A 57,630-nucleotide genomic window follows, 5' to 3' on the forward strand; every position below is an offset into this window, starting at 1 on the left:
CGCAGCCACACCCCCAGGCCTGCCCGGATTTCCCCTCTCCGGCGTGTTGGCCCGCGCAGTGTATGCTGGGGTTCGTAGTCCGACGGGGAAAGCCCCGCCCTCCGTAATAGTCCCATAACTGGGCAAAAACAGTACAAAATTCAACCCTCCATGTGTAAAATCAACTCAAAATGGGTCACAAATACAAGAACCCAAAATCCAAAACTTCTGAAAGAAAACATAAGATAATCCATTTGTGGTCTTGAATTTGACAACTCAAATATATATTTTTTAATATTTATTTTTTAGGGGCTGGGGATATGGCTCAAGCGGTAGCGCGCTCGCCTGGCATGCGTGCGGCCAGGTCCTCAGCACCACATACAAACAAAGATGTTGTGTCCACCGAAAACTAAGAAATATCAAAATTCTCTCTCTCTTAAAAAAAATATTTATTTTTTAGTTGTAGTTGGACACAATACTTTCATTTTATTTACTTATTTTTATGTGGTGCTGAGGATCGAACCCAGGGCTGGACGAGCACTCTACCGCTGAGCCACAACCCCAACCCCCCAAATATATTCTTAAATATCATAAACGTATTACAAACATGAACATTACAAACATGAACATTCTTAAGTACAAAAGCATGACCAACCACAACAACAAAAAAATGACTTCACTAAAATAAAAACCTCTTAGTCAGTGCAGCAGCGCAGGCCTCGAATCCCAGCTCTTCTGGAGGCTGAGACAGGAGAACCCAAGTTCAAGGCCAGTGAGGCCCTGCCTCAAAAAATAAAATAAAAAGGGATGGGGATGGAGCTCAGAGGTAGAGTGGCCCTGGGTTCAATCCCCAGAAAGAAAGGGAGCCAGGGAAGTTTAGGGAATTTGGGTAGATAATGGAAATATTCTAAAACTAAATTGTTGCACATGGTAATAATTTTTTATATATGACATCAAAATCTCAAGCAAAAAAAGAATAGGATTTGGATTTTTTTCAAATTTAAAAATGTTTGTGCCTCAAAGGATATTAAGAAAATGAAGGCAGGTGCAGTCACACACACTTGTAGTCCCAGCTGATCCAGAGGCTGAGGTGGATTTACTTTAGTCCAGAAATCAAGACCCTATCTCAATTGACAACAAAGGACTGGAAATGTAGCTTAGTGATAAGAGTGCTTGCCTGGCATATGTGAAGCTCTGGGTTCAATACTCAGCACCAAAAAAAAAAAGAGAGAGAGAGAGAGAGAGAGAGAAAGAAAGAAAGAAAATGAAGAGAAACTGTTGGGTCTTCCTCCAGTTTCCAGGTTTTCCTCTCCCTAAGGCAAGTCATAAAAACCAATCTTTCTCTGCCTTTTACCAAGAAATTCTCTGACTTACCTCTTCTGAAAATAGGTCATAAGACCCATCTTATTCCAGAGGGGTCCTTTCCCATACTCTGGAGGAAGAAATACTGCACCTTGCTGGGCTTCCCCATCCAGTCTATTAGCAATAATGCCTATGCAATAAACACCAAAAAGGTCAGGCTGGAAAACTTCCTTATATCTGAACATATGGTGGTTCCTGGAGGTAGTATATCTAGATAGGAGGTTGGAGCTTTGCACCCTTTCCCACCGTATGTACATCTTCTTCTATATCCTTAATAATAAACTGGTGTTATGGTTTGGATCCACAATAGCTTTTAAAGGTTCATGTGTTGAAGGTTTGGTCCCTAATACAGCAATGTTGGGGGGGGGGGGTTGCAGACACGCACTTTAGGAAGTGATTGGATCAGGAGGGCCATAAACTCATCAATAGATTAATCTGGGCTGCGATTGTGGCTCAGTGGTAGAATGCTTGCCTAGCATGTGTGAGGTCGATCCAATTCTCAACACCACATATAAATAAATAAAATAAAGGCATTGTGTCCAATTACACCTAAAAATATTTTTTTAAAAAAAGGGTATTGTGTCCACCTACAACTAAAAAAATATTTTTTAAAAAATTGGTTAAGGGGCTGGAGCTGTGGCTCAGTGGTAGACCGCTTGCCTCGAACATTTGAGGCCCTGGGTTCAATCCCCAGCACCACTTAAAAACAAATAAATAAAAATAAAGATATTGTGTCCATCTACAACTAAAAATAAATAAATAAATAAATAAATAGGCTAATTTACTGATACTCACAAGTGAATGGATTAATGATAGGTAGTGAAAACTATAGGAGGGAGGACCTAATTGAAAGGAGTAGGACACTTTGGGGACATGCCCTTGGTGGCTATCTTTTGTCCCTGCACCTCACCCCTCTCTCTCTCTCCACTCTACTCTCTCCCCACTCTCTGCTTTCAGGCCCCCATGAGGTGGGCATTGCTTCTCCACCACAGTCTCTCTACATACTCAGGCCCATAAGAATGAAGCAAGTTGACCATGAACTGAAACCATGACCCAAAATAAATCTTTCCTTTTTTTTTCCCTCAGGTACAAAATAGGACAAAAAGTCGACACCACTGATAAACATAAGTAAATGTTTCCTTGAGTTTTGTGAGCCTCTCAAGCAAATTAATCAACCCAGGAGGGGTTGTAGAAACCCAACCTATACTGAGAAAAATCCCAATTTTTTTCAATCAGAAGCACAGGTGAAACAACCTGGGGCTTGCAATTTACTTTTGAAGTGGTGAGGGAAGTGGAAGAAGTATTGGGAACTGAATCTTCATTCTGAGGGAACTAATCTTATTTCCTTATTGATAGTGTCAGAACTGAATTGAAGTAGAGGCTTCTCATCTGGTGTCCACTGCAGAAGTGCTTGCTTGTTGGAAGGAAGAAATACCCATGCTTTGTGAAGTCACAAAAGTCTTCTGTGTTGGTTGTGGTTAGAGAAAAGGGGAAGTCAGTATTTTGTTTTTTCCTGACTTTTACAACAACCCATAGAATGGAGAAAATATTTGCAAATCACAGAGATCTGGCAAAGAACTGGTATCTAAAATATATAGAGAATGCTTACAATACAATAATTTAAAAAAGACAAATAACCCAATTTAAAAATAGGCAAAGAATCTGAATGGATAATTCTCCAATGAGTACAAGGAAAGATGTTCAACATCACAGACCTTCAAAGAAATGCAAACCCAAAACACAATATTATTTCACACACAGTAAAATGATTGGATCAAAAATAGATAATAACAAGTGTTGACATCACTGTGGAGAAATCAGAACTCATACACACTGCTGGAAGGAATATAAAATGGTATAGCAACTTTGGAAAACAGAATGGCAGTTCTTTAAAAGATCAGAATTACCAAATGGCCCAGTATTTCTACAATATACCATTGGATATATACTCAAGAGAAATTGAAACATATGCCCAAACAAAAACATACATGAATCCAGGGGTGGTAGCACACACCTTTAATCTCAGAGGCTGAGGCAGGAGGATCAAGAGATCAAAGCTAGCCTAGCAAAAGTAAGGCACTAAGCAACTCAGTGAGACCTTGTATCTAAATAAAATATAAAATATGGCTGGGGATGTGGCTCAGTGGTTGAGTGCCCCTGAGTTCAATCCCCAGTACCAAAAAAAAAAAAAAAAAAAAAACAAAAAGGGAGCCAGGCATGTTTACAGGCACACACCTGTAATTCCATCAGTTTAGGAGACCAAGGCAGGAGGATCACTAGTTCAAAGTCAGCCTCAGCAATTTAGTGAAGCCCTAAGTAACTCAGTGAGACTTTTGTCTCAAAATAAAAATAAAAAAGGATAGGGATGTGGCTCAGTGGTTGAGTGACCCAGGTACATAAAACAGAAAACAAAAACCTTATACATGAATGTTCATAGCAGCCTTATTTACAATAACTAAAGGTGAAAATCCAAATGTTCATCAACATATGAAGAAGTAAAATGTGGTCTATCCATGCAATTGAATTACTTGGCTATGAAAAGGAATGAAGTACCAATATATAATGCCATGTGGATGAACTTTGAAAATATTAAGCCAAATGAAAGACAGACCTCAAAATGTGGTGGTGCAGGCCTATAATCCCAGCAACTCAGGAGGCTGAGGGAGAAGAGTCACAAGTTCAGTTCGAGGCCAGCCTCAGCAACTTAGCCAGCCCTAAGCAACTAAGTGAGAAGCTGTCTCAAAATAAAAAAAATTTAAAAAGGGTAATGGTAAAGTGTCTTCAGGTTCAATCTCCAGTACAACAACAACAACAAAAAAAAAAAGAGGAGAAAGAAGTAGGAGGAGGAGCAAAGAAGTCAGACAGAAAAGGGCACATACTGAATGATCCCATTTATACAAAATATCCATAATAGGTAAATATGAAACATAAAGCAGATTCCTGAGGCCAGGGATTTGGGGATAAGAAGGAAAGTGATTGTTTAATGGGTACAGGGTTTCTTTTTAGGGTAATGAAAATTCTAGAATTGATAGTGTTGATGATTGCACATTATGAATGTACTTTTTAAAATGGCTAAAATATGGTAGGCTTGGTAACACTGCTTGTAATCCCAGGAACTCTGGAGGCTGAGGCAGGAAGATCGGAAGTTCCAAGCCAGCCTCAGCAATTCAGCAAGGACTTAAGCAACTTAGTGAGACCCTGACTCAAAAAATAAAAATGGCAGGGGATGTAACTCAGTGGTAAGGTGCACCTGGGTTCAATCCCCAGAAACCCCCTGCCAAACAAAAGGTTAAAACGTTGGATTTTATCTGAACTTAAAAAGAAAAAGAATCGAGAAGCTGAGGCCAAGTTCAAAGCCAGCCTTAGCAACTTAGTAAGGCCCTAAGCAACTTAGTGAGACCCTGTCTCAAAATAAAAAATAAGGGTTGGGGTTGTAGCTCAGTGGTAGAGTGTCTGCCTAGCATGTATGAGGCACTGGGTTCGATCCTCAGCACCACATAAAAATAATATAAAGGCATTGTGTTCATCTATAACTAAAAAAGAATATTTTAAAAATAATAATAATAATAAAGGCTAGGGATGTGCCTCAGATTCAATCCATGGTACCAAAAAAGAAGAGAAAAAAACCAACATATACTGATATATAAACCTTGGAAACATGATGAAGAGGTCAATCACAAAAGACCACAGATTATATGATCTCATTTCTTTCTTCTTCTTCTCATTTTCTTTTTGCTGTACTGGAGATTGAACCCAAGGACGCTCTACCATTGAACTACACCCCTATCCCTTTTTATTTTTTATTTTGAGACAGGGTCTTGCTCAGTCTCCCAGTTTGTCCTCAAATGTGGGTTCCTCTAGCCTCAGGTTCCCAAGTAGCTGGCATTAAAGGCATGTGCCATCAAGCTTGGCAAGAAAGAACTTCCAGTAGTATATTTAATGGTAATCAATTTTCTAACACATCTTTCTCTAAAAGAATCTTAAAGATTTATCAGGAGAAAGTGATTAGACAGTGGTTGATAGATTAGATTATCCTTAGGCTGTAGGTAAGGAAGGCTCTGCAAAATAAATAAATAATAAAATACAATTTGCGGGGAGGTGAAGGTACAGACAAAGATACTAGAGATACTGCCCTAGGTACTAGAGTACTAAAGAACTAAAGTACTAAAGGTACTTCCCTAGGTACTAGAGATGGAAAGGGTGTTTTCCTTTCTCACAAAGGAATTGTTCCACCAAACTACCTCAGAAGTTGCCACCAGGTTGGGGGAGGGTTTTCTTTTCTTTTTCCCCTTATTTCTTTTATAGGCTAGCTGGGGCCATAACTTATCCATCTTGCATTATTTGTTTTTAATATTTTTTAGTTGTCAAGGGACCTTTATTTTATTTATTTATATGCAGTGCTGAGAATTGAACCCAGTGCCTCACACATACTAGCGCTCTACCACTGAGCCACAACCCTAGCCCCTCTCCATCCTACATTATTAAACCTATTTATAACCCAGGGTAACCAAGGATCTATCCTTTAATTGCCTCACAGAATACATACTTTTCATCTTTGCATTTGACCTCTGTACCCTAGTCTGTTAGCCATTAATACTTTGAACTCTTCCCTTAGCTACCTACCACAGCAGTATATTTCTTCCTCACAACCAATGCTCCTTACCTTTTCTTCCTCATGCCAACTAAAGGTAAGTGTTCTCCCATTTTTTAAAGATCATTTCTTCTTTTCCTTTTAAACAATAGCTTTATTTTATTTATTTACTTTTATGTGGTACCGAGGATCAAACTCAGCGCCTTGCATGTGCAAGGCAAGCACTCTACCACTGAGCCACAACCCCAGCCCCAAGATCGTCTCTTCTTTCAGCAATCCCAACTTCTCATGACTTGGACATGTTCAAACCTCCAACCTAACCTTGGCCCTAATCCTTCTCCCCAGAGGTTCTTTTCAACTTTTTTTAAAAGATAAATAATCCTCTTTATTTATTTTAGATTTACTTTTGTGGTACTGAGGAGTGAACCCAGGGGGTATAACCACTTAGCTACATTCCCAGCCCTTTTTGAGACAGGGTCTCATTAAATTGCTGAGGCTGGCCTTGAACTTACAATCCTCATTTCCAGCATCCTCAATCACTAGGATTAAAGGCATATGTCACCACACCTACCTGGCTTCCAAACTTTTTTTTTCCCCCCAGTACTTGGGATTGAACTCAGGGGCACATGGCCACTGAGCCACATTCCCAGCCCTATTTTGTATTTTATTTAGAGACAGGGTCTCACTGAGTTGCTTAGTGCCTTGCTTTTGCTGGGGCTGGCTTTGAACTCACAATCCTCCTGCCTCAGCCTCTCAAGCCGCTGGAATTACAGGTATTTGTGCCTGGCCAAACTCTTTTGATGGATATCTCCAGAGGATTTCATGCCAGCACTTCAAATGTGACACCTGAGAATGAGGGTGGAATGGACAGAGGACACAGGAGAAATACAAGAGAAGCACTAGGATTCCTATGGTTCTGAGGCTGTAAAAATGAATAAATTAATAAATACAATTTGGCTTCAAGTCCAGGAATAATCAATGAGACGAGGTGGAATGTTCTACAAGATGGGCAAGAAGGTCTGTACTCTGGAGGAAGCAAGAGAATCACAAGTTTGAGGCCAGCCTCAGCACTGTCTAAAAATAAAAAAAGGGTTAGAGATGTAGTCAGTGGTTGAGTGCTTATCTAGCACATGCCAGGTCCTAGGTTCAATTTCCATTATCATCTCCCAACACCCCCCAAAGTAAAAAGATGGGCAAGTGGATCTGATAAAAAGAGCCAAGAACAGTGGCACATGCATGTAATCTTAGCAACTGGGGAGGTTAACAAGGAGGATTGCAAATTCAAGGCCAGTCATAGCAACTCAGAGAGGGTGTCTCAAAATAAAAAATAAAAAAGGCTAGGGATGTGGCACAGTGGTAAAGCAGCCCTGGGTTCAATCCCCAGTATCATAAATAAATAAATAGGCAGCACAGGTTGGGAAACTAGGGAGGCTTCCACAGAAGTGAAGAGCAAAGTGTCTTAGAGTGAAAGGACACATTAGGGAAGATGATTTGGGGCTTCAGTGAAATTCTGTGTACTCTATGATACCTGGGTTTATCTTCTCAGTCTTCTCTGCAATCAGCCAAAGTGTAAGAACTCAAAAAATGTGTTGACTGAATAGCAAAGGAAAATCATAGGTGGGATAACAGGACTGATTTAGGAAAAAGTGGGGGCAGTAAATTCAGACAACTCCAACCTCTTGCCAAAGGTTCTCAGGTATAGCCAAGCATGTCTAAGATGACTGATCCAATCTGCCTGAGAGAGGAGACTGACCCTCCCTTCAACACATGTATGACAGTGGGGACTCCCCCACATCTCAGACAAACATATTTACATTTTTTTATTCCACTTGGAGACCCACCATAGCTAACACCCTTATCCATCAGATGCAACCAAATCAGGAGTTAGGGATCAGACTCCACTGTGATTTTGAATTCTAAAATAATGAAGTCCCAGAGCCAGCAGTGCCTGGCTGCATGGTGGAAAGAGATGTAGCTGAGCCTCTCTTGTAGTTTAGCTAGCACCTGTACAGGCCAAGCTATATTATTCTCCAGTTCTCTCTGTAGTCAGATATAAGCATCCATAGCCTAGGCTACCTCTGCTGAGCCAGAACTAGTTTTCTGAACCAGGAGCTCACAGCACCATCCACTCGCATCACCAATGCTATGCCCAGGAGAAGTCCCACGCTGCTCACGATGAAGCCTATGGCCTCAAAAATGAACCTGCAAAGAAAGGTGGAGTGCCTCAGGAGACGAAGAGTAGGTTTAGTGCTTTTTCCCTACAGAGGCAAAACCTTGTTCATCCTGGATGTTCTTAATTTACTCTAAATTTCTCCCACCCACCATCTTCCCTTTTAAGTAAATCCACTCACTTGGGGGCAAACACCTTCCAGACCATGAGATGCCTGCGGAGGATGGAGGCAGCCAAGGTACAAGCCAGAATCTAAGGAGAGAGAGGAGAGTCCCAGTTACTTGGGAAAGGGAGGAAGAAGCAACACAAAGGGAAAACTGCTATAGGCCACTGTGAAAAAAATGAAAGAAAAAGGAAAGCAGCATGTGTTTCTGGGGAAAAAAACAACAACAAAAAAAAAAACCCTGGGACATGAGCTAAGAAACCTAATTCTTGCCCTGGCCCAACTACTAACTCAGTGACTTTGGGCAAGTCACCATCCATCTTTGATGCTAACAATTAGGTTTTGACTTCCAGGGTAGAGGAAGATGTCAGTACATCTTCTGCATCCAGAGAGAAGGAGGAGGCTCCACGATCATAGTCTAAGAATCCTGGCCATTACTCAAGTCTTTCCAGTATGTCCATAATTCCCAAATGCAACTAGCAAGGTGCAGATCTAGGTTGTAGAGGAAATGATCCAGGACTAGATAAAGAAACTCAGGTTTAAGTCTCAAAATTGTCATTTGAGGTCACCAGGCTTAGGCAACATTTATCTACACTTCAGTTGAGACATTCCCAAGGTTTTTCTGTTTGTTTTTGAGACAGAGTCTCATTATGTTGCCCAAGCTAGACTCAAAGTTGGGATCCTTCTGCCTCTCCCTCCTGAGTAGCTGGGATTATACGCATGAACCACTGTACCCTGCTTTCCCAGGATTTTTTATAGAAAGAATGTGAAACACACGCATGAGAAAAGATTACTAGCTCCTTGATTTCTCTATACGTACCTGAACACCAAGGACAAAGAGGTACTTGAGGCCCAGCTGCAGAAGTGCTGCATTGAAGTGGTGAGGTGCATCCCGGAGCCTCATCTCCATCAGTGGCTCCTCCACCTCCTCCTCAGGCCTGACTCTGGCCTCAGCTTCACTCCCTGGGGGTTGCCGCCTCTTCCTTGGCCCTTGACTCTCACATAGGAAAGGCCACAACAGAAGTAGTGGGCAACCTACTGCCTCAAGGAAAGGGCAGGGCTGACATCAATGGAAGACATTGAGATTGGTCCACCCTAGTCCCCAACCACCCTAGTTGGCTCAGACTCCAATTAGCCTAGGCCAAGAGATGCCAAGGATCTAACGAAACCACATCTTCTTTCTAAATTCAGGATTTTCCTTTTTTTCCACAAAGCCAGAGAAAACGATGAAAGTAAGGGAGAGGAAGCAAGGAGGTACCTGAAAAGAGGAGGTGGGAGGCAAAGGTGTTGGCTCCTACTAGCAAAGCAGGCAGCCAAGTAGAGGAGCCATGACCTTCTGGGAATCCCACAAAAGCTGCATGCCAATGGATGGCTGGAAAGACAGGCTGGTGGCCTGTAGAGTAGAAGGTCTGTGTGGCCATGAGGGCCCATGCTGACACTGCCTGCCATGGCACAGTAAAAGGACCTGGAGGAAAAAGTATACCTCTTTATTACATCTCATCCCCTAATCCAGAGCCTACCACCCCACCATCATATACAGCAGCTAATTCAGTGGTAATTTTCATACACATATGCCCACCACCCCAACCTCTCTATAAGACAACACTCTCATTATTCTTTTCTTTGGCACTGGAGATTGAACCCAGAGGTACTCCATCACTGAGCTATATCCCCAGTCTTTTTTTTTTTTTTTTTAAATTTTGAGATAGGATCTCACTAAGTTGCCAAGGCTTGCCTCAAACTTGCAATCTTCCTGCTTTAGCATTTTGAGTCACTGGGATTACAGGAGTGAGTCACCATGCCTGGACACTCTCATTATTCTAATTCCCTCTGTTGCACAAACTCCAGGCATCCTAATCTGAATCCCACTAAATTCAGTCTATTTCTTTGTCTCACATATACACAGCTCACTATCATAATGTATTCATAATTTGCCACTTCTATCACTGGAGAATAAGGAAATGTGTTCATAAGGATGCAGCATTTCCATGAGTCCTGGAGGACTCCTTACCTATCACTCCTCCTACCCCCACCTCCAGGAACTCATTAAAGCCAATGGGAGGGATCAGCTTGGCTACAGCAGGTAAGAGAAAGGACATTAGTAAGACTTTCCCAATTGTGTGGGGCATGAGACCCTATGTCAAGGTGAGGAACATAAGGAACAACACCTCCTTGAAAACAAGAGGGGCTGGACTCATATCATTACTATCTTAGATGAATCAGGGCTGAGATATATATTTACCAGAGGTGGTGATGGGTATCCCAGCAGCAAGCAGATGCAGGAGAAGGAAGCTCTGCAGAAACAGAAGCAGGAACACAAGGCTGATGCGCTCTGCATGCAATAGCAGAAGTGGAAAGGCCAAAAAGGTGAGGGCCGTGACCATAGCAGCTGAGTAGATGCTCCCCAACTGATAGGCGGCCACAGTCAAGGGACCCTGAGATTTGGTCCTCTCTAGCCGGCCCCGGAACTCCTCCTGCATGTGTCGGTAAATTTGAGGGACCACATAATCCAAGTCAGCTTGAGAAGTAGGGGGCCCCGAGAAGGGAGTGAGGACAATCCTGGTCCTTGGGGCACTTGCCCCAGCCTTTACCAGCACTGTCACAGGCCTCCAGAGAAGCAGCATGAGTCCTGAAGCAGCCAGCGCCACCACTGCCCGAGGAAGCACAACTGATGCCCCAGCAACCAGGGCTCGTAGACGCGGGGGTGCTTCATCGGCCCCCGATGCCAATGCCCAGTAGGCAGCAGTGCCCAGTGCCATTACAGGCAGCCCCCAGCGCACAAAGAGCACAGGGGGCTCAGGGCTCTTGAGATTACCATAGCGGCCAAGCCATAGTCGCACAGCAACTAATAGGGTCACCAGTGCCCCAACACAAGCTCCGTACCACAAATTTTTGGCTCGACCTCCCACCATGGATGCCAGAGGACTCAGCCAGGGAGAGGAGTGGCAAGCAGGTGTCTCTTCAGGGCAGCGATGAAAAAGCCCAGCTAGCCTTGTACATAAAAGCAACCCAACTCCAAGCTTCAGGGCATATGCACCACTGTGCCGTGGGGGGCCTGTTGGGGAAGAAGAGCCAAGGCGGGGTATTGTGAGCAGTTTAGGCGGCAGCAGCTGACCCTCCCAGTGAAGCTGGGCAACCAGGAGCAAAATGAGTGAGCCCAAAAGGAAGGGGGTAGCCCTGGCCTCAGCTACAACAAAACTATCAGAGAAGAAGGCAGCCAAGCGAATGAGCAGGAGTAAAAGGACAGGCCCAGGGATGGGAAGCAGAGTTGCTATGGGCCTCTTAGACCCCCAGCCAGCCCAAGCTTTCCACAGAAAAGGGAGAAGTGAGCTTGTTGCAGCCATGGTCCCCAGAACCACTGGATCCAGCTTCAGCCCAGTAGTTGCCAGGAGTCCTGCATATAGTATGGCTCCACCCAGGCCCCAGGCCCCAGGTATAAGCAGCAGAGGGCGAAAGTGGAAGCTTGGGGATGTTGCCCACTGGGATGCGAGCAGACAGAGAAAGCAGGCAGCAGCCAAGAGAGCAGCACCCCCTGCCATGCGGACCAGAGAGAAACGGGCCCAAGACTCAATGCATATAGCCCGAGCTCCCCGCAGGAATTGCTGCAGCTCAGCAATCACAGTCTGCAATGCAGCCTCAGCCCCTTGGGAGTTCTGAAGAAGCCACTGGTAGTCAGCAGAGGCCTTGGAGAAGAGATTCTGTAGCTGATGAAGCTCCTTAACTTGGAGGTCCTGAGTTGCAGCTGAGTAGGTATGAAGAAATCGGGATACCTAACAGAAAAGGTCAGAGACCAAGGGCAACAGGTCAGAAATATAATTTGGGGCAGAGGCAAGGATAAGTATTACAAAAGGGGGCACTTGGAATCAGGGACCCAAACTCTGTTTAGCATAGAAGGAAGGAATAATGGGAAGGGGACACGCTATGAAGGTGGGAAGACTAAACAAAGGACAATGTAGTAGCCATTATGCTTCTCTTATGCCTACCCTAATTTTATCACTCAGAAGCCCAGCCCTCTTACCCACCTGCTGGGCATTGAGATGGAGAGCTGAGGCTTGGGCTAGAGCAGAGAGGTGGGGCTGGGAGTCCTTGCCCGCTGAGAACAGCTCAGCTATCACCTCCCCAATGTTTCCAAATGGTATGGGCAGGCCTAGTAGCAGGGCCAGTGTGGGCACAAGGCTGACTTGAGGAATCACTTCTGGCTCCTAGAGGAAAAGGACAGGGGTTAATGAGTTCATCAGAAAGCTGAAGTAAGGGGCTGGGCTGGGGCTCAGCAGTAGAGTGCTTGCCTTGCACGTGTGAAGCACTGGGTTTGATCCTCAGCACCACATAAAAATAAATAAACAAAATAAAAGTATGTGTCCATCTACAACTCTCCCCCTCCCATTTATTTATTTATTTATTTAAAGAAAGCTGAGTGTTTGGGATGAAAGAAATAAGTGGAGCCATGGGTTGGTGATCCCAGGATCATGGATTTGGGAGCCTAAAATAAAGTGACCTATAAGAGTACTGTGATCAGAGCTGGGGTTGTGGCTCAGCGGCAGCGAGCTCACCTAACATATGTGAGGCCCTGAGTTTCATTCTCAGCACCACATAAAAATAAGCATACAAAATAAAGGTATTGTGTCCAACTACAACTAAAAAATAAATGTAAAAAAAAAAATTAGTTAAAAAAAAAATACTGTGATCATAGGGCTGGGCACGGTGTCACACGCCTATAATCCCAGCAGCTCAGGAGCATGAGGCAGGAGGATAGTGAGTTAAAAGCCAGCCAGCCTCAACAAAAAAGAAACGAGGTGCTGCAACTCAATGAGAACCTGTCTCTAAATAAAATACAAAAGGGGCTGGGGATGTGGCTCAAGCGGTAGCGTGCTCGCCTGGCATGCACGGCCCGGGTTCGATCCTCAGCACCACATACCAACAAAGATGTTGTGTCCGCCAAAAACCTAAATAAATAAATAAATATTAAAAATTCTCTCTCTCTCTCTCTCCTCTCTCTCTCTCTCTCACACACACACACACACACTCTTTCTAAAAAAAAAAATTTTTAAAAATTTTAAAAAAAGTCTGGGAGAACTTGGAAGTTCTAAGAGAGAACCCTAAAAAAAAAATAATAAAATAAAATAAATAAATAAATAAAATACAAAATAGGGCTGGGGATGTGGCTCAGTAGTCAAGTGCCGCGGAGTTCAATCCCCAGTACTAAATAAAAAATAAATAAAAAGAATACTGTGATCATGCTGGGCATGGTGGCGCATACCTGTAATCCCTATGGCTCAGGAGGCTGAGGCAGGAGGATAACGAGTTCAACACCAGCCTCAGCAACTTACAAGGCCTTAAGCAACTCAGTGAGACCCTGTCTCTAAATAAAATACAAAAAGGGCTGAGGAATATGGCTCAGTGGTTGAGCACCCCTGGGTTCAATCCCTAGTACCAAAATAAATAAATAAATAAAAATACTGAGATTATGGTAAGGAATGAATACTGGTAAACCAGAAAAGGCACAGTCCAGGCCTCACCTCTGGTGGGGTGCTGGGAAACAGGGCTGTGGGGCTGTATAGAAAGAGTGCAGCTGAGACTTCCAGCTCACTGTCCCCTCCATGGTCTCCATTCATGGTCATCCCGTGGTCCCCAGCCACCACCAGCAGTGTGTCATTCTCCAAACGGTCCACAAGTCCCCTGTGAACCAAGAAATGTGTCAGGGGATAGAGATGGATCAAGATCTTTCTCAAGGACCCATTCACCCCAAGCTATGACTTTCATAAGTAGGATCTAGACATTTGGCAAAGAGACACCTCTTCAATCTATTGTCCAAATCCACCCATTGAATTATTCAAGATGAATGAGACCCCTCACTTTAGAAAAAGACCTGGAAAATAAAGAGATCAGCCAGGAAAGAGGCTCCAAATAAGGACTTTTTCTCCTGGAACCGTACATTCTGAGATTCTCAGGCACAAACCCACTCCCCCAGTCATTACCCCACACTCACTGGATCACCTGGTCCATCTGGCTAAGTTTCTTGGCCATTTCAGGGTGGTGAGGGCCATGCTTGTGGCCACAATGATCCACACCCAGGAAGTGAGCAATCAGCACGTCCCATTCACCACTGTCCACTGTGAAGGGGAGAACACTGAGCACAGGGTACCAAGGCCCGCTCCTCAACCCCAGCAAGGCTTTAACACTCCTCTATGTCTGGGAACAAACACCCAGGCCATTTTACCCATGGGAGGTTCAGAATCTGTAGACTAAAGCAGCTGTCCCCAGTTCCCAGTCTTAGGGACTAAGTGTTCTGGCCCATTGCTCACTGGTGGGATACAGGTGTTCCAGGATGCCATTGTCCACTGTGTGTAGGTCTCTGACATTGAAGGAAGAGAAGAAGAAAGCTTTTGAAAAAGCTCCAGGGAAAAGATCTTTCCAGGTATCATCTCCCATGAAGACTACACGCCTTCCTGCAGGGACATGTGGAGGGGAGGGTGGTCAGAAGCTGACTAGGAGTCAGGGCAGGGGAGAAACAGAAGAGGAGACCCTTTAAGACCCATTAGAAATCCCAACCATGTATCTTAAGGCACAGCTATTCTATCCAGCAATCCTTATCTTTCAGGGCCCAAAATTCCCATCAGGAAATTTTCCCTGATGACCATACTTCACCTAGACTTGTCACTCCCATTCCTCCAAAATGATGTGCTAATTTTCAGCACCTGGGTATCTCTGCTGACCTGTTTTTCCCGGGTGTATTCTGCTTTTTCCAAGTCAGTGAGTGAACAGGGACTGGATCTGCCTATACTCTTCTTCACACTTGTGAGTCAAGATTCATCTTCTCTTCATTTCTCCCTTGCCCCTTTACTGAGAGTTCCCCAAGATCAAAATCAACATTCCACATAGATTTAAACTTTCACCAAAGACAAAGTCCTTTGTCCCCCAAACTGAGCTTTCTACACACAAGGTCCCAATGTCATTCTCCCCCTTCCTAGACCCCTAGGCCACAACCAAGTGGGCAGCTGGGCACCCAAAGTTCTGGCTCCAGAACTTCTAAATAAGATATCTGCCAAAGTATTCTTGGCTTCCAAAGGAGCCCATACTAACCTGCATTGGTGAGTTGTTTAATAAGATTGTCTTCCAATATGGCATGGCTGGCAAAGTTATTGCCAGCATCAATAAAAGTAGGTAATGAGCCGGTGGTGAGGGCCTTGAGGCGCTGCATGGTGGTCGTAGGAGGATCAACCTGCGATCGATAGAGTCGGGCATGGTGGGGCTGAATCTCCAGGATCCTTTGCAAGGAGCGTAGTTTGCCCAGGAAGGGCAGTGAGACAGGAGGCTCCCCAGGCACTTGTGAGTACTGGGGCTGGGCAAAGTCAAATCGCAGGGCATCTATCAGCACCAACACAACCCGGGAGAACCGGGAAGCCATCCAGCAGGCCCCAGGCTTCCCTTGATTTCCCCAAGGCAGGAACCCAGGACCTGGGGGCTCTTGGCAGCTGCTATGGTTAGTGAGCTCCAAACGGGTGAGAAGGAAGCCACTGGTGAAGAGGGCAATGCCAGCATAGAAGAGGAAGCAGACCCAGGCCAGGAAGAGCAACACGGAGATCTTCTGCATCCTGCTAGGGACAGGAAAGGGAATTCATTATTGTGGGGTGAGGTTGGGATATACTGGTCTCTCGATACAATGCCCAGCTAGTACCCCTTACTCTTAGAAGCAGTCCTGGACAAAAACAGCCCCATAAACAACCCATTACAATGTTCCCCTCCACAAGTTATGCCAGTATTTCTGAGAAGAGGTCTCTAAGCTATGAGCAGCAACCTGGAGCCACTGTTAAAAATACTATTTCCAGAGTCCACCCTATATCTACTCAGGATCTTTGCTGGTAGCTCATAAGGAATTTGCATACAACCAGGAAATCCTAATGTTGAAATATCAGAGTCCACGAGGAGAACTTACTCCCAGTGGCGGTCCGCTCCTGACCCAGGGGAACCGGGGCTCACGCGATGGCGCCGCCTGGCGGGGACGGAGGAAACGAGGAGAAGTCACACTCCGCTTCCCGGCCGTCTGGATAGCCAAGAGGACCCAAAGCAAGACCTCTTCTGCGTAGCAGGGCAGAGGCACCGGTCTAAATCCCATTGGGCCTCGCCGGGACCCAGACGTCCACGCGGCTCTGCCTCCTCTGATGGCTACCCGGCCTCCCCCTGGGCACTCTGGCCCTGGTATTGGGCAGCCGTGACAGCGAGCTGGGGCAGGAGTGGGGGCTCCCTTACTTTGGGTTGACGGCATTGAGGTTTTCGAGAGACCCTGGCTCACCTGCATCAGCGCCCGGAAGTACAGCTGCAGCGTCTGTGGCCCGCACAGAGGTGCACGCGTCAGACAGAGCGGCCCACGGAGAGCCTCATCGCCACCTGCCGGCGCCTGGGTGAAAGTTCGGCAAGGATGGTAGGGCTTTCAAGAGTTTTAGTAATTGAGAATGGGGCAAGCAAGGGACTAAGCTAGAAGAGTTCAGGGAGCCACTGTCCATTCTTCGTTATGACTAAGAGCTTGGCTACTGGAATAAAACTTATCTTTTTTTTTTTTTTAATTTTAATATTTTATTTTTTAGTTATCGGCAGACACAACATCTTTGTTTGTATGTGGTGCTGAGGATCGAACCTGGGCCGCACGCATGCCAGGCGAGCGCACTACCGCTGAGCCACATCTCCAGGCCCAGGAATAAAACTTATCTAACTCTAATTCTACAACTCATTGTGATCACTGTGCATTAGCTATGTAAAATACGAATAAATTTTACATTTTTCCCTTTTTTTCAGTTGACTCCAACTGATAGGTTTCATCATTCCTGCTCTCTTACTGAATCTTACAATAAATTAATAAAAAAGCAAATAATCCAGTCTAAAAACGAGCAAAAGATCTGAATAGATATTCCTCTAAAAGATAACACATGGAAAGATAGTTGCTTAACATCATTAACCTTGGGCTGGGGATGTAATTTAATGTTAGAGCACTTGCCTAGAATGCAAGAGGCCCTGGGTTCAATCCCTAATTAAAAAAAAAAAAAAAAAAAAAACATTGACTATCAAGAAAATACTGGAGGGCTGGGGTTGTAGCTCAGTAGTAGAGCACTTGCCATGGACACATAGGGACCTGGGTTCAATCCTCAGCACCAAATAAACAAAAATAAAGTTATTGTGTCCATCAACAACTAAAAAATATTTTTTAAAAATACTGGAGATATCACTTCAAATCCACCAGGATGGATATAGTCAAAAGGCCAAGGCTAAGGGTGTAGCTCCAGGGTAGAGCACTTGCTTAGCACACAATACCCAAGCTTCAATACCCAGCCCACATGCCCACACACACACAACTGTAAGTATTGGCAAAGATGTGGAGAAATTCATATTCATATTTGGCTGGTGAGATTGTAAAATGGTGCAGCACCTTTGGAAAACAGATAATCAGTTCCTCAAAAGGCTAAACAGTTATCATATAACCCAGCAATTTCATTCCTGGGTGTATATATATATCCAAGAGAAACGAAACATGTCTGAACAAAAAACTTGTACATATATATTCATAATAGCATTATCCATAATTGCTAAAAGGTAGAAACCCAAATGTCCATTACTGATAAATAAACAAAACATGGTGTACTCATACAATAGAATATCGTGTGTGCATGTGGAAGGTGAAGAAAATGTTCTAAAATTGTTGCACAAGTGTGAATATACTAACATTTAAAAAAAAATGTACATTTTAAGTGGGAAATGATATTTGAATTAAATCTTATTGAAACTAATAAAACAAACAGCAGGTATGGAGGTGCAGGCCTACAATCCCAGGTAGACAGGAAGCATACACAAGAGGATCACAAGTTCAAGGCTATAAACAACTTAGACCCTGTCTCAAAATAAAATAAAAAAAGGGCTGGGATGTTACTCGGTAGTTAAGCGCCCCTAGGTTCAATCCCTTGTACTAAAAAACAAAACAAAACCTTTCTTTTTTTTTTTTTTTAATGTTTAACTCTTGATATGCAACTCAGAAATTTTTTTTTTTAAGAGAGAGAGAGCGAGCACAAGAGATTTTAATATTTATTTTTTAGTTTTCGGCAGACACAACATCTTTGTTTTTGTATGTGGTGCTGAGGATCGAACCTGGGCCACATGCATGCCAGGCGAGCACGCTACCGCTTGAGCCACATCCCCAGCCCATTCTTTTTTAAAAAAATTTAACCTTTATTTTATTTATTTTTTATGTGGTGCTGAGGATCGAACCCAGGGCCTCACCCATGCTAGGCAAGTCTCTACCACTGAGGCACAACGTCAGTCCATGGTTTCTCATGTGCATAATAAAGCCGTACATGACCTTACAAGTCTACACACTAACCTCCTTGCCACTTTGCTTTTTTTGCCTTTGGCAGTGCTGGGAATCAAACCCAAGGATCAAATACCTTGCACATGCTAGGCAAGTGCTCTACCATACCATATCCTCAGCCTTCCTTTGCTCTCATGGTTGTAAACCAGGCATGCTCTTAGAATCTTTGCATTTGCAATCTCCTTTGTCAGCTTCATTCCAGATGCCCAGATGGCTGTTTCCCTTCCCTCCTTTATATCTAAGTTCAAATATAGCATTAGATGAGGTTTCCTGGAATCCTCTACTTAATATTACAGCCCCTCCGACACAGCACTTATGGCTTTCTATCAATGTCTGTTTGTCTTCCCTATCTGACCTCAGATTCTGTGAAATCAAAGGCAGTTGTTTTTATAACTCACATCTAACACTGAGCTTGGCACATGTAGACTTCATTAAATGTTTTTGAATAAATGAATTACAACTGCCCTCAGTCCTTGAAGACCTTTGAAGCACTTAGCAGTACTACCCTGTCAGAGCAATTTTCCTGTGTAAAATCCCTAACCACCTGCCTCAAAACACATAACCCTACATGTAGCAGGAGGGAGATTAACTCCCCAGCTGGCAGTAGGCATGTGATTTAATCCTTCCATACTATCCTAGTTTCTTTTTCTATTTTTTGCAGTACTGAGGATTGAATCCAAGGGCACTTTGCCACCGAGCTAAATCCCCAATCCTTTTTATTCTTTATTTTGAGATAAGGTCTAAATTGCCTAGGCTGGCCTTGAACTTGGGATCCTTCTGCCTCAGCTCCCAACTTCCTGGGATCACAGGAGAGTGCCACTGCACCTGGCCCAGTTTCTCTTGAAGACAGAAAGGCAGATTTCACTTTACATGATGTTCATTCTTGCTCATGGAAGCATGAGTTCCCAAGAGCTGACAGGACTAGAGGGTGAAAAACAACAGTGGGTTTCCCAACTTCATTACCAATCAAAGAGGACAGTTTCTGGTATACCACTAGTGAGTTTATTACATGATTAATAAGTTCAAATTAAAAAAATAAAACCCAAAATCTTGGCAGGGAGACTAAAGCCAGAAACTAATAGTGCTGCTTCCGTCCCCAGACTCCCTGGCCAAGGCCAATTCCACTAACTCAGTTTGACTCGATCAAGTTCTTCATCAAGATTTGCATCCGTGCCCTGGACATCTCTGCCACTCCTGGTAGAAACCGAATTCTGGGCCCCTGGCACTGGGGCTTTGGTGAGGGCTCCATATACACCCATGGCCTGAGAAGAGGGATAGAGAAAAAGCCATAAAGACAAATGGCAGAAGGTATAGCCGAACCTACCAATGGCTAAAAGGAAAAAGGTGTGGCTGGGACTAGTGAGCTTGGATTTTCTTTCTCCCCTCCCCTCAACCCTTAGACTTTAAGGATTTAAAGTCAGCTCTAGGAATCTCACTAACTATCAGAGCAGGGTGACCCTCAGAACTCTAACATAGGTATCTACAGAAAGGTATCTTGAGTTTCCTTATCTGCAGAAGTGAGTGAAAGTGTCTCATTCTTAGAGATTCCTTCTCTATAAGGAATGAAGAGAAATCAAGGGCCAAGGCAACCTGAAGATCTCCATGATGTGTTAAGTGGTGCTGATAGTGAGGGTTTCAGCCCCCAGGACTGGGGTTCTGTGCCCCTGGGGTCTTCAGACAGCTCTAACCTGAGCCACCATACTGGTAACATCACCAGGATTGGAAGGCAGTAGGATAGTGTTGGAGTCCTTGGCCAGTTTGGAGAACGCACTGACATATTGCTCTGCCACAGTCAGTGAAGCTGCTGCATCTCCATTCTATAGCCACAGGGGAATAAAATCAGGGATCACAGATTTAGAGAAGGGGATATTGGAAGAGAAAGGAGGTGAGGTTTCAAGAAAGAGGGTATGCAAGTCATAATACAAGCGCTTATGTAATCTGGTTTAATAGGACCCCGAATGGCAGGAACTTCTCTCAACGGTGGATGAGAGAACCCCCTCCATTGTCAATTCCTGTTCCCCACTCCTAACTGAGGATTTCTCACATGTTGTGTCAAAGCTGCGGCCAGGATGCGAATAGCTTCAGCCTTAGCCTTGGCCTTGGCCAGAACTGCACTAGCTTCTCCTGGAAGAAAAGATAGAGAGCTTAACCCATAAAATCAGAGTACCCCAAAGTTCCTGTCCCAGTACCAACTCTCAAAGACCCATGCCCTCCTCATTCCTCAGCCTCTACCCTCTGCTCACCTGCTGCCTGATTTATTTGTTCAGCCTTTTCTGCTTCAGAGGCCAGGATCTGAGCCTGTTTCTTTCCCTCTGCCACATTGATGGCCGACTCTCGGGTTCCTTCAGACTCTAGAACTGTGGCCCGTTTCCTCCGCTCTGCCTCCACCTGGAAGCCCCCAGCAACCCTTATCAACAAACCAGGGGAAACCCTTACTAAGACCTCCAACTATACTCATGCCAGTAAGGAAGATACTCTAAGTCCCTCTGGGACTGGATTACCAAGGTCCTCTTCCCTACCTGCATCTGCATGGACTCTTTCACCCGAGGTGGCACATGGATATCCTTGATCTCATAACGGAGGCAACGGATGCCCCAGCAGTCAGCAGCCTGGTTGATGGCATCCACAATGTTGGCATTTAGGGACTCCCGCTCCTAGAGGGAAAAAGATGTAAGCTCCACAGCTTTAACCTACCTACCAGGGAGCTAAGATAATAAGGGCCTGGGTCTGATCTTGTTTCCCAGAAAGGACTGACAGTGCCAAGCTGCCAAGCACATGCTTCAAACCCCAACTTTGCTTCAGATCCACGTACCCGGAAGACTTTGTCCAGAGAAAGTTTGCCAAGCTCTGATCTCATGGTCGTCTGAGCTAGCTGGGTGACAGCATACTCAGGGTCCTCCACACCATAACTTGCCTAAAGGAGAATGAAAAGTGTAAAAAGCTTTGGTACAGGATTTTAGTGAGGAGGGCAATTCAGAAGACTGGATAAAGCAGGAGGCAAATACCTTGTAAGGGTCCATGATGCGTAGGTAAAGGACTCCATCAATCTGCAGAGTTACATTGTCTGCAGGAATAGAAGCAGGAGAGAAAATGAAGGTCACAGCCCTAGGTCCCAGTCAGCTCTTTCTCCTAAGCTGTGGATCTATGTAGCAACCACATCCTAATGATCTCAGTGCACCCGTGTCACCCTGTACCCTCACCAAGAGTCACAGCCGACTGCTCAGGCACGTTGATGACAATTTCCTTGAGACTCTGCACATATCGGATCCGGTCTAACACAGGGATGAGGATGTTCAAGCCCTGGGAAGAGGAGTCATGGATCCTCAGAAGGATGGGGGTAATGCAGTTGGAATTGAAGCTAGGACTGGAGTAAGTAGGGAGTAAACATGTGCAGTAGCCCCTGCCAAGAGGTGTCCCCAGAAGCCTGGGATGTCAGTGGTAAAGTAACCTAATAGCACCCGAATGCACGATTAGGCCTTTGAATGAAGAGAAAGGTAGGGAATGGGAGCCAGGAGAATAGCTATCTCTAGTAGGGACAGGTGGGGCTGAGAGAGTAGGTAGTAGCAAGAATGGACCTGAAGGATGCTAGGGTAATAGGAAAAGGTGGTAACATGGGATGCACGTCAGTAGCCTGGGCCCTGCTAGCATTGGTCCCAAGAGTTCAGAGCCAAAGGTGCAGACAGGCCCCAAGGAGGTATCACTCCCACATTCAAGGGATCCAGGCATCAGGCTGCCCCGAGGTGCGCAAAAGGTTCTCACTGGCTCCAAGATCCGGTGGAATCGGCCCATTCGCTCCACCACCCAGGCCTCCTGCTGCGGCACAAACAGTACTACTGTGTTTCGGGGCAATCCTGAGGAGGCGCGGCGCGGAGGACGGGCAGAAGCCTGCACAGCGCTCTGAAGGAAAGACAAGAGTAAGCTGAGACCCCCGCTGGCCCAGCACCATGCCCCTCTGTCCTGAAGGCATCGCCCTAAACCTCGACTCACAAGGGTCCTCGGAGAATGACTCACGTGGGGCCCATGACCTCTGACCCCAGTCCTCTCCCAAAATTGGAAACCCTCTCCTTCCTAGCTGAGGACCCAGGTGATCTCTGTCCCGACCCTCTGGAGAAGGTTGTCTCATTCTCACCCTCAGCAAAAGGGCTCCACTGCCCCGCGCCGCGCGCGCCAGCATTTCCCACAGCCGCGGCGACCTCCGGAACCAACGAGACGCGGAGCAGAGAGGCCGCGCCAGAAGCCCTCACCGGAGGCTTTCCTTCAGCAGTTCCACTCCCCCGGATGTACTTCCGCCGCCTTTTCCCCCCCACTCCACGCTCACCCAATCGGAGTTCCTTGGAAGAGCATGTTTAAGTTGTTCCCGGGGAAACGCAGAGGGCCGGAGGCTGGTTTGTTCTGGTTCTGGTAGTTGGCGTCCAAAATCCGAGGCATCGTGGCCGAAATGGAGTCTATTTTCCTCTCGCAAGTGACCCAGAAACACCTACTACCGAGTTCTTTAACCCTACTTGATACCCAATTTACCCTCTAAAGTGTATAATCACGCCCGTGTGTTACCATAGCGACTCCTGGATTGGAACTGACTCGTTGCCATGGTTGCCACAGTGACATTCTGTGGTAGGCCTGCTGTGTTGTGCCCAGCTCTCCCACTGGGGACTGACCCCATTCCCGTTGCCATGGTAATAGGGCCTAACTTTGCTTGTCGATTGAGCCGAGATTTACCCTCCCCTCTTTTCCCGAGGTACCACAGCTCTTTCCACTTCTTCCCAGTAGAAGTCTGTCAGGCCTGGTCCTCCCATAGAGTCCAGCAAACAGCATCAAGCTTCAACCTCGTCTAAAGCACGTCACCTTGCACAAATCCCTGATGCTATGGCACTCCCTTTAAGAAACCTGTATAATTGTCATCCTCATAGGGCACTGAAGTTCTGAGGAGCTAAAATCATTAACAAAACCAGTATAGAGTTCAGCTCTCCCCCAGCACCCTCATTACCTGAATAAAAAAAGCAAAATCATGCCCCTAGAATCAGCAGGACTTAGCCCAAGACTTCATGGGCTCAGGCTTCCTCCACTCCAGAAGAAAGGGCAGGGTCACAGCTTCAGTTAGGCCCTCCATCACCCTTTACATCCTCTCTCCAACAGAAAACAAAAATAGAGCTTAGTTCAAGTTTCCAAACAAGAATTTATTATTTTTAAATTTTATTTTCCTAAAAAAAAAAAAAGTACCAGGTACAATTTTTCCTGTTTTTTTGTTTGTTTCATTTTGTTTTTGTTTTTTTCAAGTTTCAGCAAATGCTTGTTCCCCTCAGTCATGTCCCAGGAGTCAAGGGCTGAGGCTGGGTCTGAGTCTGGAGTGGGGAACAGGGTAGTTGGGAGCCACATAACTGAGTTTGAGGGATGCCCCTTATCCCAGCTGAGGTAGGTGGGTCAGAATCTGGCCAGGTGAGAGGAGACATCCCTGTCCTTGGCCCTGACTCTGTCCCTGGACACCTTCCTCAGTCAGGACCCAAAGTAAGGAGATATAGGCAAGAGGAAAGGGACAACTGAGTCTGGAGCCCCAGGTGAGGGGTGGTTAACCCCTGTGTGTGTGCATGCATGCACACTCTTTTTCTCACAAATATCACAAACACAAGCTTGTGCTTGCTCACACACACACACATACACACACACACACTCACATAAGTTGGCTTTCAAAGATGGATTGAAGGGTAGGGGAAGGGAAGGTAACAGGGAAGGACAGGGGAAGCTGAGTCTTTGGCTAGTGACTCAGTCCCTCTGGGATAATCCCTCTGTCCTCAGCTGAGGAAGAGCAGTTTTCTCCCTGCCCCCACACTTCAGCCTCTTCAACTCCTGAGTTTGGAGCAATATTTGAGAGTGAGAAAGGAGGAAGGATGATGCCAATTATCAGGTTTGGGAGGTTACCAAGGCAATCCAATTTGAATAAATTATAAATTAAAAATAAATAAAATAAGAAGTGGCCCCTGCCCAGGACAGGGAGGCAACGCTGGCATGACTTGCCTGGGGACTTGGGACAATCTCAGGGTAGCTCTGGTTCCTCTGTACTACCTAAGCTGGCCTGGGAAACCCAAGGGAGGGAACAGGCACATGGAGTACCCGGAGTAGGGCAGGGTGTGGAAGGATCAGAAGCTTTAAATACCCAAATAATCAATTTGGGCATGAGCATGGTGAGGACTTTAATTCAATCCTAAGGGATTTTCGCCATTTCTCCACGTGTTTACTCTGTCCAGGATGGAGCAGGATGGGCAGGCTTTTGGCCCACCTAGGTTCAGAGCACTGGCAATCAGGGAAAAGGAGAATAACGTGGATTGTGGGGGGCCTCAGTTACGGCCTGCAGTTCATAGGGGAGCCCTGTGTCCAGCTCCAGGCTCCGTCGGGAAAAAAGCAGGCGGATATCTCCATGTAGGCTTAATCGGCCTGAGCGGGAGCTCCGGAACCTATGGAAAGACAGTGTGATCAAGGTAAGAATCCAGAACTAGAGAAGCCAGGAAAGATTCTTTTATTCACGGGAGGGATACCTGGATCCTGTCCTTACCTGAGGTGCAGCAAATAGCAGAGGAGGCGGTGGGTGGGACTAGCATTTCCCTCCTCACCCACAGGCACCAAAAAGAGGCGATGGCGCAAGAAGGTCATGTGGGCAGCAGGCATGTCCGAGAAGTCAAAGGTCACAAGGAACATCTTCACCACAGTCTGGTTGGGGTTAAATAAGGTCTGGGGGCAGGATATTCAAAGTTGGTATAGCCTAAGGGCTGTTTTCTTCTTTCCCCATGCCCAATCCCTCAGAGGACACTCACCACTTGAATGGTGCCCACCTTGGGCACACTGTAACCCTTCCTCCCCAGGGGATTCAGGTCCACGACACCCTAGGAAAACCAAAGAGCCATCAACCAAATTGGGGACCAGGAAAGCCCTGAATACCAGTCTCTCCAAAATCTCATTCTGGATTCGCTCCCACACTAGCCCTGACTTACTTTTAGGTGAAGAACATCTAAGGAATACCTTTGGGCCCCTGGCCCAGTCCCCAATCCCTCCTCCTTCTGAAGTGCTAACTTTGGTGTAAGGTCAAGTCATACCAGGAAGGGGGCCGGGGCATTTTGCTCAGAAACATCAAAGAAGGTGACAGTGACAGGCAGCGTGACATGCTGGGGACAGTAGGACCCACTAGCTCCAATCTCTGCTGTGAAGCCCTCAATGTGGCCAGATGGTGCAAAGCGTCCTCGCAACAATGATTCCTGGTGTTAGAGTGGGGAAAACACATTATGAGACAGATGCCATTATTTTCCTTATCCATCCAAACCACATTCCACTATCCCACTCCTCCCAGGATCCCCCAATCACAAAGCCCAGGGGGAGCTACCTCAAAGTTGCCCAGCAGGGTACGGCTGACAGCAGGGGTAGGAACAGGGGAGGCACTGAGGGGGCTCAGCAGGCCTGGTCCCTTCCGGAGGCTTCGAAGGGAGCTCCTGGTAGGGGAGGGGACACAATGGGTTGGCTTGAGGAATTCTGGGATTCCTGCTCATATCCTTCGGCTCCACCCTTTGCCACTATCAAGTGGTTCCTGCTCTGGGGTCCCCTACTCTAGTGTTAGAAAGAAGATTACAGACTTTTGTGCCAACTCTCACAGATAGGGTAGAAGGAGAAGCTGGTCACTTACAGCTTCAGGCGACGGGCACCTTTCAGCCTCCGCCCCACGGGACTGCAGTCTCTTGAGTCCTATTGAGAGAAAACATTGAGAAAGGTGGTGGAGAGGAGCTCATCACAAGCTCTAGAGGAACATCTTCACAGGCCTCCACCATTAATCACACAAATATCCTCTTAGGAGTAGATGAGCTCCTCTACGGGCTTACCAAAACAGGCTCCTTGGGCCCGGGCAGCAGGTGGCTCCAGAAGGGTGTGGCTTTGGCATCAGAACAGTTGGCAGCAGGAGGGTGGCCCAGGGTTCCCCGGCGCCTCCGAGGGGCTGGCCCCTCATCCTCAGAGCTGACATCCAGGGCTTCTCCAGCGGGAAGCAGCCTTCGCTTGGTAGGGCAGGGGCCTGGAGGTCCAGGGCCAGGGGGTGTGTGCTCGGGACTGTGCCCATTGGCAGTGCCAGGGGACTCCCTAGGCCAGGGGCTTCCCCCGTTGCCCACCCCAGCCACTGGGCTCTTACCCCCTATTTGTGCAAGACTGTGCAAATCAGTGTCAAGTGTGTGCAGCTGGCCTGAAGGGGCTGGCCCTGGAGACTCCCCCAGGGACCCCTGTCCCCCTGGATCTGGGGAAGCCCAGTCTCTGGTGTGCAAAGTATTGCAGGAAGCATTTGATGGGAGCCAGGGGGATCTTCGGGCCCCTGAAGTCCAAGGTGAGGTGGCATTACCTCCCTGTTCCACAACACAGAGGCCATGATGGGAGAAATGCTGGCTGGCCACACCCAGTCCCAGACCCAGTCCCTCTGGGGCCAATAGCCCCACAGTAGATGGTTCTTCAGGGGGTAATCCCTCTCTGGCCCCCAGCCCAGGGCCTCTCTTCAGCTCCCGGGGACCCTCAGTAGGTGGGGCGGGCCGCTTCAGAGCCCTGTGAGGCTCAGAGGCACCAGCTGGAGGGGAAAAGATGGATACCTGGTAGACCCCGGGGGATGCTGCCCCCCCTGCTGGGCTGTAGCCCATGAGCAGGCCACCCTGGAGGGTCCCCTGTCTGACTGGAGGCTGTGAAGGGCCAGCCTCTGGCTCTGAGGATGGAGACGGCTCCGCCTGCACGTGGCGCATGAAGCTCCCCTTGGGTCAGGGGGGCCCCCCCACACGGCCTTTATGCTGGGCCTGGGTTGGGGGGCCTGGGGACATCTGTGCAAGAGAAGAGAAGATCAAGGAAATTAATGAGTCTTCTCCTTCCAGCCGAGTTTCAGACCTTCCCTTAACCTGAAGAAGTGACCTTGAGAAATTCCTGGGGATGAAGGTATCCAAATCCCCAGATGGATTAATGGAATACAGAGGCCACTCTTAGAACTTCTGAGAGGATGACATTATTTAGCTCAAGTTTCTTACTGCACCTGCTCCCCACTCCCACTTTCTGGCACTTACCCCGATGAAGGGGCCTCAAGCCTAGATGTGTGTCCCCTCTTCCAGACTGATGCCTTGTTCCCCTAGCTTGCAGTCTGGTCCATGCCTGCTGCACTGGCAAGGTGACTGCCACCATTCCGGGCAGCTCCTGGGTTCAGCTGGACCCTGAATAAAGAACAGAAATAAACCAGGATCTGTGGAGTCAGTAGTAAGGGCCCTCCCTGATTGTGGGCTAATAGAGTATACTCCAGGATACCATTCTCCCACACCATGAGCACTTCAGAAGTAAGCTCCAGATCCAGCACCCAGGCTGTACAGCTGAGCTACCTGAGGAGTCACAGAAAGGTAGGTCTTGGTTCAATGTAAAAAGGATGTTAAGAAATGAGGCAAAATGAACTATTTGTCAGGGCCACCATCTTGGGGACTCCTGCCCTGAATTGGAGGGGGAATGAAATACCCTCAAGATCCAAGAGATCATGTCAGCTAGGGGATGGGCAGGGAAATAATTCAGCTCTCTTACTCAAGGCTGTGGAATTGCACAACTCTTTCCCATATGTCTATATCAAAAAGGACAAGTGGCACCCCACAGTGCTAAGGGCAGAGTTCTTGTAGACTGTCACACCCCATTACTCTTCTCAGAGGCACAAACCTCAGGTCAGCTCAAAGCCAGCCCTATAGCCTTGAACTCCCAATCTCCCCCAGCAATCTCTTTTTAACAAGAGACAACAAATCCAATCAAAAACAAGTGGCAGGGGAGGAAGGGACACCAGAAGACACTTCCCAGGGCCTGCCCCTCCCCCTAGGCTCTGTGAACTAGAGATAAGGCAGCAGCAGGCAGTCAGCTGGAAGCAACTAGAAGTATCTCCATGCCCCTCCCCCAGGATTCACACACCCAAAAACACCTATACCCAAACCACTGCTTTTCTGCCAGGGCGCATGATTATCTCCATGGACTAGTGTACACTCAGGTGCCTATACTAGGGTGAAAAAACTGTCAAGCTGAAAGCCCCCAGGGTCAGCTTTCTCCCTTGGGCAGTAGCTTTTGCTGCCTGCCACCTACAATGCCCTTTCTCCTTCAAGGTAGGCCCTTTGTATGCCTCTCCTAGCCATATTCTTCCTCCTTCAAATGCCAACCCTTCCAAAAAATCAGCTCTGGGACTGGGCATGTAGCTCAGAGATATAGCACTTGCTTACTATGCATGAGGCCTTGGGTTCAGTTTCCAGCACTCTAAAATAAATAAAGTACAACAGAAAGTCTGTTCTTTACCCCAGACCATAATCTTCCTCATCTGAGACCTCACCTATGGGAGTGTCACTACCTCATGTAAATATGAGCATCTTCTAGACCAGCCACAGGATTCCTGAAGACATGTCTGTGCCCCACTATCTTACTCATCTCCAAACACAGAGGAAAGCACATGACAAACTCAAAAAGTGGAATGCTAGGGGCTGGGGATGTGGCTCAAGCGGTAGCGCGCTCGCCTTGCATGCGTGCGGCCCGGGTTCGATCCTCAGCACCACATACAAACAAAGATGTTGTGTCTGCTGAGAACTAAATAAATAAATAAATAAATAAAATCTAAAAAAAAAAAAAAAAAAAAAAAAAAAGTGGAATGCTAGCCCCAGAGATTTGGGCAGCAGTCCTGACAGTGCAGGGGGAAAACTTCCTGATGAGAGAAGCAGAGAGATTAATTGCACAGGAAGAATCAGCAACAACAGAAGTGGGGGGTGGGAGGTGGGAGGTGGGGAGAGAAGGGATATTTGCACTCAGGGATTGAAAACCTTTCCTTTTCAAATTATTCTCATCATTGCATCCTACACTTTCCCATCTCATCAAATCCTCATTAGAATTGAAATACCTAAGAAAATTCTGGTCCCTTGTGGTGGGTGGGATGGCTGGAAAGGGTGGAACACCAGTGGCAGTGTTGTCAAAGGATACAATGTGCACTCTGATCTCTACCCATCCATTTCTTCATCCAAGCCATACAGGTTCAGAAAGGGCCTTTTCCTTAGCACCCTCACATCCTATGTCTCCCAGTTGCCTGCCTGAGCCCTTGCCCTGGGGAAGCCAGGTGATGACATGATGCCCTACTTGACCCTAGCATGCCTGGCATCTGCTCATTACCCCAGACCCCTTGCAGTTCCTGCCCCATCAATGAGAAGCTGGAAGATTCACTCTCCTGCCACCCAGCCAGTCTGGCTCTAGACCATTGCTTCAAGCTGACTCATGGGGCAGGACTGCAGGGGGGCAGGGCAGGGTAGGCCAAACCTCACCCTCCATCGTGGGGTGGGCAGCAGCTGGCATCAAACAGCTGGGCCAGGCTGTGGCTAGCAAGGACTACAGCTCCCAACATGCCAAGGGAGCAAAACAGAAAAAAAAACAAGTCCCAGAATACTATGGGATCTGTACCCTCAAACACCTGCTAGGCCAGGGAGGTGACAGAGGTGGGTATTGATATAGGTAGAGCTCCTAGATTAATTCTCCCCTTCCTTCCCTTCAGTGTTAAAGATATTCACTTCTGCTCTGACTAAGGAGGTGACAGGAAGGAAAATTCCTACCTATGTGCTTTCCACCCTCATCCTGTGCAAAGAGAACTACTGCTGGCTATTTTATATTTTGTCTCTACAAGCTTGGGGGATTGTTCTTACAGACCACCACTGTGGGTAGAAAGGTCAACCTCTGCTTTCTCACCAACCCCCTGGCCCCAGCCTAGAGCCCTTCACACTTAGAGGAGAGGGAGCAGATCTCAGTAACCCCTCCAAACTAAGCCAAGCAGACTCACCTTAGCTTCTGGACTCCTTTTTCTGGTCGATTCCCCTCCCCTTGCTTAGTCTCCCAGGTCCTTTCCTCCCCATACCCTGGGACAGGCCCCATAACCTACTGTAGCTTCGGAGATTTGCTCTTTCCCCTTAGCACACACTCACCCCGCTCCCAAATTGGCTCCGCTGCGGTGGCCGCTGCTCCGGGCCCTTCCGTCCTGTCCCGGTCCCACCCCTCGATCCTCGGTCCTCCCTGCCACGGGCCCCCAACCCAGACAAAGGGTAGCTCAGGCTGAGCCCTGCTCTGCGAGGCTCTTCCTAATCAGCTTCGTGTGCAATACTAGCGGACCCTCGCGCCCGCAGCCCCCCAGCCGCTGTTGCGCCCCTCCCCGCGCCGATCCCTCCCCGGGGCCACCCCGGCTCCGCGCCGCCGACTCCGCTGCCCCTCTGACTCACAGGCCATTTCCTACCAGCTGATGGGGCCGCCCGCCCCGCCCAGCGCCCCACCACCCCCGCAGCTGCCGCCACGCCCCCCTAAGACCACGCCCCCTGAGCAGCAACCATGCTCATTGGCTTATAGGAGGCCAGCCTCCCTGCGACCCTCAGTGTAAGTCACGCCCTCTACTGTAGGTGCACGCCTATTGGTCCATAAGGGGGCAGGCCTACCCAAGGTCGCCCCGCCCATCTCCTTAACTCCTCAGCTGCCAAAGCAACTCCTGTCCTGCCATTTAACCCTTTCAAAGGTGCAGGCCTCCCACTTCTCAACCCTCCTCCCCCATCCTTCCTGTTCAGAGACTGATTAACAGAAAGTCACAGCGCTTTCACATACGCAATTCAACAACCCCCCAAATCAACCTGCTCTTCTTACACCAGACCCTACCCCCAAATATACCCATTCCCACTCTACTCTCCCCACATTCCAAACCAGAGCTCAAAGCCACAGGACTGCTGGAGCCCAGGAAGCTTCATGCCAGAGCAGAAGATCTAATTTAATACCCTATCTTCACCGTGCTGAGAAATGGTATTCATCCTTTTCCTACAGCTAATTTATGTTCCTTTGCCTTTGTTAGAGGGGTCCAAGGACTCCTGATTTAAGGGTAAATTTTAATTTCAGGAACCTAGGTATTATTCTTCGTGTCTCTGAACTCCTATTCCGAGATCAGGCTGCCCCATCCCAGTTGCCAGCACTTTTTACTCACAAGTCCATATTCAAAGAGCAGAGAACATTAGGAAGCAGGATAGGAGGGCTTCTGCCCAGAGCTAGGGAAATGAGCCCAACTCTTGTGATGGAGCTTATCCTCATGACTCACAGCTCCCTCGAAACTCCCAATCCTCCCCTTGAGTCACTGGGCCCCAGGCCCTATCCCAGATCTAGCTAAGTAAAGTGGCAGCAGAAAAAGCATCTCTAACCCTGTCCTCCAATTCTTTAAATGACCAGGATGGAAACCTCTGCAAGAATTAGGTGTTCAAAGACTTTTTAGAGGACCTTTTCTAGAAGCAACCTAAGAAAATGGATAGCTCTGTCTAGCTCACCCTTTGAACTTATCAGGAAGTCATACAGGTTATCAGAAATCAGTCCAGATTCCTCTGTCATCCACAGAAGTAGGAGGCAAACATAAAAGCCAAAAGAAGTAAAGTCCATTATTCTACAGTTGAGAGGCAACGAAAAGCTTTAGGTTCTTGTTTCTACTTTATTGTGAGCTACCCAAGACCATCAGATTATCGCCAGACAGTAAAAGGAGCTGTCCTTCCCTATTAGGTCTTTTTGCTTTAGACTTAGGGGGGCAAGCAAGTGACAGTTCTTTTAGGCTCCCTTCTCCTTACCTCAGATGAGGGGAAAGCCCTGAAAAAGAACCCAATTCCCCTAGACTGACTTCCTTGCTGGCTGGTTCCCTAATATTAAGGAATAGGATTAAAGAAATTCTTAACACCCTGACCAAAATTGCAGAGTAAAACCTTACTGGGAAAACAGGTAGAGATACAGAACAGTGTAGTAAAGGAACAATCCCTTAGCAACCCTATCTTGTTCTACCTCATTTCCACTACCATTTGGCCTGGCCTTATATACCCTACAAAGGCCAGGGAACAGTAACTCATGGAGAAGTATCAAAGATATTCCAGGCCTCTGTATGCTCTGGGAAACGTGGCATGGTAGAATCAAGAGGTCTTATGTCCTAAAATTTACCTTGCCTTTTTTTTTTCCTTTTAATTAGTGGTTATCACAAACTGACCTATGTCCTTTCTCACAAACATATACCGATTTTTCTTTTCCTTTATTAGATAGAAGCACCACGAGAACAGCAAACTTATCTGTCTTTTGTCCATGGTCATATTCTTAGGGTCAACATCTCAGGGCCTGAGACTTAATAGGTATTCAATAAACATTGGCAAAGAAAAACAGTGTGTGCAGGGCTGGTGAATAAAAATCAGATATGGATTCTAACTCCTTTTCTTTCACTATGAGACCTGGGAAATCAGTCTCTTTGGCCATAAATTTCCAACTCTGTAAAATGAGGGATTTGTATAAACAATGACCACTGAAGGCCTTTACAACTCTGGCCTTATAATTCTAATAACTGTTGTTCACTCATGTCCACTTCAGAGGATGAACCCAATTATCTGAATGCCCTGCAGCTTTCACCAAAGCAGAAAGGCTATGTACTCCAGCCTCAGCAGCAAACTGATGCCCTTTCTCTTCACGCCCCACCCACTCACACAAAATGCCCCAGTCCTGAGGAAGCTGGTGTGAGTCTACCCTAGGCCCGCCCTCTCTGAGAGACTGTCTGGGAAGCAGTGTTGCCATAGCAATCAGTTCCTCTTCAAAAGGCTTCAGTTTGCCCTCCTTTACCCCACCCTACCCACAGCTTTGTCTGGCCTCAGCAGCCCCCCGCCCCAGCCAGTCTCTCAGCTACGGGGTGGTTGTATGGAAGACTGGCTTAGGGCCCCTTTCAGCAATACTGTCACACTCATTCAGTCACGGTGTGGAAAGCAGCCCTTTCCCACCCTCTCCCAGCCAGCAGAAGCAAAAAGACCTCTGGCATTATTTCAAGTCCCCATAAGGTAGCAGAGGAGCTCCCCCAACCCCCCCATCAAGAGGACTAGGTCCTACTTCTGACAATTTCCAATCCAAGAGTATGGGGAGCCACTCCCTTTTCCTCCCCTAGCTGAGGCTGGAACCTCACATCCCTTCCAAGGTTAGGCTTACAATAGCAGCCTACCCCTGAAAAGACAAATCAAAGATCCTCAGTACTCCTTACTTCTTCCCTCCCTCCCAGAGAAGCCCAGAATTCCTGAGGGCCCTAGGATTCCTCACCCAGAGGAAGGACAAGGATGGGGAAAATCAGTTACTGACAAGCAGTAAAATGTGGCTACCAGTCACTTTTAAATCAGTTGGCAGAGACCTTGGTGGTAGTAGTGGGATGGGATCTGAACCTTATTGCTGGTTACTGTGGTCTCTGGTCATGGAGTACAAAGTCCCAGGCAGGGCAAGGACCAGGCCAGGCCCCAGGGTGAGGAAGGAAGTGGGAAATGAGCACACCCAAGAGCTTAAGGGCAGGGCAAAATGGGGGAGGGGGGTAGAGACCAAGGCAGGCTTCTGGGAGGAACAGGAACTAGGGTTGGGGGTTGACAGAAACCCCATGGGGGAAGGGTCTCCGGGGGACATCAGCTAGGGGAAGAAATCCCTGTCTCAGCCCCACAGATCCAAGATAGACTAAGAAGACAGTCACATAAGACCTGGTAGCAGCCGGATCTGGCTGCTTCTCTAGTGCCCAGGCCATAAGATAGGAATTGAGCAGCCAGGAGCACTACAAACTAGTTTCTTCAACCCCAGCTAAATCCATCACCCTCACCCCTAGAACACAAAACACAAGTGTCTTCCTGAAGTCCCTACAATGCCTTAGACTGTTACTTTCTAAAAGTACCAGTGGTTCTCCTGTCGTGGTTCTCCCGTCTCGACTGGGCCTACAACCCTTCTCCTCACACAGTGCTCCCAGGCGCATCCCCTCCTCCTCCACATAGCCCCCTCAGACCCTTCCACACTCTGGACCACCAGTGCTTCTCCATCACCAGTCCTCTTCCCCTAAAGGTCTTCCAAATCCCCTCCCCCTCATGTATCCCCATTAACTCTCCACATCAGACAGCGACCCCGCCCCCTAACGTTGTGCTTCCCACCTCCACAAAGCACTCTCGCCCTTCCCCCACATGGGTCCCTGGATAATGCCTCCTTGCCTTAACTGCTCCCCTAACTCCGCGTCCAACCCCCATAGCAATCTCCAGATTCTCTTCATCCCTAACGGTGCCCCCCCCCCGCCCACCTCCTGTCTGGCCAAGCGCACCCTCGTCCTTGTCTCTTCTTTCTCGCGTACCCCGCCCCACACCTGTAGTTCCGTGGGTCCCGTTGCACTTGAGGAGGTAATAGATTGGGGCAGTAATTGAGCAGCTCTAGCTGCAGCCTCGGCCTGCAAACCTCCCCACTTTGGCCAGAGCTCCGCCCCCACAACAGGCCGGCCCACCCTCTCCCTTGTCCCAGCTCCCACCTTCCCAGGGCTTGTCCCCTTTCCTCGTTTCTTTAATCCCTCAGGCTCCTCCCCTGTAACCAAGGCCCCGCCCTCCATGGTCCCTCCCCCTTCTCGTCTTCTTTGCATTTCCCCAGGATCCTCCGCTTTCCCCAGGCCCCACCCTGATTCCGCCTCCTTTTAGTCTCTCCGCCTGTCACCCAGACCTTCCCTCTCAGAGTAGTCCAGCCTGGCCGAATCCCCGCCAGACCCCTTCCACCACCAGCCCCCACCGATCTCTGAGGCATTCTTCGCCCGCCCCTTCTTTCTCTGGCCTCACCCAGGCGCTCAGGCTCCAGCCCGGATCCGCTGCCTCTGATTGGCGGCGGAGGCCCCAATGGATGACGAAGGAGACAAAGTGATGGCTGCAGGTCGCCTGAGTTCCCACCCCAGCCACGTGCGGCTTCTGTGATGACAGGTCTAGAGGGGCGGGGCTTTGGTCAGCCGGCTGCAAGCCCTAGCTGACTCGACCCAGACGGGGGTGGGGACCCGGAACCCGGGACAAAGCGCAAGCCTGAGGGCTCCGAGACCTGCTAGGACTCTCTCGAACTTTCTTGCTGGCGTAAGCAGCCTGCGAAATTTGAAACTTTTTTGTAGGGATGTCTGGGTTAGCAAGTGCGTTTCCCCGAATGGGATAGGTCAGTGTGCATGGTAGTGTAAGAAATTTCCGGGGTCTGTGAAAATAGGGGAATCGGTGGTGGAGTTTCAGGCTTCTGAAGCCTGCGATGTGCCGGCGGACCTAGTTTCTGGCAGGGGAGCTAAGGGTCAGATCTTTATCTGTTGAGGTAAAGGAGATCTGTGGGTTTTACAAGTATAAGTATTAATACGGGGTTAGGGGGGTCTGCAATTGCTGGAGAAAGTGGGTTTTTCCCCTTGTACAGGTGTTGAGTGAAGTTTGTGACTATTACAGATGTTCTGAAGTTTAATTAGCCTTTAAGTCCTCTTCTCGCCTACCTACCCCGAGATTTATAGCAAGGTAGCGAGACGCTTCCCAGATACCGATAGATGGCAGCACAGGACTCTTGCAAAACAGCCTAGACAGCAGATTTGGGGCTTCTTGAAGGAGCCAACCCGGGAAGAGGGTCGGGATCCAACCTACTCAAGTTCTGAGGTTCTGAAAGTCTCAGATTCTTTTGGTTCTGTGACTTTTTATGAGTATTTAACTTAAACTGCTGGTCTAAGCGTCAATAGTGTGCCAGGCGCAAAAAAGAAAGAAAAAGGCATTTCTCTGCCCTTAAGGAATTTTTTGTTTAGACAGAACGTTATCTATAGATAAAGCTGGAAGGGTTTTATATGTGAAAAAAGCATAGGGTTTGAAATCACCTGTGTTGCTTTCCGGACTTTGGGTATTTGCTTGTGGGTAGATTAATTTTTTTTAATAAACTCTAAATTTTAGAACAATTTTAGATTTACAGAAAATTTGTGAAGATAGCATAGAGTTTCCATATACACTCCAATTCAATTTCCCCTATTATAGGTTCATTTGTCATAATTAATGAACCAAGCCTGGGCGGTTGTGCACTACTCTAATAACAGTGACTCTGGAGGCTGGAGGCAAAAAGATCACAAGTTCTGTGGAAGCCTGAATAACTTTAGTGAGCCCCTCAGCAACTGTTATGGTTTGGATATTAGGGGTCTCCCCAGAAGCTCAGTATTAATGCAGGAATGTTCTTAGGTGAAATGACTGAATTGTGAGAGCTGTAACCTTTTCAGTTCATCCCAGTTTGAATAGATCAACTGGGTGCTAACTGTAGCCAGGTGGAGGAGGTGGGTTGTTGTGGTGGAAGGGTTCATCTTCCTTGCAGTGCCTTCTCTGCTTCCTGGCCATCACTAATAGAGCAGTGCTCCACCATTAAGCCCTTCTGCCTCATCTTGGGCCTAGAGCAAGCGAGGTAGTCAAGGACATGAACTGACCCTCTGAAACTGTGAGCCAAAGTATACTTTTCTTCTTCTAAATAGTATTACCTTTAAGCCTATATTTTATTAAAATTTCCTTTGTTTTGCTGGGTACAGTGGCACAGGCCTGTAATCCCATGGCTTGGGAGGCTAAGGCAGGAGGATATTGAGTTCAAAACCAGTCTGAGTAGCTTAGTGAGGCTCTAAGCAACTTAGCAAGACCCTGTCTCTAAAATTAAAAATATATGTATAAAAAAAGACCTGGGGATATGGCTCAGTGGTTAAAAAAAAAGAATTTCCTTTATTTTTACTGTATGTCCTTTTTCTTTGCCAGGATCCCACCCAGGCTAGCAAACATTACAGTATGTGGCTATCATGTCTCCTTAGTCACAGTCTCTCAGACTTCCTTGGTTTTGATGACCTTGAGAATTTTGATGAGTACTGGTCAAGAATTTTGTAGATGGTCCTTCAATGGGCATTTGTCTGTTTTTCTCATGATTATGTTACAGAGCTGGGACCTTCTCAGAAACTGAGGCAGTGCAAAGGCCCCCCACTTCAACCTGTAATGCTTTGGATCAAATCAGAAAGATTTCAAACATGTTGCTCAGAGTAAGTCATATGTTTATTAGAAGGGTTAGGAAAGGGGAAAGGGGTACACTTTCAAAGGTGAGTGTGGATTCTCTGAGAGAGGAGAGGAACAAAGTGCCTCTCCTGCCCTCCAGTTTTTTGAGGGTCCCAAAGAAGTTTCCAGACACTCCCACACAGGTTCACCTCTTGATTTTTGACTGACAGCAAGATGACATCACACTTTTAAGTCCCTACTGCCATGACCTTTCTAGGTCACTTTGGTTCATGCTGACTGGTTCTAATTGGAACCTGTTCATACAGATTTATGGTCCGGGAGGAATTATCCTTATCTCCCTGAATTCAGGTGTTTGGTCTGTGAAAGGGTCATGAAAGTTCCCCTCCACCCTTTAGGGTAACTTGTGTACTTATAGACATTAGGTTTTTTTTTTTTTTTTTTTTAGTCCTTTAATTTTTTTGTTGTCGTTGATGAACCTTTATTTTATTCATTTATTTATATGTGATGCTGAGAATCGAACCAAGTGCCTCACGCATAAGAGGCAAGTGATCTATCACTGAGCCACAACCCCAGCCCCCTTATAGACATTATTTCAGGCCTGTATTTCTCTTACAGATAACAAGTAGTTTGCTGAGGAATGTGCCATATCCTGTGCACTTAAACCAGGCAGAGCTGCAGATAAATTGCTTCTTGGAAAAGAAAGCATGGGGACGTCAGCACAGTAGGCTCATTTTATAGAATTATTCACTTAATTTCATGTTACCACCACTCAGATCTGTCTGTCCCATATCAATTAGACTGGGGTTATGAGTTTTGTGGAGACCACAAAGGTAAAAGTATTACTTTCATCACATCATCACATCATGTCACATCATAGAGGTAAAGTGCCAGTATCTGTGGTGTATATATGGTATATTTGGAAACACAGACAATATACTTTGTGTTGCAATCTTTTTTATTTTGAAACAAAAATTTAAGGGTATAGTTTTTTAAAATCTCTTTTAATTAGTAATCTTGTATATTCAAATATATATTTATAACATAAGCCGCACTTTTTTTTTTTTTTTGGTGGTGGTGGTACTGGGGATCAAACCTAGGGGTACTTTACCACTGAGCTACATTCCCTAACCCTTTTTATTTTTTCTATTTTGATACAGGGTCTTGCTAAATTGCTGAAGCTGATCTTGAACTTTAATCCTCCTGCCTCATCCTATTGAGTTGCTAGAATTACAGACATGCACCATCTGGCCCAGCACAATTTCTTTTTCATAATATTTTCAAAATTGTAATTGACACATAATCAATTTCTTTCTTCCTTCCTTCTTCTTTCCTTCCTTCCTTCCTTCCTTTCTTTCTTTCTTTCCTTCTTCCTTCCTTCCTTCCTTTCTTCCTTTCTTTCTTTCTATGTGTGGCACTTGGAATTGACAACCCAGGGTCTCATGTGTGCTAGGCAAAGGCTCTACCATTGAGCTACATCCCCAGCCCTTTATATTTTATTTTGAAACAGGGACCTGCTAAATTGCTCAGGCTGGTCTTGAATTTTCAATCCTCCTGCCTCAGCCTCCCTAGTCTCAGGGATTATAGACAAGTTGCCACCATATCCAGAGAAGAATAAGAAGGAGAAGGAGAAGAAATATACTAGGCATATAGAAAGTTATAAAGAATAGCCGAGGGGCTAGGGTTATGGCTCATCAGTAGAGCACTCACCTAGCATGTGCGAGACCCTGGGTTTGATCCTTAGCACCACATAAAAATAAATAAAATAAAGGTGTAGTGTCTAACTACAACTAAAAAATAAATATTAAAACAAAAAAGAATAGCAAGCATTGTAGTGCCCACCTATAATCCTAGTGATGTGGGAGGCTGTGGCAGAAGGGTCCCAAATTTGAGGCCAGCTACAGCCATTTTGCAAGAACAACAACCACAAAAAATTATAAAGAATACTAAAATTAAAAAAAACAAGAAAAAAAATTTTATCACACAGATTTATCAAATCTTAGTTTTTAAATTTCTTTAAATTTTTTTTATAGTTATAGATGGACAGAATGCCTTTATTTTCTTTGTTTATGTGGTGCTAAGGATCAAGCCCAGTGCCTCACATATGCCAGACTAGCGTTCTGCCACTGAGTTACAGCCCCAGCCCAGATCTTAGTATTTTATCACATTTGCTTTAAATTCTCTTTTAAAGAAATTAGTGAAGCTAGGTGCTTTGGCCTTTGCCTGTAGCCCCAGCAACTCCACAGGCCGAGGCAAGAGGGTGGCAAGTTCCAGGCCAGCCTAAGCAATTTAGAAAGCCCCTCATAAACTTATCGAGACCCTGCTCAAACAAAAAATAGAAAGTGTTGGTGATGTAGCTCAGTGGTAAAGTGCCCCTAGGTTCAATCCCCAGAACTACAGAAAAATGGATAAATAAATAAATAAGATTAAAGAAATTAGTATTTCAGATCAAGTTAAACCTTGGGCTGGGGATGTGGCTCAAGCGGTAGCGCGCTCGCCTGGCATGCGTGCGACCCGGATTCGATCCTTAGCACCACATACCAACAAAGATGTTGTGTCCGCCGAGAACTAAAAAATAAATATTTAAGAAAAAAAAAAAAAAGTACAGATCAAGTTAAACCCTTTAAGTACTCCTCCCTAGTCTCTTTCCAATCATTTTTCACCTTCTGTCTGAGAAATAACTACTATCCCCAAATGGTATTTATTTTGTTTATGTACTTAAGCAATTTTATTGCTTAGTATACACATAAGTCTATTGAAACATAGCCCCCCTTTGAAATTAAAAACTCCAAATTGTTTTAACTTCTGAACTTCCTCATACTGAGAATGGATGCTGAGGGAGGCTGGCCTTAAGGGGCACCTGGGAACCTGAGAGAGTGACACATTTCCTAGCTAAATCTATATATGTATGTTTCCTGCCTTTTGTCCCACTGTACCCCTGAGTCTGATAAGACAGAGAATTGGAAAAGGAAAGTATCTTTTATATTCCTTGAAGCCAGCTTTTTTTTTTTTCCCCTTGCCAAAACTGCCTCCTGAGTTTTTAGTGGAGCAGAACAAGGAGTCAAATCTCTTGCCCCCTCTTTCACATTGGGCATAATCCTGTTGACAGAATTGCTGAGTCACAGGGCATGTGTAAACTCAGCTTCAGTAGATGTTGTATTATTGTAGGGACAGACGAGGCAAGGCACCAAAGATAGCAGGAAACAGTTTTATTTGGCTGCAGCCAGGCTCAGAGGGCACAGCTTTTGCTGTAATCAATTAATCTCCTGATCCCTGAGTTCAGGTAGTTTCAGAGTTTTATACCCAGCATGTAAGGGGAGGGGCTCAGAAGTTCACATAAAAGCAGCTTTTTTTTTTTTTTTTCCCACTGTTTTGGGCAAGTTAACCCTTCAAGGACAACATCTAAGAAAGGGAGAGCTTCTTCTCCCTTTTCTTTCCTCCCCCTGCCAGTTGTTACCATGGAGCTCAGTTAGTAACTTACCTTTAAAATGTAGACATCTTTGTGAAGTCCCAGTTCAAGGCCAGAGGCCATGTTTGCACATTTCTACAAACTACTACACTGGATATATTTGTGAAAAACTAGTAAGGGGGTGTCCAGCACCTGGAGTTCTGGTATCTTCCCGGCCAATGGCCAAGTAAAACTGGGCGACATGAAAATAGGAAGTTTATCTACATTGAACTCTTTTGCAGAGACTCTTTTGCTGACAGTCCTAAAATCAGGCATGGTGAAGATTTCTAGAGAAGCTCAGTTAAGACTTTTCTGTGGAGAAAAGGGGTGCCACTTCAGTTGCCCACATATTTTCTGAAGAGATTATAATAGTTCCAACTCCTATAGCAATATATAAGAGGTCTAGATACTGCACATCCTTGCAAATTATTTTTTAACTTTTTGAGGGAGGTGGGGTTCAATGGGGATTGAACCCAGGGCCTTGCACTGTAGTGGCACTCCCTCCTCCACAGAAAAATCTTAATTAAGCTTCTCTAGGGACCCTCACCAAATCTATTCTTAGACTATCAGCAAGAATTTCTGCAAAAAAAGTTTTCAGGTGGGAAGTGTGTTCAGAGTAGACTGTGATAAGGCAGTCTGGTGGAGCCAGGAGCTTTCACAGAGGCATTTGCATTTCAAAGGATAGAAGTTAGATCCCTAGGAGTCCACAAGATAGGAGTAAATGGTACAAATCAGGTTCCTTGGAAACCAGCTTGGTGGTAGTGTTTTTGTGTGTGGGGGGGTGGGTGGGTGGAGCCTCTTCCTTTCCTAGGCACTGGTTTTCACAGAGTGTCCTTGATTTATTTTCCAGGCCTGGGTTGATTGCCCAGAATAGTAGGACAAAACTACTTTTATGTGGACTTCTGCAGATTGTGAGCCTCTGAGCTCCTTCTTCCCCTACACTCTGGGTATAAAGTTCTAAGCATTTCTGAACTCAGGGTTCAGAGGGACAAACTGGTTTAGGCAAAAGCCACCTCTGGGCCTGGCTACGGCCAATAAACCTGCTTCCTGCTAATTCCTAGGTGTCCAGCTTTGTCTATCCTATAATAGCACATGCTAGGCAAGTGCTCTATAATTGAGCTACATCCTCAGCCTACATCCTTGAAAACTCTCATGATGATCTTTTTAATTTCAGTTATTTTGGTGAATCTCAGTGAGGCATTAATTGTATTTCTGTGATTTCTACTGAAGTCAAGCACTTTTTTTTTTTTTTTAATCAGTGTCAGTTGGTTATCTTGTGTTGTATGTCATGTTATCTTCTGTGAGAAACAGAAATTCTGGTGGTCCATTTTCAGAATATAGTATTTAGCCTTAACTGGGATGTAACATCCAATTGAAACTGGTCTTGAAAATCAGGATAAGGTCCTTAACCCCCCTCCCACCCCTCCCACAACACACACACACACACACACACACACACACACACTCTGACGATTAAACACCTGAGAAATACTAAGGCAAGAGCAAAAAGTTTTGTGTAAAGAACAGAGAGAGAGAGAGAGAGAGAGAGAGAGAGAGAGAGAGAGAGAGATTCCTCCAGAGAGGAGAGGGTCCAGAGCTGGTGCCCAAGGGAGTAGGGGTGTCTTGCCCCTTTTATAGATTTCAGGTTTCCTTTCGCCTCATGCTTCTTCCTCACATCCTGCCTATGTAACCAAAAGGGCAGGAAGAGAGTTATCTGGGGAGTGATTGCTTGTGTTGGAAAACGTGATCCTTCACCTTCCCCAGAGGTTGTTAGCAACCAGATGATGGGGAGTGCTATCTACTCATTAACTTTTTCTTGGTACCTGTCCTTTGCAGCTATCTGTTCATTGCTCTGCTCTCACAATCATAGTCATGTTAACTATACCCCTTTGCCCTCCCCAATTTTCAAATTAGCCCATTGCATAGATTGTTACCCCAAGCTCTTCCTATCAGAGCATGGGACAGTGCTGCCTTAGGGATAAAAATAGGTGGACTGTCCACCAAAGTGTACTTCCTTTCAGACTTTGTTCAGTAGCACACCTTCTGCAGAAGGTGTTTGCCTTGCCAAGGTTGTTGTTGTTGTTGTTCTTCTTCTTCTTTTTTAATTAGGTATATATGACAGCAGAATGCATTTTGATTTCATTGTATACAATTGCAGCACAACTGTACATTTCTATGGTTGTATACTATGTAGCTGGTCATACCATATGTACAGTCATACATTGTACCTAGGGTAATAATGTCCATCTCATTCCACCATCTTTCCTACCTTCATGTCTCCCCACCCTTACCTTCCCTTTGCTCCATCAAAGTTTCTCCATTTTTCCCATTCCCCTCCCTATTATGGATCAGCATCCACTTATCAGAGAGGACATTTTGCCAAGGTACTTCTGAGCATGTGTTTGATTTCTTGCAGTACCCAGTATTTCTAACAATTTTGGCATCCAACATGGGGCTCCATACATTGCCTAGGGGATTGTGAGTACTCCCTCCTTAGAGGACAAACCTACTAGCTTGTTGTGGTGGCCTTGGAGTGGGGGAGGAAACCTGCAATCCCTGAAGCTGACAACAGACCCCAAATTGAAAGTGGATCAGCAACCCAGGGAAAGAGCCTAAGGAAGCACCACGGTGACTAGGTAACCCCGTTCACAGACCAAGGTAGAAAAATCTATTCTTGAGAAAGACGTGGTGGTCAGGACATCTTGGAGGTTGAGAGGGTGTTGCAAGAAACTTCCAGTGGGGGGTTGAGCCCCCCCCCCCAAAAAAAATAAAAAACCTCTAAAACTGTAGTGTAGAAAAAGAGAATGCTGGCAAGGGAAAAGACACCCAAATTTCCCCAGATGCCCCTTTGGGTCTTATGTTAAAATATTGGAAAGATAGTCCTAGGACAAAAGGGAAAAAGAAACCAAAGATGATAAAATACTGTTGTTTTTATTTGGACTCATTGAGCATGTAAGGAGTTTGGGGTATACAATAAATCTCCAGAAAAAAATTCTAGGCCTAGGGACAGGGAGGGAAAATGAAAAGCACGGGCCCATCCTATGTCTGAGTCATACTATAAAAAGCTGTAACGGGCTGTATTTTAATTTCTAAAAGGTTAAATCTGATAGTTCTTTTTCATCCCACCTGTAAGGATTTAATACCTGGTAAACAGCTACCAAATTTTTGTTTCCTCTCAGTTTTATGTACACTTCAACATACCTGTGTTATTTAGTATGTCATGTTTATATACATGCTCGTGTCTATATCTTGTACATGGTATCAAACTTGGTTTATAGGTAAATGAGTACTCATAAATTTAATACATGGATCCAAGTCCCTTTCAGTTTATGTGACTTAAATAAAACTAACAAATAAGAGTCAATTTAAATTGGTAAGAGTAAAGATGCTGTTGAAATCACTAATCCACATATTTTTCTAGGTGGCAAACCAAACAAACAAAGTGTTGGTTTCTATAAAATGTTTAAAGTGCAATGTCTATTGCTTCTAAGGATTTTTCTTTGGCAGGAATAAATCTAGTTAAATTATTAACTAGGCTTGTTTGATAGCTTGGTTTTCATGGGTAACCTAAGTTAGAAATGGGTAAATTGGGTTTTTAAAAATATTTATTTTTTAGGTGTAATTGGACACAATACCTTTATTTAATTTATTTATTTTTATGTGGTGCAGAGGATCAAACCCAAGGCCCTGCATGTGCTAGGCAAGTGCTCTACCACTGAGCTACAACCCAAGCCCTGGTAAATTAGTTTGTGTGTGTGTGTGTATATATGTGTATGTGGTGCTAGGGATTGAATTCAGGGCCTTGTGCAAGCGAGGCAAGTGCTCTACCAACTGAGCTATATCCCCAGCCCCCTTAGTTTTTAACATAAATAGAATTAATCTTCAGAAATGTGTTAGAAGAGACATCTGAGCCAGGCGTGGTGTCGCATGCTTGTAATCCCAGCGGCTTGGGAAGCTAAGGCAAGAGGACCACACGTTCAAAACCAGCCTCAGCAACAGCAAGGTACTTAGCAACTCATTGAGACCCTGTCGCTAAATAAAATTCAAAATAGGTTGGGGATGTGGTTCAGTGGTCAAGTGCTCCTGAGTTCAGTCCCTAGTACCAAAATAAATAAATAAATAAACAAATAAAGAAAGAAAGAAAGAAAAGAAGAATAAAGGAAGAGACATCTGATTAATTTGCCAAATTCATATACTAAAACATCAACTATGTATAAACTCAAGTATTCTTGGCTTCTGGAATTCCATAAGGTAACATATATTTGGGTCTGTTAAATGTGTTTTTATAAATTTATAAATAAAAGAAAAAGTTTAAGATTGCTTGTTTTAGAGTTTTAACCTAAAAGCAATATTAATAAGAGTTAAAATTCTAACAGGTGTAATTATATATGCAAAAAGTACAAAAGGTTTCAGCTATGTTTCAATTAAAGTACTATAAAAAGCTTATTAAAAAGTGATTTGTGGGCTGCGAATGTGGCTCAAGCGGTAGCGTGCTTGCCTGGCATGCGTGCGGCCCAGGTTCAATCCTCAGCACCACATACAAACAAAGATGTTGTGTCCGCCGATAACTAAAAAATAAATATTAAAAAATTCAGTCTGTCTCTCTCTCTCTTTAAAAAAAAAAGTGATTTGTTTAAATTTAGAAATTTTATAAGGATTGTTTCAGAATGTAAATTTAGGAAAGAGTCAGCACTGGAAAAAGAGAGATATAAAAAAGTTATAGATATGGAAATATATTTTAGTATGAAAAGTTAGAAGGAAAAAGAAATGTTTCTGGGTGAGAAAGTATTTCATATGGTAAACAAGTTGTAGAATGTCTAAGTAAGTTGCACAAGGCTTGTGGAAGTAACTCTCAAAAAGTTCATATGTGTGATTAAGTTGACTATAATCAGCACAAAGTTATTTAAGTGTTTTTCCTTAAGGTTAACCTTTAATAGGTGAATTCTATATGTTTGGAAACAACAATTACCCTTTAAAACATTGATCTGCTATTATATATCAAGACAACTTCTTGTGTCTATTAGGTTTTATTACTTTAAAACTAAGTCTTAAAGGATTTAGAGTTTGTATCTGTTTCAAAGTCTTTTAAATGATTACTTTGTAACTGGTCAAATAAACAATTGTTTTGTATACATCTGAGAACTGTTTGAGTCTTGTCTGTTTTTTAATACATGCTCATCTTTTTTAATATATATATATCTATATAAATCTATATCTATATCTATATCTATATAATTTTTTTAATGTGATGCTGGGGTTCAAACCCAGTATCTCACATGTGCTAGGCAAGTGCTCTACCACTGAGCCACAACACTAGTCCTTGCCTAAGTTTTAATGTAAAAGCTAAACTTAATTAATAAGGACATCTGTGTAATTGTGATCCTAACCATTACTGGTTTCTCCGTATATTAGATGCATTCATGTTCTTCAAGTATACAAGCATTTCAAAATATAAAGCTTAGGAGAGTATTTTATCAAATTGGTGTTCTCCAAAATAAAATTGTCTATAGCAATAATCTCCTCAGATTTACATAGAAATAACCAATTTGGTTGGTATTTATGTCATTCAATATTTTGTAGCTGGATAAAGGTAACCTGTTATCAATAAATTATAAGTTATATACATAGTAATTTTGTGTTACCTTTTACACTAGGATGGGAATTTAAATGTGTTTTTAGAAGGTAATAAGGAGAGTATGATTTGTTTAAGTTAAGAGGGTCTCTTGGCCTTTTTGTTTTATTCATGTTTCAGATGTGATGTTGTATTATGTTAACTGATATTTAGATAGATTTGGGAAGTAATACATGAGAACTTTGTAAAAATGATATTTAAGAAAGAGGCAACTTATGGCTTCAGAAATAAAGCATTTTACATAAGATTTGTCATGAACCCAGACTCACCTGAAATAAGACTGCCTCTGACCTTATTTTATGTTAGGGTGACTCCCAAGTAGGCCAGAATTAAGCACATTTATAGTTAGGTTCAAAAGATAAATTTTTGTTGTAAAGGTTATTGTGATCTCAATCAGACATAACTTTCCTCTGTTCATATATGAATACACGAGCAGTGTAACTCCACATCATGTTCAACCACAAGAATAGAATCTGATTAGAATAAGTTATACTATATGTGTGTGTGTGTGTGTGTGTGTATGTGTATATATATATATATATATAGTCAAAATACAGTTTACTGGGTTGGGATTGTGGCTCAATGGTAAAGCCCTTGCCTAGCACGTGTGAGGCACTTAGTGTGATTCTTAGCACCACATAAAAACAAATAAATAAAATAAAAAGGCATTGTGTCTATCTACAACTAAAAAAATATAATACAGTTTACAGGCACTGGATTGTAGCTCAGCGGTAGAGCACTTGCATAGCGTGTGTGAGGAACTGGGCTCAATCCTCAGCTCCACATAAAAATAAAAACAAAACAAAGGTATTGTGTTCATCTTCAACTAAAAATGTTTTTTAAAATACAGTTTACTTTCACGTATATCTAAAATGAACAACAAAAAAGTAAAAAATAAAACACATTTTCCACACACAAAAAAGACTACTGTGAGCTCAAAAATAAATAAGAGATATAATACAAAACTAAGTAAGGATTTGGATAAATTATAAAATGTATTTAAAGTTGAAAAGAGTTTTGTTTTTTGTTTTTAATTTTTTTGGTTATTAATGGATCTTTTATTTATTTATTTGTATATGGTACTGAGGATTGAACCCTGGGCTTCACACATGACAGGCAAGTGCTCTACCACTGAGCCACAACTCCAGCCCAAGAATTTTAAAAGGAAGTAAAATTTACAAAGAATCTTGTATGTGATTGAGTTGATAAATTTATGGGTCTCTGTGGCAGCAAAATAGATATTAAAGATATAGTCTGACTGGGTGTGGTGGCACACACCTGTAATCCCAGTGGCCGGGAGACTGAGACAGGAGGATCACAAGTTCAAAGCCAGCTTCAGCAAAAGCCAGCCTCAGCAAAAGATATAGCTTGGTGCCTCTTTTCTGTGTGTTTTTGGGGGAATAGCAGTTTGATCAGTGTCTGAAACTGGAGGCAGCCCAATGTTGTGGAAAAGACTAGATTTGGTCCCAGAGAATCTAGAATCAAGTGTATGCCCTTTGGGAAATCTAAGTTCATATCAAGGCATTCAAAATGGGGAAAGAGTATTATTGCATTTGGGGAATTAAAAAAGGAGCTTCAGATGAAGATATTAAAAAGGCTTACCAAAAATAAGCCCTCAAATTTCATCTGGACAAGAACAAATCTCCTCAAGCAGAGCAAAAATTTAAAGAGGTCACAGAAGCTTATGAAATGTTGAGCGATCCTAAAAAGAGGGAAATATATGATCAGTTTGGGGAAGAAGGGTGAAAAGGAGGAGCAGGAGGTACCTTCCAGTACACCTTTTGTGGTAATACTCATGCCACATTTGCAGCATTTTTCGGAGGTTCCAACCCCTTTGAAATCTTTGGAAGACAGATGTGTGATGGTAGATATTCTGAAAAAATGGAAATAGATGGAGATCTTTTTAGTGCCTTGGGATTCAGCATGAATGGATATTCAAGAAACAGGAATTCTGTGGGGCCATCCCATCTCAAACAATATCCTTCAGTTATTCATGAATTTAGAGTATCACTTGAAGAAATATACAATGGTTGTACCAAACAGTTCTTAGAAAAGGGTAAACCCTGATGGAAGGAATTATAGATTTGAGGACAAAATTCTCACCATTGAAATTAAAAAAGGGTTGAAAGAAGGCACCAAAATTTACTTTTCCAAGGGAAGAAGATGAAACACCAAATAATATTCTGGCAGACACTGTTTTTATTATTAAAGACAAAGATCACCCCAAATTTAAAAGAGATAAATCAAATATAATTTATAATGCTAAAATTAGTTTATGGGAGACATTGTGTGGCTGTTCAATTAATGTACCTACACTGAATGGAAGAAACATACCTATGACAATAAATGATATTGTAAAATCTGGCATGAGAAAAAGAATTATTGGATATGGCCTGCCATTTGCAAAAAGTCCTAATCAGTGTGGTGACCTTCTAATGGAATTTGAGATGTCCTTCCTAGATACTATATCTTCATCATCCAAAAAAGTTCTTAGAAAACATCTTCCTGCCTCACAGAATGAAGAATTTTATTACCCATATTTTGATAAGGCACTGAAAATATAAAAGGACTGGCAGTTTACTGATGTAGATGTGAATTCTGTAAAAAAAAAATGTGTAAATTCTTCTGAGGGCTCATTAAATTGCATGAATAGAGATGGTTCAAATAAACAGGCAAAAGGGATTTTTACAGTTAGAGATGAAGGGAAAACTTCTCACTGTATTTTATTTCTCCCAAATCAGAAATTTTAGTATTTTGCTTATACATGAAAGTTGGTGTAATGGTTAATTTGAATTGTCAAGTGATTTGATTAGGAGATGCCAAAGATTAAGAGAATTACAGGTGTGTCAATGAGGGTGTGTCTAGGAATGTTTAACATGTGGGATAGCCAACTGAAGTGGAGACACTCCCTATGTGTAGGCAGCACCGACCAATAGGATGATGGCTTGGATGGAATAAAAGTTGGAAGAACAAGTGTGTGGCAGCAGATGCAAGCTCAATTCTTCTTGAATGGGTTCTTGATCACCGCAGTCATCTGAGGATATCAGACCCTTGCTTCAATTCTCCAGTAGCCTTTGGTCTTAGACTAGGGTAGCATCATTGATCCCTCTTGTTCTGGGGCTTTAGCTTCTTGGACTGTGCAGCTACTGGTCCTTCCAGCTCTCCAGCCTGGCCATTGTGGACTATCTAGCTTCTGGTCGAGTAAGCCAACCTAATAAGTCTGCCTTTTATAATAATACTTTCTGTTGATTCTTTTCCTCTAGAGAACCCTGACTAATACAGTTGGTTTTGTGAAGTCAGCAGATATATTTTTAAATAAAGTACTAGACAATCCAATTAGTTTATTTCTTATATCTTTAGATAATAAGTATTACTAGGTTCCTGTTTATAATGGAAATTTCAATTCTTTTAAAAAATTTTATATTTTTTATTCATAGATACAACTTTTTTAAATGTTTTTTATTTATTTTTATGTGGTGCTGAGAATTGAACTCAGTGCCATGGGAGGCAAGTGCTATACCACTGAGCTATGGTCTCAGCCCTCAATTCTTAACTATACATGCAATATGTATTTCTAGAAGAGAATAAAAGCCAAAGTTGTTTGGAAATGTGGTTATTAGATTTAAATCACCCTGAAATACTGTTTAAGGGCTAATACTAACCAGTAAAGAACATATTCATGAATATGTTTCACCATTTTGATTTTTGAAGTATATGGTATTATTTTCTCTATTTATTTATTTATTAGTTGTTGATAGAAGTTTATTTTTCTTTGTTTATATGTGGTGCTGAGAATTGAACCCAGTGCTTCACATATGCTCGGCAAGTGCTCTGCCACTGAGCCACCACCCCAGCCCCCAGTTGTAATGTTCTTAAGACCAGACCTTTCCTTCATAAAAATAAAATAAATGGCAATTTGTCTCCTGTGGAAATCCCAATTGCCTGAATTACTGATATTTTAGAAATAGACTGTTTTTAAATGCTATATGTAATTTTATGCATGTTAACTATATATCTTTGGCTTAATAAATTATAGGCTCATTTTGTTGTCCACTAGTTTAAAATAATTTGTTTAATAAGAAATGTGTTTTTAGAGGAAATGAAACACTGTTACGGAATTAATTTCCAATTACACAGTTTGCTATAACTTACTCATATATGCTATATATACCTTATATAATTTCCCTAAAAAGAATAAACTATTACTAATGGTGTTAAACCAAAATATAGGAAACATAAACACAAACTGCTGCTTATGATCAATGTTGCTACTACTTGCTATGCATATAAGCATTTTACTTTTTTATATGTATAGATTTCATTTTAAAAATATATTTGCATTTAAAATAAAAATACATATTTTAGTGTTATTATAGAAATGATGTTTCTTGGTTCACAGCTATTATACAAACTGAAATGTTTTTGCACGTAATTTTGTTTTGTATATTCCTTGTAAAACTTTATAACTGTTGCCTGTTAGTGTTTTGCAGCATTGCTTCTTTTTTTTTTTTTAGTATTTATTTTTTAGTTTTAGGTGGACACAATATCTTCATTTTATCTTTATGTGATGTTGAGGATTGAACCCAGTGCCTCGCGCATGCCAGGCAAGTGCGCTACCATTTAAGCCACATCCCCAGCCCGCAGCATTGCTTCTAATAGGATAATCTGAATTAATTTGAGAAAATAGGCCATCACCTATAGGACAGATAATGCTGACTTCCCAGTACTAATACTGACCCCAATTAATTATAGACATTAAAGTTAAAACCTAGCTACTCCTACTTCAAGACTGGTAAAACTGACCTACCTGCTAGATGTTTAAAAACCAAAATTTATAGACCAAAATCAAGGAAGTAAAAGGGCCAAGGAAAAAGTAGCCAATATTTTGGCCCTTGCCCTCTAAGGTCAGCTAGGATGCAGGGAAAAATGGGTCCCCTATAAGGGCCCTGCAACTCTAGTGAGTCACCTGACCTCCTAATCCCCTCTCTAGGGGATCAAGAGGATCCTAGAGAACAGGAAGTCAACTAGTGCACATTCTTCAAAGTGGAGTGTCATCAAAGAGAGAAATGTGCCTGAAGTTTTCAAGGAAAGCCACATGTGGTCAGAAAGACCCTGACCTGCCCTGACAGATGGCACATTTGGAAGAGGAAAAGCTAAAGGAGCCAAAAGGCTTCTCATAAGTCCTTAAGGGTGATCCCTGACAAATATCGGTTGACTCTAACAGTATATAGGATAAAAGGTTATTTTTTACCAACTCTCTCTTAGATACCTGGTAGGAGAGTATAACCCAAACACAGCTATACATGGACATTTAATAGATAATACAATGATTCTTTTATCGTTAATTTAGATAACATTTGTTTCAGTCCCCCTGAAAGTAAGTAAAACTGGGAGGTTCTAAAGGAAGGTTTTTTTTTTTTTTTTTTTTTTTTTTTTTTACACAGGAGTGCCTGATAAATATCACAAAAGCTCTGCCAAAGTCACAAGTTTGTTCTGAGTCAATTTGAGACCTACACACTCTTTCTAACTTCCTGCATAGGTGGACTTGGATCTGTGTCTCTGTTTTGTTGTTGTTTTTTCTAGTATGATTACTATGAGCTGCTGCTCAGACTTCTCTGGAATTCACAATTCATCACTTCCAGCTTGGAAACTTGGATTTAATCAAGTCTTGGAAAGAAGACAAGCTTCAGCCGAGCCAGAAAGACCTTACTAAGTGCTTCTAATGACCAGAATGACTATCTGAACTGCTAAAAAGGGGAGAACTCATTTTCATGAGTGATTTCCACCTCAAAAAGTTAATGTCTAGGATGGATGACAGTATCAAAGGATACAAGAACAAAAGTGAAAATAAGATAGAAAGGTATAAAAAGAAAAAGGGACAACTTCTGAGAAATAGAAAGTTCAGTGGTCCACTTTCAGAATAAGAATTGAGCCTTAATTGGAATACAAGATCCAATCATAGCCATTTTGAGATCCAGTTATAGCCATTTTTAACTATACCCCTTCTCTTTGCCCTCCCCAATTTTAAAATTAGCCCCTCACATAGATTGTAACCCAAAGCTCCTTCTATCAAAGCAAGAGACAGTGCTGCCTTAGGGATGAAAGCATGTGGACTTCCTGCTGAAGTCTGCTTGCTTGCCAGACTTTATTCAGTAGCACATCCTTCTGCAGAAGTAAAGTTTGGGGGCTGGGGCTGAAGCTCAATGGTAGAGCACTTACCTAGCATGTGTGAGGCACTGGGTTCAATCTGTAGCACCACCTAAAAATAAACAATTAAAATAAAGCTATGCTGTCCATCTACAAGTACAAAAAAAAAAAAATTAAAGTTTGCCTTTACTTGTTGAAAGTAATGCTCCTTACAACCATGTGTTTGATTTCTTGTGACACCCCAGTGTTCTAATACTTCTTTTGTGACTTGTCCAATCAAGTCCTTGGCCCATTTTTCCATTTACTTTTCTGTATTTCCCTATATATTTGTAGGAACTCTTTGTATATTCTAGATATGATTCTTTTGCTAGAAAAAAAAATCTGTTGAAAATACATTTTCCACACTATGGTTTACCTTTTTCATTTTTATTATTTTTTTTAAGATGAACACGACATCTTTATTTATTTATTTTTATGTGGTGCTGAGGATTGAACCCAGTGCCTCACATGTGTGAGGCCAGTGCTCTACCACTGAGCTATAACTCCAGAACCCACCTTTTTATTTTCTGTATTGTGTCTTTCAATGAACAAATTGTTAACTTTAATACAGTTCAATGTATCTTTTTGGTTAATAAATTTTCTGTTTAAAAATCTTTGCCTACCCTAAGGTAATGAATGTATTCTCTTATGCTGAAACTTTATTATTTTACCTTTTATAAACATCTGGAATAGATTTTGTGTATGGTCTGAGGTAGGGGTCAAGGTTTAACGTTTATGGAGGAAGAACAGAGGCTGTACTGGGAGCCTTAGAGTTCTACGAAGAACAGAGGCTGTACTGGGAGCCTTAGAGTTCTACCTTATACTGTATTGAATTGTTTGAGGAAGAAAGGGGCCATAGGTCTTGTGTATATATTTAAATGTATTTGGGTTGGGAGAAGGCCTTGGTCTGGGCCAGAGAACTCCTCATGGTCCCCTGACTACTGGGCATGGCTATATCCATTCTGAGTTCCTTCTCCCTATTATCCCCTACCAACCCCTGAGACCCCACCCCTACCCTACCTTAGTTGCTGGATCTATTCACATTCATAAAGATGGGAATTGATTTTCCACTTGTAGGATTTTTCTACTATACTCTCTGTCTTTATTCACATTCTGCAATGTTAATTAGTTCAGCCCCTCCAGACAAACATTTTTTTTTGCTTTTTTTTTAAACCCTTTTTTTTTTTAAGAGAGAGAGAGAATTTTAATATTTATTTTTTAGTTTTCGGCAGACATAACATCTTTGTATGTGGTGCTGAGGATCGAACCCGGGCCGCAAGCATGCCAGGCGAGCGTGCTACCACTTGAGCCACATCCCCAGCCCCTTTTTTTTGCTTTTATCTGTATTGCTAGGTGGAGATTTTGGATTATATCTCAAAAGTAGGTGCTTTGCTAGGGAGTGGTGGTGCACACCTATAATCCCAGCTGCTCTGGAGGCTGAGGCAGGAGGATTGTGAGTTCAAAGCCAGCCTCAGCAAAAGCGAGGCACTAAGCAACTCAGTGAGACTCTGTCTCTAAATAAAATACAAAATAGGGCTAGGGATGTGGCTCAGCGGTCGAGTGACCCTAAATTCAATCCCTGGTAGCCCCCACAAAAAGCAGGTATAGTTTATTTCAGCTTGTTCCTTTAGAAAAGAAATCGTATAAATTTTTGTCTATGTACAGGGCTCATCCAAATAGTCTCCATGCTTTTGTGGATATAATTTTAGTGATGAAACAAGGTTTCTCTGTGTCTATTGTAACTGAGATGTCAGTTGGGGTCATCTTTTCTTTTGAGATTAGACAAAATTGCTGCTATTCCTTTACCTTATATAAAGGAAGAACTCTAGTACCATTCTAGAGACTTCTGTGAAATCTGGGATGGGGAGGAGTTTGATTTTTTCATGATATTCTCTCTCTCTTTTTATTATACAAGTCAGTGTTGAATTTTATTTGACTGAAGAATTACCCTCTATGAGAAGTCTACATGATATAATTACACGTGAAAATGTTTCCAAGGAAGTTGAGAAAACACGAATTCAGTAAAAGCTGGAACTTGCTAAAATGTGTTATAACTGATGATGTCAGCTGGGCATGGTGACCCATGCTGTAATCCCAATTACTCAGAAAGCTGAGGCAGTAGGATCATAAATTCAAGTCCAGCCTGGGCAACTTAGCAAGACCCTGTCTCGAAATAAGAAACGTGAAAATATAAAAGACTGGCAATGTAGCTCAGTGGGAGAGCTCCCCTGGATTCAATCCCTGGTACCATCAAAAACAAAAACAAAACCCCCAAACAACTGAGTGGCAAAAATATATGTAAATACATGTAAAGCTGGGATTACAGACTGTGGGTTTGATCCACCACCAAAAAAAAAAAAAAAAAAAATGCAAAACAAACAAATACAAAACAAAATCACAAAACAAAATAAGATTATGTGAAGCAGAAAAAAGCTTTGCAAGGCTTATGAAAATGTAATTTGGGATGGGAAAGAGGATAAAATGAATTGGACATAACTTTCCTGTGTTCATATATGAATATACAACCAGTGTAACTCCGTATCATGTAGAACCACAAAAATGGGAAGTTATATTCCCTGTATGTATGATGTGTCAAAATACATTCTACTGTCATGTATAATTTAAAAGAATACATAAAGATTTAAAGAAGCAAATACAAAAAAGTGTAATTTTTAAAAACTGTTTATTAATTGTGTAAAGTACTTTGCAGAAAATATTTGAATCTATCATGTGTTATTAAACTATTAATGCATTATTAAACTAATGTGTCAATTTTAGTTTTCATTTGTTCTTATAAACTTAATTATGCTGGGGCTGGAAGTTTTAGCTCAGTGACAAGAGTGCTTACTTTTGTGTGTAAGGCCTTGTGTTTAATTTTCAACATCATACAATAAAACAAAACCCAGAATCATATTCTGCTTCCATTTCTGACAAAACTATCAGAAAACTGATGATTGTTAGTTTGCTTTTAAGTCTTGGGTGCTAGGGACTTGAACTCAGGGACTTGCCCATACTTGAGCAAATACTCTTTCACTGAGCCACAATACCACTGGGCATGGCTATATCCATTCTGAGTTCCTTCTCCCTATTATCCCCTACGAACTCCTGAGACCCCACCCCTACCCCACCTTAGTTAAAATTTTTATTTGGGGAAAGTCTCACTAAGTTTCCCAGGCTTGTCTTGAACTGTGATCCTCCTGCCTCAGCCTACCAAGTCACTGGGGTTACATATGTGTGACACCTTGCCTGGCCTAGAAAGACATTTTCAAAGATGACATATATAAAATCTTAATCAGAATTATCAAATGAATATTGTAATTGATTTTTTTTTTTTTGGTACTAGGGATTGAACTCAGGGGTACTCAACCACTGAAACACATCCCCAGCCCTATTTTGTATTTTATTTAGAGACAGGGTCTCACTGAGTTGTGTAGTGCCTGGCTTTTGCTGAGGCTGGCTTTGAACTCACAATCCTGCTGCCTCGACCTCTGGAGATGCTGGGATTACAGGCATGTGCCACCAGACCAAGCTTGCAATTGATTTTTAAGAAATGTAGATGAACACAGTACTTTTATTTATTTTTTATATAGTGCTGAGGATCGAATCCAGTACCTCACATGTGCTAGGCAAGTGCTCTACCATTCACCCACAATTCCAGCCCCTGCAATTGATTTTGATAATGTTGTGAACTCCAACTAAGCAAAATGTTACCTCCAGAAAAGATTATCATCCTTCTCATTTGTAGACCAAAAAAATTATTCAGTTTTTATTTGTTTAATATTATCAATTTAAAAATTGTGGAAATTTAGTGGAATGCAGTGGCCCATGCCTGTAATCCCAGTGATTTAGGAGGATTAAAAGTATCAAGCCAGACTCTATAATTTAGTGTGACCCTTTCTCAAAATAAATAATTCAGCTGGGTGTGGTGGCACATGCCTGTTATCCCAGTGGTTTGGGAGTCTGAGGCAGGAGGATCAAGAGTTCAAAGCCAGCTTCAGCAAAAACGAGGCATTAAGCAACTCAGTGAGACCCTGTCTCTAAATAAAATACAAAATAGGGCTGGGGATGTGGCTCAGTGGTTGAGTTCCCCTAAGTTCTATCCCCAGTAACCCTCAAAATAAAAAGTAACGAATACAACTGAGCAGAGCCAAATAGATTCTGGTGCTATACTCTTAGACCTCAAAAACTGTGAACTAAATAAACTTCTTTTCTTTACAGGGTACTCAGACTATCAAGGCTACAGACAACATTCAGGTTCTAAAAAGCATCAGTAAAAGTAAACTGATAGGTGTCAAATTAGGCATGGGTAACATAATTATAAAAGACTGAAAAAAAATGACCACTAAAAATCTGCAAGGGTTTTTAAATTGTAAGGAGCTTAAGAATTACAGGATCTTTATTTTTCTATTCTATATTATGTCAAAGTACATGGAGACATCTACATAGAAAAGGTCTTAGCCTTACATCCAAAGTTTGGTGAATAAGCCTATATTTAAATATTTTAAATTAAAATAAAATGTTTGAGTTATGTACATTACTAGTATTTGATTCCTCTAATAAATCAGCTAATGAACCAGATCATGTTGAATAAGAAAGCTTTTACTATTCATGTCAAGAAATGTGTATTAGTGGCATTATTACATAACAAAGTAATCATATATGTGCATGTTGAAAAAAAATTCACAGCTGGGTGTGGTGCCACGGGTCTGTTAATCCCAGTGATTTTGGAGTCTGAGGCTGGAGGATTGCAGGTTCAAGGCTAGCCTCACTACTTATTGAGACTGTCTCAAAATAAAAGATAAAAAAGTGTTGTGGGTGTTGCTCAGTGGGTAAAGTGTCCCTGTGTTCAATCCCCATTACTATAAAAAAAGATATGTGTGTATATATGCATACATACATGATATAATACATACAT

At 43.7% G+C, this 57,630-nt stretch overlaps 3 protein-coding genes, 1 long non-coding RNA gene and 1 pseudogene across 17 annotated transcripts; 2 read left to right on the plus strand and 3 right to left on the minus strand.

The window, feature by feature from the left end:
* Window positions 1-2,754: 2,754 nt before the first annotated feature.
* Window positions 2,755-16,678, minus strand: Pigo (phosphatidylinositol glycan anchor biosynthesis class O). 7 transcript variants are annotated; one of them, XM_026379848.2, is made up of 12 exons: window positions 16,556-16,579; window positions 16,199-16,255; window positions 15,346-15,857; window positions 14,568-14,711; window positions 14,252-14,375; window positions 13,782-13,941; window positions 12,288-12,467; window positions 10,508-12,035; window positions 9,524-9,730; window positions 9,086-9,303; window positions 8,284-8,354; window positions 2,755-8,134 (listed from the first exon to the last, which is right to left on the minus strand). In XM_026379848.2, exons 3-12 carry the CDS (start codon window positions 15,854-15,856, stop codon window positions 8,005-8,007), a joined length of 3,273 nt encoding a protein of 1,090 aa, XP_026235633.1. In that variant the 5' UTR covers window position 15,857; window positions 16,199-16,255; window positions 16,556-16,579; the 3' UTR covers window positions 2,755-8,004. The 7 variants fall into 7 exon arrangements, with proteins under 7 accessions (XP_026235633.1, XP_026235613.1, XP_026235642.1 ...); XM_026379828.2 differs by having other exon boundaries at window positions 15,346-15,860; window positions 16,556-16,578; XM_026379857.2 differs by lacking the exon at window positions 16,199-16,255 and having other exon boundaries at window positions 16,556-16,678.
* Window positions 16,679-19,589: 2,911 nt separating this feature from the next.
* On the minus strand, window positions 19,590-22,862 carry Stoml2 (stomatin like 2). 2 transcript variants are annotated; one of them, XM_026415074.2, is made up of 10 exons: window positions 22,746-22,862; window positions 22,376-22,513; window positions 21,817-21,916; window positions 21,622-21,680; window positions 21,429-21,530; window positions 21,136-21,270; window positions 20,860-21,004; window positions 20,661-20,740; window positions 20,305-20,433; window positions 19,590-19,878 (listed from the first exon to the last, which is right to left on the minus strand). In XM_026415074.2, exons 1-10 carry the CDS (start codon window positions 22,788-22,790, stop codon window positions 19,741-19,743), a joined length of 1,071 nt encoding a protein of 356 aa, XP_026270859.1. In that variant the 5' UTR covers window positions 22,791-22,862; the 3' UTR covers window positions 19,590-19,740. The 2 variants fall into 2 exon arrangements, with proteins under 2 accessions (XP_026270859.1, XP_077654029.1); XM_077797903.1 differs by lacking the exons at window positions 21,817-21,916; window positions 22,746-22,862 and having other exon boundaries at window positions 22,376-22,459.
* Window positions 22,863-24,227: 1,365 nt separating this feature from the next.
* Window positions 24,228-35,379, minus strand: Atosb (atos homolog B). 7 transcript variants are annotated; one of them, XM_026379670.2, is made up of 10 exons: window positions 30,583-30,830; window positions 27,679-27,822; window positions 26,775-27,441; window positions 26,473-26,660; window positions 26,280-26,338; window positions 25,983-26,088; window positions 25,699-25,857; window positions 25,420-25,488; window positions 25,161-25,336; window positions 24,228-25,062 (listed from the first exon to the last, which is right to left on the minus strand). In XM_026379670.2, the coding sequence occupies exons 3-10, from the start codon at window positions 27,364-27,366 to the stop codon at window positions 24,909-24,911; spliced, it is 1,503 nt and encodes a 500-aa protein (XP_026235455.1). In that variant the 5' UTR covers window positions 27,367-27,441; window positions 27,679-27,822; window positions 30,583-30,830; the 3' UTR covers window positions 24,228-24,908. The 7 variants fall into 7 exon arrangements, with proteins under 7 accessions (XP_026235455.1, XP_026235417.1, XP_026235448.1 ...); XM_026379632.2 differs by lacking the exon at window positions 30,583-30,830 and adding an exon at window positions 35,254-35,379 and having other exon boundaries at window positions 26,473-27,441; XM_026379663.2 differs by lacking the exon at window positions 30,583-30,830 and adding an exon at window positions 34,956-34,977 and having other exon boundaries at window positions 26,473-27,441.
* A 45-nt stretch (window positions 35,380-35,424) lies between these two features.
* LOC113175405 (uncharacterized) lies at window positions 35,425-38,698 on the plus strand. Its single transcript, XR_003299961.2, has 3 exons — window positions 35,425-35,535; window positions 37,379-37,478; window positions 38,610-38,698. It is a non-coding gene; the product is annotated as an uncharacterized LOC113175405 (long non-coding RNA).
* Window positions 38,699-48,452: 9,754 nt separating this feature from the next.
* Window positions 48,453-49,093, plus strand: LOC113175941 (dnaJ homolog subfamily B member 4 pseudogene; annotated as a pseudogene).
* Window positions 49,094-57,630: the final 8,537 nt, after the last annotated feature.

The sequence above is a fragment of the Urocitellus parryii genome, chromosome 4, assembly GCF_045843805.1.
Source record: "Urocitellus parryii isolate mUroPar1 chromosome 4, mUroPar1.hap1, whole genome shotgun sequence".
Classification (NCBI taxonomy): domain Eukaryota; kingdom Metazoa; phylum Chordata; class Mammalia; order Rodentia; family Sciuridae; genus Urocitellus; species Urocitellus parryii.

Excerpts from the sequence above, each read along its gene's own strand:
- Pigo (XM_026379857.2), bottom strand. The coding sequence starts at position 15,856 with ATGCAGAAGATCTCCGTGTTGCTCTTCCTGGCCTGGGTCTGCTTCCTC. Across the intron at positions 14,376-14,567 it reads GGAACACCTGTATCCCACCA|TGGACAGTGGTGAATGGGAC; the intron begins GTGAGCAATGGG and ends TCCCCTTCACAG. Across the intron at positions 8,135-8,283 it reads TGGAAGGTGTTTGCCCCCAA|GTTCATTTTTGAGGCCATAG; the intron begins GTGAGTGGATTT and ends CTTTCTTTGCAG.
- Stoml2 (XM_026415074.2), bottom strand. The coding sequence starts at position 22,790 with ATGCTGGCGCGCGCGGCGCGGGGCAGTGGAGCCCTTTTGCTGAGG. Across the intron at positions 21,005-21,135 it reads AAGAGTCCATGCAGATGCAG|GTGGAGGCAGAGCGGAGGAA; the intron begins GTAGGGAAGAGG and ends GGGGGCTTCCAG. Across the intron at positions 19,879-20,304 it reads TTACCAGTATGGTGGCTCAG|GCCATGGGTGTATATGGAGC; the intron begins GTTAGAGCTGTC and ends CCCTCTTCTCAG.
- Atosb (XM_026379632.2), bottom strand. The coding sequence starts at position 27,366 with ATGCGCCACGTGCAGGCGGAGCCGTCTCCATCCTCAGAGCCAGAGGCT. Across the intron at positions 25,489-25,698 it reads ATGCCCCGGCCCCCTTCCTG|GGTGTCGTGGACCTGAATCC; the intron begins GTATGACTTGAC and ends TGGTTTTCCTAG. Across the intron at positions 25,337-25,419 it reads AGGTGGGCACCATTCAAGTG|ACCTTATTTAACCCCAACCA; the intron begins GTGAGTGTCCTC and ends TCCTGCCCCCAG.